The sequence below is a fragment of the Oncorhynchus kisutch genome, linkage group LG28 (genome assembly GCF_002021735.2).
Source record: "Oncorhynchus kisutch isolate 150728-3 linkage group LG28, Okis_V2, whole genome shotgun sequence".
NCBI lineage: Eukaryota > Metazoa > Chordata > Actinopteri > Salmoniformes > Salmonidae > Oncorhynchus > Oncorhynchus kisutch.
Window position 1 is genome coordinate 16,380,811 of NC_034201.2, and position 60,948 is coordinate 16,441,758.

The 60,948-nt window shown below is 42.7% G+C and overlaps 3 protein-coding genes and 1 long non-coding RNA gene across 8 annotated transcripts; 2 read left to right on the forward strand and 2 right to left on the reverse strand.

The window, feature by feature from the left end:
• Positions 1–2,282: 2,282 nt before the first annotated feature.
• On the forward strand, positions 2,283–14,306 carry LOC109872834 (transgelin-2). Its single transcript, XM_020464187.2, has 5 exons — positions 2,283–2,484; positions 13,094–13,281; positions 13,396–13,567; positions 13,800–13,902; positions 14,016–14,306. Exons 2-5 carry the CDS (start codon positions 13,102–13,104, stop codon positions 14,167–14,169), a joined length of 609 nt encoding a protein of 202 aa, XP_020319776.1. The 5' UTR covers positions 2,283–2,484; positions 13,094–13,101; the 3' UTR covers positions 14,170–14,306.
• Positions 14,307–36,048: 21,742 nt separating this feature from the next.
• LOC109872982 (uncharacterized) lies at positions 36,049–38,272 on the reverse strand. Of its 2 annotated transcripts, none has more exons than XR_002252536.2 (3): positions 38,165–38,272; positions 37,312–37,382; positions 36,049–36,117 (listed from the first exon to the last, which is right to left on the reverse strand). It is a non-coding gene; the product is annotated as an uncharacterized LOC109872982 (long non-coding RNA). The 2 variants fall into 2 exon arrangements; XR_002252537.2 differs by lacking the exon at positions 36,049–36,117 and adding an exon at positions 36,737–37,051.
• On the forward strand, positions 38,258–45,972 carry LOC109872981 (RING finger protein 214). Its single transcript, XM_020464433.2, has 15 exons — positions 38,258–38,520; positions 38,637–38,811; positions 38,906–38,965; positions 39,196–39,336; positions 40,945–41,078; positions 41,168–41,236; positions 41,347–41,443; positions 41,604–41,692; positions 41,895–41,979; positions 42,094–42,189; positions 42,289–42,560; positions 44,198–44,315; positions 44,650–44,799; positions 44,925–45,026; positions 45,223–45,972. Exons 1-15 carry the CDS (start codon positions 38,474–38,476, stop codon positions 45,283–45,285), a joined length of 1,698 nt encoding a protein of 565 aa, XP_020320022.1. The 5' UTR covers positions 38,258–38,473; the 3' UTR covers positions 45,286–45,972.
• Positions 45,973–48,243: 2,271 nt separating this feature from the next.
• Positions 48,244–60,639, reverse strand: LOC109872778 (platelet-activating factor acetylhydrolase IB subunit beta). Of its 4 annotated transcripts, XM_020464103.2 has the most exons (6): positions 60,230–60,639; positions 59,599–59,680; positions 55,526–55,615; positions 52,791–52,907; positions 52,539–52,661; positions 48,244–50,073 (listed from the first exon to the last, which is right to left on the reverse strand). In XM_020464103.2, exons 2-6 carry the CDS (start codon positions 59,677–59,679, stop codon positions 49,795–49,797), a joined length of 690 nt encoding a protein of 229 aa, XP_020319692.1. In that variant the 5' UTR covers position 59,680; positions 60,230–60,639; the 3' UTR covers positions 48,244–49,794. The 4 variants fall into 4 exon arrangements, with proteins under 4 accessions (XP_020319692.1, XP_020319693.1, XP_031663591.1 ...); XM_020464104.2 differs by lacking the exon at positions 55,526–55,615 and having other exon boundaries at positions 60,230–60,614; XM_031807731.1 differs by lacking the exons at positions 59,599–59,680; positions 60,230–60,639 and adding an exon at positions 57,258–58,279 and having other exon boundaries at positions 55,526–57,171.
• Positions 60,640–60,948: the final 309 nt, after the last annotated feature.

Below are 60,948 nucleotides of genomic sequence, written 5' to 3' on the forward strand. Positions count from 1 at the left end.
CTTCCCCTCAAACCTGTCTGTCTGTCATTTCCCCCTTACCCTCAACCTGTCTGTCTGTCATTTTCCCCCTTTCCCTCAATCTGTCTGTCCGTCATTTTCCCCCTTCCCCTCAACCTGTCTGTCCGTAATTTTCCCCCTTCCCCTCAATCTGTCTGTCTGTCATCCTCTGCCTTATATAGGATCATTTCAATCAATCAATCAATCAATCAATCAAATGTATTTATAAAGCCCTTTTTACACCAGCAGATGTCACAAAGTGCTGTACAGAAACCCGGCCTAAAACCCCAAACAGAAAGCAATGCAGATGTAGAAGCAGGGTGGCTAGGAAAAAAATCTCTCGGAAGGCAGGATGCTAGGAAGAAACCTAAAGAGGAACCATGCTCTGAGGGGTGGTCGTTCCTCTTCTGGCTGTGCCGGGTGGAGATTATAACATTATACATGGCCATTTAAGAACAGATTGTTCTTCAAGATGTTCAAACATCCATAGATGACAAGCAGGGTCAAATAATGATCACAGTGGTTGTAGAGGGTGTAACAGGTCAGTACCTCAGGAGTATGGCTTCCAGAACAATGCATACAAATGCCCATCAGTAACCTTTGTTACAATAAGCTACATTCACAAATACACTGTAAATAGATCAAGACTATGCCCTGAGCCAACCCAGGAAAGCTGGAATATCTCATCAGAATAATTAGGGTCTTCAGTGGACCAATTCAGTTTAGGATGGGGTAAGAACTTCCATTAAACCATGTTGTAGTTTTACTAGCTCAGTAGCCCAAGGCCTGGTGGCTAAAGATATATTTTTCAGTCTGGTGCCCTTGAATGGAGAACAATAGGCAATATAGACAAATCACACATGGCACCTCTACACAGAGTAGGCTCTGATACAACATTACCCAATAACTTTCCTTGGGATGACCTTTGAGGTCAGACAGTTACTTCATACTAAAGCTGACTCTTCCCAGTGATGCACTCTGTGATGTCAATGTTTAACTTCAATGGCTTCTCAAGCTATAGAATGCCCCACCAAGGCTGTTGAGGGTGTGATTGTGTGATTGTGTGTGTCAAATCAAATTTTATTGGTCACATACACATGGTTAGCAGATGTTAATGCGAGTGTAGGGAAATTCTTGTGCTTCTAGTTCCGACAGTGCAGTAATATCTAATAAGTAATCTAACAAATTCGCAACAACTACCTTATACACACAAATGTAAAGGGAATAATAAGAATATATACATACAATTATATGGATGAGCGATGGCCGAACAGCATAGGCAGGATGCAGTAGATGGTATAGAATACAGTATACATATATGAGATGAGTAATGTAGGGTATGTTAGCATTATATAAATTGGCATTGTTTAAAGTGACTAGTGATACATTTATTACATCCAATTATTCATTATGAAAGTGGCTAGAGATTTGAGTCAGTATGTTGGCAGCAGCCACTCATTGTTAGTGACGGCTGTTTAACAGTCTATAGGCCTTGAGATAGAGGCTGTTTTTCAGTCTTTGATGCTTTCAGTAATTAGAGTGTGTCTGTAATGCTGTCATATACCACTGGCATATGGGTGTGTTTATATGTGATTGGGGTTTATGTTCTTTAGAATCCAGGGAAACATTCAAAAAAGGATAAGGAATTTAACTAAACACCCAACAAAGCAAATCAAATCAGCAGTATTTGCACTTTGACTGACATTATGGTTCCTTTCATTTGCTCAAGCCCTCACTTAGGTACTTATCGTACTGTACTTCTCTCATGGAACATAAGTACATTCCATGGCTACCAGACATTTTCTTTTACCTTTTATGAAAGACTTCATAAACCACAAATAACAAAATATTAATATAGAGGCAATAAAGTCAACTTCCCCCTAGAAGTGCCTCCTTCCTTACGCTCTCTAATTACTGAAAGCATCTCCCTCCCCCTGGTCTCCCTAAACCACCGTACACTCTACTTTATTCCTCATTCATCCCTCCTTCCCTCTCTCCCTCCCTCCGTCTGTTCTCTAGACAAAGTGGTAGATGGAGATATTTGGAGAATTCCTCAAGCTGACCAAACCAACCCCTTTGGCAGCGGCCCTCTCACTCCCCGTCCTTCTCCCAAATAAGGAGGTACACTTACAGGGGTGAAAAGAGAGAGAAAATAAAAAGATGTGTCATAGAATGAAATAAGAGGACTAGAAGCTCATAGAAAAATCTAGAGAAAAAAAAGTCCATATCCTTTTAAGGTTGTGGTTTCCTCCTCCCCTTCTGTCCCCTCCTCCCCTCTTTCTCTCTCACTCGCTTTTTCTCTTGAATGTGGTGAAGTCATTTAAGACAAACGTGTTTGTTCTTTTTAAGCCGGCACTCCCTGAGAGCAGACTCTGTACTCTGTTGTAAAGGAGACGAGAGGAACTATTTTACACCAGCTCACAGAAACACAGGCCCAAAGCCACTTGCACGCATCTGAACAACTAAAGCTGCTCCCAACTAAACACTGTAAGTACATACCTGGCTCCTTCTTAACACATTTGTCTCTTATTCATACTGTTACATTTCCTGGTGTATCAGACAGACATTGTCAAAATGGTGTCTAGTACTTTCTCTAGCATGCTTGATAAGTTGCTACTGACAGCGTTCTATAGTTTTGGACAGTTTATTTTAGGATTACATGGATGAGAGAGAGGGCGAAAAGGCTGTAGACATACTCACATGGGGTACACCTTCATCTTTTTATATTCAGCCTCTAAACACACACACACACACACACACCAGTGGCGGTCGGTGCTGTACTCAAAATAATAATGAGTATGGCCTTATTTCTATTACAGCATATTGGATGACTGTCATTCATATTCCATTCACCCAGCTCAATGTACCATTGATTATTTTAGGGTACTACATGATACTAAACTTTTCCCTAATTCCATCACGAGGTTGCTACAACCTAGCTTATGAATGAAAGTTTACAACATACAACAGGTCGAGAGAAAAATTTGAGGTGACAGACATTGACACATTCAATACTGCCTTGTACACTCTGGCCTGCATCTAGCCATTAGTCCAACAGTTGCAAACAAGAGTTTCTATTGGACAATTTCAGGTATGTTTATCCTCGTTTTTTTCCGTTTGCTTCCATTTAGATTTTTTTTTCAACAGAATCAGCGGAATGAATACACCCCTGATCACATGTAAGCACAGATCACTTTCATGGCAGCCACGTTGTATTCCTTCTCACATCTATGCGCGCTCCTCCTCTCACCTTTTCCCCTTCACCTGTGGACTTCAATGAATGTGACCAGGTGAAAAAACCTTTCCAAGACAAACCATCTCATAACCGCTACACACAGCCTTCATCGTTGTCACCATATTAGCTAAAGTAAAATCATAGTCAACATAGCTAATAGAACTAATGAGTTAGTAAACCCACTACAATCATGCAGTACAGTCGGTAAGCAGTTACACCAGCGGGCCATAAACTAGTAAAACCAAAAGTTTCCCTTGACTTGGAAGAGTCCCAATGTTGTGTTGGATAGTCATAGCCATTTAGCTAACATAACATCCCTCTGTTTGAGCCGGGTGTTTGAGTAGGATAAACTAGCTAGCTGCATATGCCAGCGAAGTAAGTGAAAGTCTCCTTCATTTTTGAAGACATTAAGTTGTTCAAAACTGTTCAACTATTGTCTTTCTCTCTCTTTGAGTCAACTACTCGCCACATGTTATGCACTGCAGTGCTAGCTAGCTGTAGCTTATGCTTTCAGTACTAGATTAATTCGCTGATCCTTTGATCGGGTGGACAACATGTCAGTTCATGCTGCAAGAGATCTGATAGGTTGGAGGACGTCACCTTGAGGACGTCCCCTTGATAATTTCTGTGTAAGTCTATGGAAGGCGTGAGAACCATGAGCCTCCTAGGTTTTGTATTGAAGTCAATGTACCCAGAGGAGGACGGAAGCTAGCTGTCCTCCGGCTACACCATGGTGCTACCCTACAGAGTGCTGTTTTAATCCATTATTTGGTGATGTGAATATATTTAGCATAGTTTTATCTAAAAATTATAACTTTTTAAATGTTTCAATATTATTATTTTTATGAAATTCACTGAGGAAGATGGTCTTCCCTGACTCACACACATCCTGCCCTCTCTCATGCCGTCTCTGCATGGCATGTATCTAATTAATTAATTAATTCCACAATAACAGAATGATGCTGTGACTTAGATTTTTCACTTTTTTTTCACTTTTTATTTAACTTTTAGTACTTATGCAGATGCAAAGTTTGGTAAAATAATGAAGGTTTGTGCTGTTAGTGCCATCATTCTGTTACCAAACTTTGCATCTGTTCTACAAGTAAATGTGTTTTTGTAAAATTTTCTGTGAAAATTGTTAAAAGAGGCCTTTGTGCATACAGTTGTATGTTTTGTTTAACTTTGCAAGCATTGGTTTTTGTTTGGCATACATTTTACAGTGAAAAATGTGAGTGTAAGCATCAATTTGTTACCATGGAATTGTCCTCAGTTCACGCGTACAAAAGTCTCTCTTCACTCTGCCCAGAGAGGCTCTATCAGATGGATCCTGTTCACTATCAGATCCTGCATCATCAGATCCTGCTTCTTATCAAGTCCTGCTCTCAGCACTCTCACACACATTCAACTAGCTCGAAGTGTTTAAGGTTCCGAAGTGTTTTCGAAGTGTTTAAGGTTAAGTTTAGGCATTAACTCAGAAATCTTAAGGTTAGGCATTAACTCCGAATGGTTAAGGTAAGCGTTAAGGTTTGGGATAGGTTTAGAACAAAAATCTCAAAACGCCGGATTCAAACTTCCAACCTTTGGATTCAGAAGCAGATGCTGACAACACCCTAGCTAAACCAAAATCTACTTGAAGGTAACAACGCTCACTGTTGCCCCGAGTGGCCGGTTTCCACGTCATCTCCCAACGTCGAATACTGACTTGTATCACGGGAGACATACTAGCTACACCCCTTTTTAAAACGGGCAGCTCCATGCAAGACAAATGGAATGATATAGGGGCTTTCTTTCTCATGATGTATGTACTGTATCTTTGAGATGGAGAAATGGCTATCTATCTATCTCAACGTGCGGTCAGAGAGTGTTGTGTAATACATGGTTCCTCTTCATTCCCTGTCTATCTGCCGGTACCAGACTAGATTAGTGTAGCTGTGGTGTGGGAGTCAAACCTTATATGTGAGGGATGTTTAAGTGTATTCCCTGAAAACACTGTGACATGACATTTACAAGTTGCTTTGGAAACATTGAAGGATGGATCTTTTGTGCAGTGACCCGAGTAGCTTTCACACTCTGTTTCACATCCCTGTAATAAAGTCACCTGTAACAGCAATGGTTGAGCCATGTTTGAATGAGGACACAGAGCACATATTGGGTAATAGGAGGTACAAATGGCTTTACAGGCTGAGTAAGGGCAGACTGTTGTTTTGAGAAGCCTGGTCTGAGCCTGTAGCAGAGGGCCTTGTCAGGAGCCAACAGCTCTATCCTGCCCCCCCCCCCTCCCACTCCATGCATATACAATAGCAGACTATGCTAGCAGCCCTCCTCTCCTTCCTCTTTTCCCTTCCTGGGGAAAAGTGCAGTAAACAGATTTATGAACTCTCAATCACACATGGATGTATTGCGGTTCTTTGACACAGCACACAGGTTTAACCCAAGGCTTTTCACACAGTTTATAGAACCTGTTAGAAACTTTCTATAAGGTTTGAGTGAGGTTTGGGAAGGTTAGGGGTATCTGTAGTAATCTAACTGCCCCTGCCATTAACCCATAACAGTCCTCATCAGCCAATCAAGAGCCTCCATGTTGAGAAGGCCTGATCCAGCCAGTGATGTGTGTCTGTACTAGTGATGCGTCAATCGCAAACAAACAGTTCTTTTTGAACGTCGGGAACTGAATTACATGAAAAGTCGTTCATTTGGCTCCCTGATTTGCATTCTGTTACTACAGCTTTTTGAGGTCCAGATAACGATTATCTGCAGATAACACATTTTTGTCCAAACACATTTTTGGAGTGTGTAAAAAGAATGGTAGGCCATCTAATAATTTGGTCAGGTAAAAATGTATATGAACTCACGTCACGACCTGAAATAATGGCAGGCATCTATGTAGGCTTTACATTTGCAGTTTTTTTCATGGTTTCAGGTACACGTTTAAGTGCTACTGAACGAAACCCGGTTAGGAGGCAAATTAACGTCTCTTTTTGAACGGAGACAAATGAGCCGGCTCACTGAAAATACTCGGAATGTCCATCACTACTCTGTACTGAGCTGAAGGCGGATCCTCTCTGGGCATGCTACAACAGTGCTCTGAGGCAGATCATCAGATTGAGAAACAGCCCTTCAGATTGGTTAGAGCAGAATCGGGTATTTATGATGATATTTACAAGAGTTGTTGTTGGGCAATTCCATGGTAAGAGAATGATGTGGAGACTCTGACTTTTCCCTTTAAATGTATGCCAAACAAAAACCATTGATTGCAAAGTTAAACAAACCATACAACTCTATGCAAAAGGACTACTTTTAACAATTTCCACAGAAAATCTTACAAAAACACATCTGCTCAAAGAACAGTACAGTTTGGTAACAGAGTGACGGTAAAATCTCCCTCAGTTTTTTTATGTTATCACATTTTCCCAAAACTCTGTTAAATATCTACTCTGAATTAAGATTCAAAGATGTCTGCAGACAGAATTGGGTGTCAGCTATGATACGACACCTTGAATTTGAGAAAAAATCTATTCTGGTTATTGAACTACTGTAGGTGAAGTGGATAAACACCCGTTAACAGAATGACATCATGGGTCCCTGATCTGTACTATACAGAGATGCATAATTATGAATGTCATTGTCTTCATGGTGATGTATCCTGAATCAAATCAAATGTTATTTATCACATGCGCCGAACACAACGGGTGCAGACTGTACCATGAAATGCTTGATGACGAGCCCTTCCCATGATGCATAGTAAAAAATAAATAAATAAGAGGAATACAATACACAAGATTGAAGCTATATACAGGGAGTACCAGTACCAGATCGATGTGCAGGGGTACGAGGTATTTGAGGTAGATATGTACATAAAGGCAGGGTAAAGTGACTAGGCATCAGGATAGATAAGAATAAGGTATTTGAGGTAGATATGTACTTAAAGGCAGGGTAACGTGACTAGGCATCAGGATAGATAATAATAAGGTATTTGAGGTAGATATGTACATAAAGGCAGGGTAACGTGACTAGGCATCAGGATAGATAATTATAGTAAGTAAGAATAAAGAACAGATCAGCAGCAGCATATGATGAGTGTGAAAGTGTGTATTTGTGTGTTTGCATGTGTCGGTATTCGTGTCTGTCCGTATGTAGTGTACAGTATGTGAATGTGTGTGGTTTTTGTGTGTGAGTGAGTGTGTATACTGTATAGGGGGTATATATAGTCTTGTGAGTGTGCAGTCTTGTGAGTGGGTCACCATTTAATTAACTACAGTGCCTTCCTAAAGTATTCATATCCCTTGACTTGCTCCACATTTTGTTGTGTTACAGCATGAATTTAAAATAGATTACATTGAGATGTTTTTGTCACTGGCCCACATGCAATAATGTTAAAGTATTGTGTTTTTATGTTTTTAATTATGTTTTTAGAAAATGGTTTTAAATTCATTAAAAATGAAAAGATGAATGGTCTCGAGTCAATAAATATTCAACCCCTTTGTTATGGCATGCCTAACTAAGCTCAGGAGTATACATTTGCTTAACAAGTCACAGAATAAGTTGCATGGACTCTATGTGCAATAATGGTGTTTAACATGATTGTTGAATGACTACCTCATCTCTGTACCCCACACATACAATTATATGCAAGGTCCCTCAGTCGAGCAGTGAATTTCAAACACAGATTCAACCACAAAGACCAGAGAGGTTTTCCAATGCCTCGCATAGAAGGTCCCCTATTGGTAGATGGATAAAAAAAACAGACATTGAATATCCTTTTAAGCATGGTGAAGTTATTAATGACACTTTGGATGGTGTATCAATACACCCAGTCCCTACAAAGATACAGATGTAGAAAGCTCTAAGAGACTGACCCAGAAAGACTCACAGCTGCCAAAAGTGCCTCTTCAAAGTATTGACTCAGGTGTGTAAATATTTATGTAAATGAGATATTTCTGAATTTCATGTTCAATCCATTTGGTTTACATCAGGTTTCCACTTTGTCATTATGGGGTATTGTGTGTAGATGAGTGAGATTAAAAATATTGAATCTATTTTGAACTCAGGCTATAACACAAGAATGTGGAATAAGTCAAGGGGTCTGAATACTTTCTGAAGCCACTGCATTTAGCAGTTGTATGTCTATTTAGCATTCTTATGGCTTGGGTTAGAAGCTATCTCTGTTGATCTGAAAGCCGATGCTCCGGTACTGTTTGCTAGGCGGTAGCAGAGTGAACAGTATGGCTTTAGGTGGCTGAATAAGTACACAAAGGTAGAAACATGTCAAATAATCTGTTGCATGTTTGGGTATTATTCTACACACTGCCTATTATTCTAATGAGCTCCGCCCCCAAGCAAGACCCAACCTGTACCAATCATAGACATCTATGTTTCACAAGTTTGGACATCACAGTACAGCACAGCAAAGCATAGTACAGTACACTACAACACAGTCAATTATACTGCACTCTACTCTAGTGTGCTCTACTGTACTGTACTGTCCAAACTTGTGAAACAGATTGGTTCAGATTTGGACTGACCAAATTTTAACTAGCACTTTCCAACTTCCAAAGACACCTGGTGTTGGTCGGTGCTGAGAGGGTGATTACAGTGAGGGCTGGTTACAGTAAATGGAAAGAGAGGGGGCTCATGGGTAGGTGTCAGTAAGAGCCAGGAGAGGTGATGTTAACTGCAGAAAAGGAAAGAGGGAGCGGTTGTCCAGACTGTTTTCACTCTCTTGCTTTGACCACCAGACGACAGAAAGAGACAGAAAACAGTTATGAGCTGAACGTAACAGTATGCCAGTGGAAGGGAGGACAGTAATGAACTTCCCTTGTAGCCATTTAAGTTGCAGTCATTCTGTTACTGATGTTTGATTTGGTAACAGAATGATGTGTTTTAATCACTTAATAAATTCGAAACCAAATGTTATCAGTCAAAACACTAATGATTTAGTAGGTCGACCTATACTTGTTAATTCTGTTTAATTTCATTACCCTCCCCCATCACGAGGGAGAGAAATGAGAAAACATTCGAAATATATCTGGGTTTTTGGTAACAGAATGACAAGACATTAGGCAATATTTCTTAAAATTACATACAGAAGGGCAAGAAATTCAGCAAAACTAAATATAATTGTTGGTATTAGTTTGCAGGAGTCTTTACATCAACATTATTGTGCTTAGATGTATTTCTAATACCTTAAAAAATTATACTAAATGTTTTCTAAGATCACTTTTCCATCTGTTTGACCAGAATTCAAAGCCTTTGCTTATTCCAAATGTTTAGGATGGAAAATGTTTAGAAAAATGTACATATATACAATATATATGCCTTCATTTGTAAAAAAATATATATAGACCCTGACCATCCACCCTACTCTTGTTTGTGTCTTCAAGATGTACTATCTAAACAGCTGTGAAATATCTTTTCCTTAACCGAAAATATAGTATTTTCAGCTGTTTGAAGCTCGTGTACAAAACCAAAAGTAAAAGATGCAAAAATAAACTAGAAAACGGGAAGCATAGAAATAGAGCACATAGAACCAATCTACCGCTTCTTAGACTTGTTTTCAATGAGAATGACAGATCTATAACTCATATCGCCCCAAAAGTGACATATTACAGCTTTAAGTAACCTTTCGTCTTATGTAACCAGACCAAACGTAACATATCATACTAATGTGAGTGTCACATCCTGTTACAAACTCTGGTTGTGACATAACTAGTCGGACAGATAAGAGAACAACAGGACCTTCCTCTACATCCCATATAACATATGTAGTAATAACCCTACACTGCTCTGCTTTTCTCTGGGTGCGGAGAGACACTGACATGGAACTATTAGCTCTTATAGCTCTGGTCTGGGAGTCATTAGCTACTGGATGACAGCTAGTGAATTAGGATTGGGAAGTAATGCTTTCTCTGTGTTAGAGCTGACCAACATCAATAAATGCTAACAACTGTCACAAACAGTACGGTAGTGCATGCAACCACTCATATTGAGAAATACTTACAAACCTCTTGTGAAAGAATCAAGATAGTTGTGGCCCGGCCAAAACAGAATTATTAACACAATGGATTGCACAAATAAAATGCAAGCATGGCCAATCTGAAATTCTGTCTTGGATTATATTTTAGACACAATCAATCTTTGTGTGTGTGTGTGTGTGTGTGTGTGTGTGTGTGTGTGTGTGTGTGTGTGTGTGTGTGTGTGTGTGTGTGTGTGTGTGTGTCGTTGCTAAGGCCAGAGAGATCATAGAGGATCTCTCACAGATGTTTCTCTCACTCTGCACAAAAACAGGAAGCAGAGCATTGAGGTGCTTAAGGAAGAGAATGTGCTCTCCAGTTTCACTGTAGTCTGGTTTGCCAGTGCTGTTTCAAACATCACTTACAAGCTCTGTGAAAAAAACAGACGTGTACCTGCATGCTACAGTGTCATATTGGGCCTGTCTTCAAATACAACTATGCTCCTACACATACACACTGACATTGACATATGCACTCAAGCAGTGTCTCCACCTCCTTTCCAAACACAGTATTAAGCCATTATTAAATTGCTTGTCCTTTTCTTTTGCACGTTGATACCCCTATACAGCACAGGAGGTTGGTGGCACCTTAATTGGGGAGGACGTGCTTGTGGTAATGGCTGGAGCGGAATGAGTGGAATGGTATCAAACACGTGGTTTATATTGTATGTGTTCGCCTTTCCATTTGATCCATTCTAGCCATTCTTATGAACCGTCCCCCTCTTAGCAGCCTCCACTGCTATACAGCCACAAGACCTGATTGAATACTATTGTGATAGCATGAATCAATGTGGCTTGATAACTGATACCTGAATGTTTACTTTACAGGCAGGTAAAGAGGAGAGGGGAGGATGTTGCTGTTAATTCTAGCTGCTCGTGATAATATCTCTTACTAATATCTCATATGTTTTACTCACCATTCAGCAACATGAGTCATCCTTTGAACAATGTCCTGTTCAGAGGGAATATTCAGTATGCCTCATAAGGTAATTGCGGTAATTGCGGATGTAGACATTTAGCCTAACAATCTCATCTAGCTAGCATTGTACTCTGTGCATTTACAGACGTTGCATAGTATTGACTGGGGCATAGGGTTTGCCGTTTGCCAGTGTCCTTTGTTGGGCACTAATACACAGAAGAATCAAAACACATATCAGAGTGAGTATGTCTATGAAGGTTAACTGTAAAAACTACCCCAGTGAGAAAGGAAGGAAGTGACAGAGGAGAGCCAGCTGGGAGGACTAAGCCAAACAGGATGTAGACAGCAGGGTGTGGCCGGGGAGGACAGGAAGCAACTAGGAGCCTATGAGAGCAGCAGGCTCACAGAGAGATGACATTAACCTTTGACCCTCAACTCTGAGATGTTCAGTGATAGTAATGATTCAAGATACCATCACAGGAGCTGAGAATTTTTGATTCTACAGTCCAAGAATTAGGTCTAGATTTGAAGTCTCCATCTTGTGGTCTGTACTATGGCCATGTTTATTTTTTTATTTTTTTAATTTAACCTGGTAAAATCAGTTAAGAACAAATCCTTATTCACAATGACGGCCTACCCCAGCCAAACCCTCCCCTAACTCAGACGACGCTGGGCCAATTGTGTGCCGCTCTATAGGACTCCCGATCACGGCCGGTTGAGATACAGCCCAGGATCGAACCAGAGTCTGTGGTGACGCCTCTAGCACTGAGATGCAGTGCCTTAGACCGCTGCGCCACTCGGGAGACCCCAATACTATGTGCCCCTCTAGCATAGTAGTCTTCAAGTTGGTAGGCATTTAGGGTCTCTGTTTTAAGTTCTGAACTCCAGATCAGATCAGAGGGCCTGACAAATATATCTGCACACATACACACACACAGACAGAGAAAGAGATCATCAGACTGTGATTACAGACCTATTTGTTTTGGCTCAGGGCCAGTTTTGAGGGTGTCGGCAGGCCAGGGACATGAATGTGAGTCCTGTTCCATCTATTAAGTGTCCCTGTTGAGCCAAGACAAAACCAAAAATAGTTACACTGCCACTGTTCCACATATAGACAACCTATCACAGTATTCATGGAATTCTCTATGGGAGGAAGTTGCTCCTCACCTACAGACATTTCTGGTTTATCATATTTACGCAAAGTATATATATTTTGTCAAGTTATTTATTTAAGATCAAGTTGTGTTTTGTGTATGTATTTATTCAGTCAGTCACTTCCACAGTTCTACGTTTACTTGTGCACCATATCAAACCTCTACAGCAAATTGTGGTCATGTGTTTAATCATTTCTTTATTTATAATGGCTAAGCAGTAATGATGGGGCTAACTGACACAGCTGATTTCATCCCTGGTAATTAGGTCACCTGCTATTTAAATAGGTGTGCCCAAATTGTTTTCACTAGGTTGTATTGTAACCCAGGTGAGCCATGGTTTTTAATCTGCCGATGCATTAGGGTTTTACCTCGCTCTGGAAAGCATGTTTAATGGTTTAAAAAATATATTTGACCTTTATTTAACTAGGCAAGTCAGTTAAGAACATTCTTATTGTGTTGAAATATGATACCTTTGAACAGTTATTCAATCTTTAAAGCTGTTTAAGGAGTAATATCTTGTCTGATGTATATATGTGTATATTATGTAGGCTGTTGTGATTGTTTGGACCCCAGTAAGTAAGCAGCAGCTAATAGGGATCCTAATAAATCTTACCGCTATGGGTTAGAGTAAGGCCAATTCTTTTACACTGAGATACTTCGTCTTTACCTTATGTTAGCTTCTATGGAATTCAAGTGTATGGAATTGTCAATACCACCTACAACAAAGAGAACGCACCAATGTTTGCCTGCCCTATCTGAAACAATCTCTCTCCTTGCAGGAACAGTCATGGCAAACAAAGGTCCCTCCTACGGTCTGAGCCGTGAGGTGCAGAGTAAGATCGATAAGAAGTATGACCAGGATCTGGAGGAGAGGCTGACCGAGTGGATCATCGCCCAGTGTGGAGCTGGAGTGGGCCAACCTGAGGCAGGCAAGACTGGTTGGCAGAACTGGCTCAAGGACGGATGTGTGAGTGCTTCTTTCTCATACCTTGTGGGAGGGGTGGAGGTAGCTGTCTGCTTTAATTTGTCTACCAGTCTTGCACAGGTAGTGAATACCCTCTCCCTGTCTCTCCCTCTCCAGGTGCTGTGTGAGCTGATAAACAGCCTGTCCAGTGGGAACAAGCCCATCAGGAAGATCCAGAGCTCAGGCATGGCCTTCAAACAGATGGAGCAGATCTCCCAGTTCCTCAACGCGGCTGAGAAGTACGGCATCACCAAGACCGACATGTTCCAGACAGTCGACCTCTGGGAGGGTATGTACATCCAGCCAGCTGCCGTCAGCTGTACCCTCCCACATTACACCAAATACACATCACGTCTATCCTCAGTTCAACTAGCTGCTCTACAGAGCATTTAAAATACTATTGCTGCTTATTCACCATGTCTAAAGGAGCTACATTCATTGTTTCATAGAATATGCTGCACAGTAGTGGCATTCCCTCTTACTAAAGTGTATTAATGTCTACTGTGTATTCATGCCTGCAGGGAAAGACCTGGCTGCTGTCCAGAGGACCCTGATGGCCCTGGGAAACCTGGCTGTCACCAGGGACGATGGGACTTACCGTGGCGACCCCAACTGGTTCCATAAGTGAGTCAGAACCTCCTTGTCCTGTCATTAAACTGATCTCAAAGGGAAACGTTTGCTTACATGAACAGGGACTATAAATGTAGTGTGGTGTACATGACGGTTTCTGTCTGCAGGAAATCGATGGAGAACAGACGTGATTTCTCAGAGGACCAGCTGAATGAAGGCAAGAGCGTCATCGGCCTGCAGATGGGCACCAATAAGGGGGCGTCTCAGGCTGGCATGACAGGGTATGGGCGACCCAGGCAGATCCTAAACAACAACCCCTAAAACTATGACAATGCCCTGTCACCCCACACCTCAGTACATTCCTCCCTCTCTGGGCCAGTCACTGAAGACAGAAGCTCTCTAACTCAAACAGGAGAGACTAAAAAAAAAAAAAAAAAAAATGTAAGACCAAACTGGACTAAAACAGGGACTATAAAACATACTCCTACACTCAAACCTAGTGACCAAAGTCTGTAAAATCATGTTTTATTGACTGTCGACTAGACATGGCTACTTAAGAAAGAAACAGACATTTCATTTAGATTCTGCTTTTAAAACGGCACTCTGATGGTAGTAAGTCTAAATGTTGGGTTTGTACTGGGAAAGAGGCTGTCAATAATAAAGATGTTAGGCCACCTTTCAAGAGCTCTGTAATTCTTGTATGTTGATTCTGAAATAAAGTTCAGTTTAATTTGAAAATTGTTCTCATTCTTTACAATGCATTGATACCAAAGATCTACACTGCACGATGACTATAATGAAAAATATAAACTCAACATTGTAAAGTTTTGGTCCAATGGTTCATGAGCTGAAATAAAGGCTTCCAGAAATGTTACATTTTCAAAGCTTCTTTCTCATTTTGTGCACATGTTTACAGCACTGTTAGCATTCCTACATTGTCAAGATAATCCATCCACCTGACAGGTGTGGCATCTAAAGAAGCTGATTAAACAATGATCATTACACAGGTGCACCTTGTGCTGGAGACATGGCCACTTTAAAATGTGCAGTTTTGTCACAACACATGTCAAGTTTGAGGGAGTGTGCAACTGTCATGCTGACTGCAGGAATGTCCAGCAGCGCTGTTGCCAGAATTGAATAATTTCTATACCATAAGCTGCCTCCAATGCTATTTATAAAGAATTTGGCAGTAAGACCATAGACCACGTGTAACCATGTCAGCCCAGGACCTCATCTGGTTTTACCTGTGGGATCGTCTGCAACAAGCCACCTGGACAGAAGTATTTCTGTCTGTAATAATGCCCTTTTGTGGGGAAAAACTCATTCTGATTGTCTGGGCCTCTGCCATAGATTAGGTTAGGGCCTAACAAATGTATTTCAATTGATAGATTTTCTTATGAACTCTAACTCGGTAAAATCTTAAATTGTTACATGTCGCGTTTTATATTTTTGTTCAGTATAGTTAGACTGGGATTTTGTGGTTTATTTATATACTGGTGTATATACCTTGAGGTTAGGACAGTTGCTGTAGGCTACTCTCAAAATTATTTGTACAGTCGGATGAGAAAGTACAGAACTAATATGTAGCATAGTAACATACTTTTCTCTTATCCATATTTTTTGAAACTGCACTGTTTAGGGGCTCGTAAGTAAGCATTTCACTGTAAGGTCTACCTGTTGTATTCGGCACATGTGACTAAAACAATTTGATTGGATAAGGCCTAGATTAAATGAAATCCAACTCTCTTTGCCATCTAACCCTGCTGCAGCCGGTTGGTCATTACAGGAGAACTCTAGGATCTTCGGCGGGGCCCTTTCTCCCCACTCCTGGAGATATAGGTATGTGATAGGGAAAGACTATTACACAAAAATGAAAATCAGACGAGTATGGTGGGAGGGAGAGGTATCGGCTGGCTGGATTCTTTAACTGCTGATACTAAGTCTTTCTGACAGGGCACACTAACCCTGACTGCCAGCACACAGATTATTTTCTAACTGACAGTGAGGCAGGGAGAGAGGAAGAGGGACAACAGGAGTGAGGGGAGGGATTCAGTGGAGGAGTATTACCCTTCCCTCTCCTGCCAAGGATTTGTTTATACTGTGTTCAGCTTGAGTGCCGACTAAGCTGTTCAGCATGATGTTAGGAAGAAAGGCCAGGGACAGAGAAAAGGAGGTTGGGAACAGGAAAGGTTAGGTGGGATAAGACCGGGAGAGAAAGAAAGGGAGATGGAAGAGATGGTGAAGAGAGGGAACATGAGGATACTTAGGGCATACATGGTGTCAGATATGGAGAGTGAATGGAGATGTATAAGAGTGATAGCTCTCTCTACATGGTGTCAGATATGGAGAGTGAATGGAGATGTATAAGAGTGATAGCTCTCTCTACATGGTGTCAGATATGGAGAGTGAATGGAGATGTATACGAGTGATAGCTCTCTACATGGTGGCAGATAGGGAGAGTGAATGGAGATGTATAAGAGTGATAGCTCTCTCTACATGGTGTCAGATATGGAGAGTGAATGGAGATGTATACGAGTGATAGCTCTCTACATGGTGTCAGATAGGGAGAGTGAATGGAGATGTATAAGAGTGATAGCTCTCTCTACATGGTGTCAGATAGGGAGAGTGAATAGAGATGTATAAGAGTGATAGCTCTCTCTACATGGTGTCAGATAGGGAGAGTGAATGGAGATGTATAAGAGTGATAGCTCTCTCTACATGGTGTCAGATAGGGAGAGTGAATGGAGATGTATAAGAGTGATAGCTCTCTCTACATGGTGTCAGATAGGGAGAGTGAATGGAGATGTATAAGAGTGATAGCTCTCTCTACATGGTGTCAGATAGGGAGAGTGGATGGAGATGTATAAGAGTGATAGCTCTCTACATGGTGTATAGAGATGTATAAGAGTGATAGCTCTCTCTACATGGTGTCAGATAGGGAGAGTGAACAGAGATGTATAAGAGTGATAGCTCTCTACATGGTGTCAGAGAGGGAGAGGGAATGGAGATGTATAAGAGTGATAGCTCTCTCTACATGGTGTCAGATAGGGAGAGTGAATGGAGATGTATAAGAGTGATAGCTCTCTCTACATGGTGTCAGATAGGGAGAGTGAATAGAGATGTATAAGAGTGATAGCTCTCTACATGGTGTCAGAGATGGAGAGTGAATGGAGATATATAAGAGTGATAGCTCTCTACATGGTGTCAGATAGGGAGAGTGAACGGAGATGTCTCACATTGATAGCTCTCTCTACATGGTGTCAGATAGGGAGAGTGAACAGAGATGTATAAGAGTGATAGCTCTCTACATGGTGTCAGATAGGGAGAGTGAATGGAGATGTATAAGAGTGATAGCTCTCTACATGGTATCAGATAGGGAGAGTGAATGGAGATGTATAAGAGTGATAGCTCTCTCTACATGGTGTCAGATAGGGAGAGTGAATGGAGATGTATAAGAGTGATAGCTCTCTACATGGTGTCAGATAGGGAGAGTGAATGGAGATGTATAAGAGTGATAGCTCTCTCTACATTGGGGTACAGTGTCTGGAATCAGAGAACATTTCCTAAAATAGACTGATCACAGCAGGGGGAGGTCAGAGAGAGGTAGCACCTCTCATTCTTTCTTTCCATTTCTTAGAGATGGCATGTATACACACAGTAACACAGTGTTGGGAATACAGTCTTACCACCTCTGACCAGCTAAACAATATCAGCTAACCTCATATCAACTCTGACCTGGCTGGAGACACACACACACCAACTGGATCAGCTCTCAGTTCAAAAAGAAAGGACATTTTCATACTGCCCCTATTCTCCAGCCAATCTAAATGAAAGGTTCACAGTGTTCTCAGAGGTTCTAGAAAAGAGGAGGGAATATAGAAGGTGAGATGAGGTACAATGTAGAAAGGGAGGCACAGGAGGTTGCTGGCACCTTAATTGGGGAGGATGGGCTCGTGGTAACGGCTGGAGTGGAATAAGTAGAGTGGTATCACATGGTTTGATACCATTCCATTTGCTCCGTTCCAGATATTATTTTGAGCCGTCCTCCCCTCAGCAGCCTCCCCTGAAAGGAGGTGTATGTGTCCCAGAGCTGTGTGCCAAACAGTGGCGTCAACCACATCTGCTAATAATCCATTAATACAATAGCAGTAAAGGACACAGTGTGATCCACTGTAAAACCATTAAACCTCTGAATAGCATATGATGCTATGCCCTAGTAGTAGACGAAGAGGTCTATGTTTCCGCCAAAGTACACACACTTTCTCGAACATAAATATGTTTTGACGTGTTTACCATAGAAACAAAGTGAGGCATATAGCGGTGTGACCTATTCCCTCTAGCTGCGGTAGAAAGTAACAGTAGGTGTGAACTAACTGGTGAAGTGAGGTGAGGTGACGGAAAGGATATATGAGATGTTTCAGTTTTCTGTCTGATTGAGAAACACACCAATCATGTCAAATCAAATCAAAATCTATTTTATTTGTCACATGCACCAAATACAACAGGTGTAGACCTTACCAGGAAATGCTGACTTACAAACCCTTAACCAACAATGCAGTTTTAAGAAAAATACGTGTTAAGTAAAAAATAAGAAATAAAAGTAACAAATAATTAAACAGCAGCAGTAAAATAACAATAGTGGGGCTGTATACAGCTAGATACATGTCCTGACTCTTTCTCTGACTGCGGAATGGTGGCAACGTTTTAAAGATTGTGTCGGTTCTCCTGGTTCTCTCTGTGATGTCATCATTATACTGACCTCAACGCTCCCGCCTCACAGTGGGAGGGCAGTGCAGTGGGGAGCCTGGGAAGACATTAGTAGAGGTGGGATGGAGGCGGGGGTCCTGTACAGCTGTAATGAGGTATTATTAGGATTATAAAAAGGTGGGAAAACTGAAAGTGTATGTGGATAAGACTGTAATTGAAGAGGGAGGCGTCTGGGTGGAGTGTACAAAGTTTATATCATGCCAAAGACAGTGTCCACGATATCAGTGTCACTCTCACACACCCTCGCAGCCCATGACATCATCAGACATGGTTTGATCACCAGGGAAACAGCAAACAACAGTAAGCAAAGCAGTCATCTCTTCCTTCCTTCCTTCCTCCTCTCCTTCCTTCCTTTCTCTGGTGATGACTATCAGCATTTGTTTTTAGCCTATCACAGCAGAACGCGTATATTACCCGTGGGGTGGGTGGCTTTAGGGTCATTAAATATTGTGTGGATGAAGGACGGGTAGGTGGCGGGAGAGTTGAATACAGAGAAAACAATACCTTACAAATCCAGAAATGTATCATTCTTGTGCAATTTATATCTGTAAGCCACATTGAGGTTTTTCTTGCATTATTTTAGGCTGTCTGGCATTAGTGCTTGTGCTTAAACTTAAGCTTTAGGGCCTAACCAAAAATATTTATAACTAACTCAATATAGACCAGAGCCTGTCGTTTTCAATGGGAGCAAATTAATCATAGTGGTCAGAACAAGCAAGGAGGTGGGCAGAGCCAAGTACGAGCTAGTGAGATCCTATTTGCGCGTTCTAGCAATTATTTTCATATTTTCATTAGGGAACGCATACTCTGTGAAGTGTGCATGTAGTTATTGCACATGCACACTTCACAGAGTATGCATTCCCTAATGAAAATATGCAATTTGCCCTTGCACTCCTTCTAAACAACACAATTTCTTTTTAAATTTGGCAAATGTACAGTACCAGTCAAAAGTTTGAACACACCTACTCATTCAAGGGTTTTTCTTTATTTGTACTATTTTCTACAATGTAGAATAATAGTGAAGACATCAAAACTATGAAATAACATATGGAACCATGTAGTAACCAAAAAAGTGTCAAACAAATCTAAATATATTTTAGATTTTAGATTCTTCAAAGTAGCCACCCTTTGCACACTCTTGGCATTCTCTCAACCAGCTTCATTAGGTAGTCACCTGGAATGCATTTCAATTAACAGGTGTTAAAAGTTAATTTGTGGAATTTATTTCCTTCTTAATGCATTTGAGCCATTCAGTTATGTTGTGACAAGGTAGAGGTGATGTAGAGAAGATTTGAAAAATAGAATAATAATGGCGCCGGAGGAGATGGATGACCTTCTATGAACAGGCAGTTAACCCACTGTTCCTAGGCCGTCACTGAAAATAAGAATTTGTTCTTAACTGACTTGCCTAGTTAAATAAAGGTCAAATAAAAATACAAATATGTCCCCTAACCAATTGTGTTATTGTGTGTTTTTCACGTTATTTGTGACTTATTTTGTACATAATGTTTCTGCCACCATCTCGTATGACCAAAAAGAGCTTCTAGATATCAGGACAGCGATTACTCACCTCGTACTGGACGAAGATTTTTTCATTAACGAGTTGGATACGAAGGATTTACTTCATATGCCCGACAAGGCCCTCCTTCCCGTCATTCGAAGGAGAAAGAGACGGGGATAATGGGGATGTAGGTCTGGGTGCCTTGTAAGGATCCGACGGCGAGTGGGTAATTTGCCTTTACCATCAGTCCTATTAGCCAACGTACAATAATTGGATAATAAAATAGACAAACTACGAGCACGTATATCCTACCAACGGGACATTAAAAACTGTAATATATGTTTCACCGAGTCGTGGCTGAATGACGTACAGTAGCTGTCTATTTACCACCACAAATCGATGCTGGCACTAAGACCGCTCTCAATGAGCAAACAGGAAAACTCTCATCCAGAGAAGGCACCCCTAGTGGCCGGGGACTTTAATGCAGGGAAACTTAAATCCATTTTACCTCATTTCTACCAGTATGTTAAATGTGCAACCAGAGGGGGAAAAAAACTCGAAACCACCTTTACTCCACACACAGAGATGCGTACAAAGCTCTGCCTCACCCTCCATTTAGTAAATCTGACCATAATTCTATCCTCCTAAATCCTGTTTAGCAGCAAAAACTAAAGCTGGAAGCACCAGTGACTCACTCAATTCAAAAGTGGTCAGATGAGGCAGATGCTAAGCTACAGGACTGTTTCGCTTGCACAGACTGGAATGTGTTCCGATGGCATTGAGGGGTACATCACATCAGTCACTGGCTTCATCAATTAGTCCATCGATGAAGTCATCTCCACAGTGACTGTACGTACATACCACAACCAGAAGCCAAGGATTGCAGGCAATATCCACACTGTGAGCTAAAGGGTCAGCTGCTGCTTTCAAGAAGCGGGAACCTGAGCCATATACAGCATTCCTTACTGAGTTCTCTGAATTCCTATCGGACCTTATGTTCATGGCAGATAATATTATAATTTTGGATTACTAATTTTCACATGGAAAAGTCCACAGACCCACTCCAAAAGGCTTCCGGAGCCATCATCGACTCAGTGGATTTGTCCAACATGTCTCCGGACCTACTCACTGTCACAGTCATACTCTGGACCTAGTTTTGTCCCGTGGAATAAATATTGTGGATCTTAATGTTTTTCCCCATAATCCTGGACTATCAGACCAACATTTTATTATGTTTGCAATCACAACAAATAATCTGCTCAGACCCCATCCAAGGATCATCAAAAGCTGTGCTATAATTTCTCAGACACCCCAAAGATTCCTAGATGCCCTTCCAGACTCCCATCCACCTACCCAAAGATGTCAGAGTACAAAAAACAGTTAACTACCTAACTGAGGAACTAAATTTAACCTTGCGTAATACTCTAGATGCAGTCACACCCCTAAAAACAAAAAACATTTATCATAAGAAACTAGCTCCCTGGTACACAGAAAATACCAGAGCCCTGAAGCAAGCTTCCAGAAAGTTGGAACGGAAATGGAGCTACACCAAACCGGAGGTCTTCCGATTAGCTTGTAAAGACAGTACCATGCAGTATCAAAGAGCCCTCACTGCTTCTCAATCATCCCATTTTTCCAACTTAATCGGAGAGAATAAGAATGTATTTTTGATACTGTCGCAAAGCTAACTAAAAAGCAGCATTCCCCAAGAGAGGATGGCTTTCACTTCAGCAGTGATAAATTCATGAAATTCATTAGAAAGCAAATTACAGACTCCTCTTTAAATCTGTGTATTTGTCCAAAGCTCAGTTGTCCTGAGTCTGCACAAAACTGCCAGGACCTAAGATCAAAGGAAACACTCAAGTTTTTTAATACTAAATCTCTTGACACATTGATGAAAATAGTCATGGCCTCGAACCCTTCAAGCTGCGTACTGGACCCTATTCCAACTAAACTACTGAAAGAGCTACCTTTTGTGCTTGACCCTCATATGTTGAACATAATAAACGCCTCCCTATCCACCGGATGTGTACCATACTCACCAAAAGTTGCAGTAATAAAGCCTCTCTTGAATAAGCCAAACCTTGATTCAGAAAATATAAAAACCTTATCTCGAATCTCCCATTCCCCTCAAATCTTTTTGAAAAAGTTGAGAGGAATGCCTTCCTCATTGCCTTCCTGTAGACAAACAACATATACGAAACACTTCAGTCTCGTTTTAGACCCCATCATAGCACTGAGACTGCACTCATGAAGGTGGTAAATTACTTTTTAATGGCGTCAAACCAAGGCTCTGCATCTGTCCTCATGCTTCTAGACCTTAGTGCTGCTTTTGATACCATCAATCACCACATTCTTTTGGAGAGATTGGAAACCCAAATTGGTCTACATGGACAAGTTCTGGCCTGGTATCTGTCGGAAAGATATCAGTTTGTCTCTGTGGGTGGTTTGTCCTCTGACAAATCAACTGTACATTTCGGTGTTCCTCAAGGTTCCGTTTTAGGACCGCTATTGTGTTCACTATTATTTTACCTCTTGATGATGTCATTCGGAAACATAATGTTAACTTTAACTGCTATGTGGACGGTACACAGCTGTACATTTCGATGAAACATGGTGAAGCCCCAAAATTGCCCTCCCTTGAAGCATGTGTTTCAGACATAATGTTAGCAAATGTTTTACTTTTAAACTCGGACAAAACAGATATGCTAGTTCTAGGTCCCAAGACACAAAGAGATCTTCTGTTGGATCTGACAATTCATCTTGATGGTTGTACTGTACTGTTGTCTCAAATAAAACTGTGAAGGACTTTGGCATTACTCTCTCTTTTGACAAACATACCAAGACTGTTTCAAGGACAGCCTTTTTCCCCATCTACGTAACATTGCAAAAATCTGAAACTTTCTGTCCAAAATTATGCAGAAAATTAATCCATGCTTTTGTCACTTCTAGATTAGACTACTGCAATGCTCTACTTTCTGGCTACCCGGATAAAGCACTAAATAAACTTCAGTTAGTGTTAAACACGTATACTAGAATCTTGACTAGAACCAACATTTTTTATCATATTACTCCAGTGCTAGCCTCTGTACACTGACTTCCTGTTAAGGCTAGGGCTGATTTCAAGATTTTACTGCTAACCTACAAAGCCTTACGTGGGCTTGCTCCTACCATTCTTTCTGATTTGGTCCTGCCGTACATACCTACACGTACGCTACGGTCACAAGATGCAGGCCTCCTTATTGTCCCTAGAATTTCCAAGCAAACAGCTGTAGGCAGGGCTTTCTCCTATAGAGCTCCATTTTTATGGAATGGTCTGTCTATCCATGTGAGAGATGCAGACTCAGTCTTGACCTTTAAGTCTTTATTTGAGACTCATGTCAGTAGGTCCTATGATTGAGTGTAGTCTGGCCCAGGAGTGTGAAGGTGAACGGAAAGGCTCTGGAGCGATGAACCACCCTTGCTGTCTCTGCCTGGCCGGTTCCCCTCTCCACTGGGATTCTCTGCCTCTAACCCTATTAAGGGGGCTGAGTCACTGGCTTACAGTGCCTTGCGAAAGTATTCGGCCCCCTTGAACTTTGCGACCTTTTGCCACATTTCAGGCTTCAAACATAAAGATATAAAACTGTATTTTTTTGTGAAGAATCAACAACAAGTGGGACACAATCATGAAGTGGAACGACATTTATTGGATATTTCAAACTTTTTTAACAAATCAAAAATGGAAAAATTGGGCGTGCAAAATTATTCAGCCCCCTTAAGTTAATACTTTGTAGCGCCACCTTTTGCTGCGATTACAGCTGTAAGTCGCTTGGGGTATGTCTCTATCAGTTTTGCACATCGAGAGACTGAAATTTTTTCACATTCCTCCTTGCAAAACAGCTCGAGCTCAGTGAGGTTGGATGGAGAGCATTTGTGAACAGCAGTTTTCAGTTCTTTTCACAGATTCTCGATTGGATTCAGGTCTGGACTTTGACTTGGCCATTCTAACACCTGGATATGTTTATTTTTGAACCATTCCATTGTAGATTTTGCTTTATGTTTTGGATCATTGTCTTGTTGGAAGACAAATCTCCGTCCCAGTCTCAGGTCTTTTGCAGACTCCATCAGGTTTTCTTCCAGAATGGTCCTGTATTTGGCTCCATCCATCTTCCCATCAATTTTAACCATCTTCCCTGTCCCTGCTGAAGAAAAGCAGGCCCAAACCATGATGCTGCCACCACCATGTTTGACAGTGGGGATGGTGTGTTCATGGTGATGGGCTGTGTTGCTTTTACGCCAAACATAACGTTTTGCATTGTTGCCAAAAAGTTCAATTTTGGTTTCATCTGACCAGAGCACCTTCTTCCACATGTTTGGTGTGTCTCCCAGGTGGCTTGTGGCAAACTTTAAACAACACTTTTTATGGATATCTTTAAGAAATGGCTTTCTTCTTGCCACCCTTCCATGAAGGCCAGATTTGTGCAATATACGACTGATTGTTGTCCTATGGACAGAGTCTCCCACCTCAGCTGTAGATCTCTGCAGTTCATCCAGAGTGATCATGGGCCTCTTGGCTGCATCTCTGATCAGTCTTCTCCTTGTATGAGCTGAAAGTTTAGAGGGACGGCCAGGTCTTGGTAGATTTGCAGTGGTCTGATACTCCTTCCATTTCAATATTATCGCTTGCACAGTGCTCCTTGGGATGTTTAAAGCTTGGGAAATCTTTTTGTATCCAAATCCGGCTTTAAACTTCTTCACAACAGTATCTCGGACCTGCCTGGTGTGTTCCTTGTTCTTCTCTGCGCATTTAACGGACCTCTGAGACTATCACAGTGCAGGTGCATTTATATGGAGACTTGATTACACACAGGTGGATTGTATTTATCATCATTAGTCATTTAGGTCAACATTGGATCATTCAGAGATCCTCACTGAACTTCTGGAGAGAGTTTGCTGCACTGAAAGTAAAGGGGCTGAATAATTTTGCACGCCCAATTTTTCAATTTTTGATTTGTTATAAAAGTTTGAAATATCCAATAAATGTCGTTCCACTTCATGATTGTGTCCCACTTGTTGTTGATTCTTCACAAAAAAATACAGTTTTATATCTTTATGTTTGAAGCCTGAAATGTGGCAAAAGGTCGCAAAGTTCAAGGGGGCCGAATACTTTTGCAAGGCACTGTAGCTAACCTAGCATCCCTCTCTGTTTGAGCTGGGTGTTTGAGTAGCTGCATTCACTATCTAAGTGAAAGTGAAAGTAAAAATATATATATACTAGCTAGCTCTCTCTCTTTCTCTCTCTTTTTCTCTCTCTTGCTCATCCTTCATTTTTAAAGAAATGAATATGTTCAAAACTGTTCAACTATTGTCTTGCTCTTTGAGCCAACTACTCACCATACTTTATGCACCACAGTGCTAGCTAGATGTAGTTTATGCTTTCAGTACTAGATTCATTCTCTGATGCTTTGATTGGGTGGACAACATGTCAGTTCATGCTACAAGAGCTCTGATAGGTTGGAGGATGTCCTCCGGAAGTCATAATTACTCTGTAAGTCTATGGACTGTGGTGAGAACTATGAGCCACCTAAGTTTTCTTCACAAAAAAATACAGTTTTATATCTTTATGTTTGAAGCCTGAAATGTGGCAAAAGGTCGCAAAGTTCAAGGGGGCCGAATACTTTCGCAAGGCACTGTACTGGTTCTCTTCCATGCCGTCCCAAGGAGGGGTGCGTCACTTGAGTGGGTTGAGTCACTGACGTGATCTTCCTGTCCGGGTTGGCGCCCCTCCTTGGGACGGCATGGAAGAGCATCAGTAAGCCAGTAACTCAGCCCCCTTAATAGGGTGCCGACCTGTTGCACCCTCTACAACTACTGTGATTATTATTATTTGACTCTGCTGGACATCTATGAATGTTTGAACATCTTGGTCATGTACTCGTATAATCTCCAAGGACTGGCTACCCCTCAGAGCCTTTTTCCTCTCTAGGTTTCTTCCTAGGTTCCACCCTTTCTAGGGAGTTTTTCCTAGCCACCGTGCTTCTACATCTGCATTGCTTGCTGTTTGGGATTTTAGGCTGGGTTTCTGTATAGTACTTTGTGACATTGGCTGATGTAGAAAGGGCTTTACAAATAAATGTGATTAATTGATTGACATCAACACCATTATCCCAGAAACCCTAGACCAATCCCAATTTGCAGATCCACAGATGATGCGATCTCTATTGCACTCCACACTGCCCTACCCATCTGGACAAAAGGAACACCTATGTGAGAATGCTATTCATTGACTACAGCTCAGTGTTCAACACCATAGTGCCCTCAAAGCACATCACTAAGCTAAGGACCCTGGGACTAAACACCTCCCTCTGCAACTGAATCCTGGACATCCTGACGGGCCGCCCCCAGGTGGTAAGGTTAGGTAACAACACATCCGCTATGCTGATCCTCAACACGGTGGCCCCGCAGGTGTGCGTGCTCAGTCCCCTTCGGGACTCCCTGTTCACTCATGACTACATGGCCAAGCACGACTCCAACACCATCATTAAGTTGACAGATTACACAACAGTGGTAGGCCTGATCACCGACAACAACAAGACAGCCTATAGGGAGGATGTCAGAGACCTGGCTATGTAGTGCCAGGACAACAATCTCTCCCTCAACGTGATCAAGACAAAGGAGATGATTGTGGACTACAGGAAAAAGAGGACTGAGCATGCCTCCATTCTCATCGATGGGGCTGTAGTGGAGCAGGTTGAGAGTTTCAAGTTCCTTGGTGTCCACATCACCAACAAACCATCATGGTCCAAACACACCAGGACAGTCGTGAAGAGGACACGACAAAGCCTATTCTCCCTCAAGAGACTGAAAAGATGTGGCAGGGGTCAAAGTTACAAAGCTGCACCATCGAGAGCATCTTGACTGGTTGCATCACTGCCTGGTATGGCAACTGCTCGGCCTCCGACCGCAAGGCACTACAGAGGGTACTGCGTACGGCCCAGTACATTAAGCTTCCTGCCATCCAGGACCTCTATACGAAGCGATGTCAGCGGAAGTCCCTAACAATTGTCAAAGACTCCAGCCACCCTAGTCATAGACTGTTGTCTCTACTGCTGCACGGCAAGCGATACCGGAGCGTCAAGTCTAGGCCTAAGAGGCTTCTAAACAGCTTCTACCCCCAAGCCATAAGACTCCTGAACATCTAGTCAAATGGCTACCCAGACTCTTTTTTATTGCCCCCCCCCCCCCCCCCTCTTAACACCACTGCTACTCTCTGTTGTCATCTATGCATAGTCACTTTAATAACTCTACCTACATGTACATACTATCTCAACTAACCGGCGCCCTCGCATATTGACTCTGTATCGGTACCCCCCCTGTATATAGTCTCCACATTGACTCTGTACTGGTACCCCCTGTATATAGTCTCCACATTGACTCTGTACTGGTACCCCCCTGTATATAGTCTCCACATTTACTCTGTACTGGTACCCCCCTGTATATAGTCTCCACATTGACTCTGTACTGTTACCCCCTGTATATAGTCTCCACATTGACTCTGTACTGGTACCCCCCTGTATATAGTCTCCACATCGACTCTGTACTGGTACCCCCTGTATATAGTCTCCACATTGACTCTGTACTGGTACCCCCTGTATATAGTCTCCACATTGACTTTGTACTGGTACCCCCCTGTATATAGTCTCCACATTGACTCTGTACTGGTACCCCCCTGTATATAGTCTCCACATTGACTCTGTACTGGTACCCCCTGTATATAGTCTCCACATTGACTTTGTACTGGTTCCCCCCCTGTATATAGTCTCCACATTGACTCTGTACTGGTACCCCCTGTATATAGTCTCCACATTGACTCTGTACTGGTACCCCCCTGTATATAGTCTCCACATCGACTCTGTACTGGTACCCCCTGTATATAGTCTCCACATTGACTTTGTACTGGTTCCCCCCTGTATATAGTCTCCACATTGACTCTGTACTGGTACCCCCCTGTATATAGTCTCCACATTGACTCTGTACTGGTACCCCCTGTATATAGTCTCCACATTGACTCTGTACTGGTACCCCCTGTATATAACCTCCACATTGACTCTGTACTGGTACCCCCTGTATATAACCTCCACATTGACTCTGTACTGGTACCCCCCTGTATATAGTCTCCACATTGACTCTGTACTGGTACCCCCTGTATATAGTCTCCACATTGACTCTGTACTGGTACCCCCCTGTATATAGTCTCCACATTGACTCTGTACTGGTACCCCCTGTATATAGTCTCCACATTGACTCTGTACTGGTACCCCCTGTATATAGTCTCCACATTGACTCTGTACTGGTACCCCCCTGTATATAGTCTCCACATTGACTCTGTACTGGTACCCCCCTGTATATAGTCTCCACATTGACTCTGTACTGGTACCCCCTGTATATAGTCTCCACATTGACTCTGTACTGGTACCCCCCTGTATATAGTCTCCACATTGACTCTGTACTGGTACCCCCTGTATATAGTCTCCACATTGACTCTGTACTGGTACCCCCCTGTATATAGTCTCCACATTGACTCTGTACTGGTACCCCCCTGTATATAGTCTCCACATTGACTCTGTACTGGTACCCCCTGTATATAGTCTCCACATTGACTCTGTACTGGTACCCCCCTGTATATAGTCTCCACATTGACTCTGTACTGGTACCCCCTGTATATAGTCTCCACATTGACTCTGTACTGGTACCCCCTGTATATAGTCTCCACATTGACTCTGTACTGGTACCCCCCTGTATATAGTCTCCACATTGACTCTGTACTGGTACCCCCTGTATATAGTCTCCACATTGACTCTGTACTGGTACCCCCCTGTATATAGTCTCCACATTGACTCTGTACTGGTACCCCCTGTATATAGTCTCCACATTGACTCTGTACTGGTACCCCCTGTATATAGTCTCGCTACTGCTTTTTTACTGCTGCTCTTTAATTACTTGTTACTTTTATCTCTTATTCTTATCTGTATTTTTTTAAACTGCATTGTTGGTTAGGGGCTTGTTTGTAAACATTTCATTTTAGTGTTCTTGGGCACGGGCACTATGGTGGTCTGCTTAAAACATGTTGATATTACAGACGGGCAGGTAAAGGTTGAAAATGTCAGTGAAGACTGGTGCTGGTGCTCTCGTGCATGTTTCAGTGTTAGTAGCAGCAGTGTAAAAAGAGGGGTTGGGAGGGAACACAATGCAAATAGTTTGGGTAGTCATTTGATTACCTGTTCAGGAGTCTTATGGCTTGGGGGTAAAAACTGTTGAGAAGCCTTTTTGTCCTAGACTTGGCACTCCGGTAACGCTTGCCATGTGGTAGTAGAGAGAACAGTCTATGACTGGGGTGGCTGGGGTCTTTGACAATTTTTAGGGCCTTCCTCTGACACCGCCTGGTGTAGAGGTCCTGGATGGCAGGCAGCTTAGAGGGTAGTTCTGGATGGCAGAACTACCCTCTGTAGTGCCTTGTGGTCGGAGGCCGAGCAATTGCCGTACCAGGCAGTGATGCAACCAGTGCTCTCGATGTTGTAGCTGTAGAACCTTTTGAGGATCTCAGGACCCATGCCAAATCTTTTTAGTTTCCTGAGGGGAAATAGGCTTTGTCGTGCCCTCTTCACGACTGTCTTGGTGTGTTTGGACCATTCTAGTTTGTTGTTGATGTGGACACCAAGGTTTGCAAGCCCTTCCACATCTGATGAGCATCAGAGCCGGTGTAGTACGATTCAATCTTAGTCCTGTATTGAAGCTTGGCCTGGTGCGCCGGAGGGCATAGCGGGATTTCTTATAAGCTTCCGAGTTAGAGTCCCGCTCTTTGAAAGCGGCAGCTCTAGCCTTTAGCTCAGTGCGGATGCTGCCTGTAATCCATGGCTTCTGGTTGGGGTATGTACGTACGGACACTGTGGGGACGATGCCATCGATGCACTTATGGATGAAGCCAATGACTGATGTGGTGTCCTCCTCAATGCCATCTGAGGAATCCCGGAACATATTCCAGTCTGTACTAGCAAAACAGTCCTGTAGCTTAGCATCTGCTTCATCTGACCACTTTTTTATTGATCTAGTCATGGGTGCTTCCTGCTTTCATTTGTAGTTGTAAGCAGGAATCAGGAGGATATAATTATAGTTAGATTTGCCAAAAAGAGGGCGAGGGAGAGCTTTGTATGCGTTTCTGTGTGTGGAGTATAGGTGGTCCAGAGTTATTTTTCTTCTGGTTGCACATTTAACAGGCTGATAGAAATTTTGTAAAACGGATTTATATTTCCCTGCATTAAAGTCCCCGGCTACTAGGAGCACCGCCTCTGGATGAGCATTTTCTTGTTTGCTTATGGTGGAATACAGCTCATTCAATGCCGTCTTAGTGCCAGCCTCTGATTGTGGTGGCATGTAAACCGCTACAAAGAATACAGATGAAAACTCTCTCGGTAGGTAGTGTGGTCTACAGCTTTTAATGAGATACATTACCCCAGGCGAGCAATATCTAGAGACTTCCTTAGATATCGTGCACCAGCTGTTATTTACAAAAATACATAGTCCACCTCCCCTTGTCTTACCAGACGCCACTGTTCTATCCTGCCGGTACATCGTATAACCAGCCACCTGTATGTTGATATTGTCGTCGTTCAGCCACGACTCTGTGAAGTATAAGATGTTACAGTTTTTTTATGTCCCGTTGGTAGTTTAATCTTCCTCGTAACTCGTCGATTTTATTCTCCAAGGATTGCACGTTTGCTAGCAGAATGGAGGGAAGTGGGGGTTTATTCAAATGCCTACAAATTCTCAGAAGGCCCCTCTTTCTCCACCTCTTCTTCACGCAGATCACGGGGATCGGGGCCTGTTCCCGAGGAAGCAGTATATCATTCGCTTTTTTCTCGTCAGAGTCGTGAAAGGAAAAAAAGGATTCTGCTAGTCCGTGGTGAGTAATCGTAGTCATGATGTCTAGAAGTTATTTTCGGTCATAAGAGACGGTAGCGGCAACATTATGTACAAAATAAGTAAAAAAAGAAGTGCACAAACCAGGTTAGCCTACATGCCAATCGCTTTTGGGAACAGGCAGAAAAAGTTAACGTCAATCCACGGAAGCAAAAAGGGAAATGTCTGAGTATAATTCAATACGCGAAAAGCTGTGAAATGGAGAGTTAAAAATAAAGAGAAGAAATGTCCAGAAAAGTAGACTAATATGTTTTGGAAAGATTTGGTGAAGTGGTAAAAGAGGATGATTGTGAGGTGCTATACACATTCAAGAGTCGCAAGACGGGACTTCAAATAGGGAAGTTCAAGGGAACTGTAGCAGCCTACTTTCAGATGGGTTAAATGGAAACTGAAATATTGACAATGACTGTAGGTCTATAACGTCTCACATAGCCTTAAGCATTTCTAGCCATAAAAGTATACACCAAATGTAGGACAAATGTACTCTGAAATAGGAGTGGAGAAATATTATTTATTTATTTCAGCATCTTGAGACAATGTGAATGCTTAGTTATGCTGAACAAAAATATAAAACGCAACATGCAACAATTAAAAAGATTTGACTGAGTTACAGCTCATATAAGGAAATCAGTCGATTTAAATAAATTCATTAGGCCCTAATCTATGGATTTCACATGGCTGGGCAGGGGTGGAGCTATAGGTGGGCCTGGGAGGACATAGGCCCACCCACTTTTTCCCCCACAAAAGGGCTTTATTACAGGAATACTCCTCAGCACCCCCTAGATGGATTATCTTGGCAAAGGAGAAATTCTCACTCTCAGGTGATGGAAACAAATTTGTTCACAACATTTGAGAGAAATAAGCTCAAGAAACATTGGACCAACACTTTATATGTTGTGTTTCTATTTTTGTTCAATGTAGATACCGTCTGTAGAGGTGCTATCTTTATCATGACCATCAGATATGACTTGGTCACCAGGGAAACAGCAAACAGTAAGCAAAGCAGTCATTGCAGCTCCTCCTCTACATCTCCTCACCTCTTCCTTCCCCTCTCTGGAGATCACTATCAGCATTTATTTTAGCCTATCACAGCAGAACCTCCCCCCAATTGTTTTTATTTCTTCTGAAAACCATTGTATACACACATTATGGAGTCTACCTACAATATGTCAATAATTTACATCTGATTTGTGGTCAAAATATCTATATTCCATGTCAATCATTGTACGCCTATATCCTAAGCATATACTGTAGGCCTATCTACCCACAGACAGTAGGCTATAACAGTGTTTTTCCCAATAATTAGTTAAGACACATTTTCCCAGAAGTATTAGAACCGGGGAATGTGAAGTAACATGAAACTAGCCAGAGCGGACGCAATAAGTTTTACTCTGCCCAAAATCTGTCCATGAACATATTTGTATGTAGGTCAATGACAGTGTTGAATTTGGTCAACAAAAAATATATTTGTAGAGATTATGATTTCCATAGTCTAGGTCAGGACAAGAGATTAGCACTGGAGTCAGGTGGTGTAAAGAGTGCCTGGCTGTCTATCAATCACTTGTTCAGGGACAGCAGTGTGTGTTCACTATGGTTCATTCATTTTAAGCAGAAGTCAGAGAAAAAAATGATTGACAATAGGTTATGCCCTCTAGTGGCTGTGAGGTTTGCTAGTTTCTTTTACGCCTGCTACGTTAGGTCAGAAAGGGAGAGGCGAAGCGAGACGTTTTACTCAGCCCAAAATCTGTCCACGAAAATAAGCCCATGAAGTGAGGATTTTTTTGTATGGAGTTCAATGAGTGTCGAATGTGGTCAACAATAAAAAAAAATACTTGCTAATTTCCTACGTGGGGCCTATTTGATTAAAGATCAGTTTCGTAATGGTTTGGTTGTTATGAATGCACTGATATAAGTGGACGCACGTGGCATTTTGGCAACTGTATTGTTGTCATAGAGAAGATAGAGGGCTCATACTGGATATAAACCGCTTTAGTATGGACATTGGCGCCCCCCCTTGGGTTGTGCCGTGGCGGAGATCTTTGTGGGCTATACTCGGCCTTGTCTCAGGATGGTAAGTTGGTGGTTGAAGATATCCCTCTAGTGGTGTGGGGGCTTTGCTTTGGCAAAGTGGGTGGGGTTATATCCTTCCTGTTTGGCCCTGTCCGGGGGTGTCCTCGGATGGGGCCACAGTGTCTCCTGACCCCTCCTGTCTCAGCCTCCAATATTTATGCTGCAGTAGTTTATGTGTCGGGGGGCTAGGGTCAGTTTGTTATATCTGGAGTACTTCTGTCCTATTCGGTGTCCTGTGTGAATTTAAGTGTGCTCTCTCTAATTCTCTCTCTCTCTCGGAGGACCTGAGCCCTAGGACCATGCCTCAGGACTACCTGACATGATGACTCCTTGCTGTCCCCAGTCCACCTGGCCGTGCTGCTGCTCCAGTTTCAACTGTTCTGCCTGTGATTATTATTATTTGACCATGCTGATCATTTATGAACATTTGAACATCTTGGCCATGTTCTGTTATAATCTCCACCCGGCACAGCCAGAAGAGGACTGGCGACTCCACATAGCCTGGTTCCTCTCTAGGTTTCTTCCTAGGTTTTGGCCTTTCTAGGGAGTTTTTCCTAGCCACCGTGCTTCTACACCTGCATTGCTTGCTGTTTGGGGTTTTAGGCTGGGTTTCTGTACAGCAGAATGTATCAGCTGATGTACGAAGGGCTATATAAATAAATTAGATTTTGATTTGACATTGCCATTGAGAGCTTCCACAATTATTAAGTAGTCTACTTGGTGGGTATTCTTATGAGTTGGGAGCAATCAGCCAATGAAAAAGAAAATGTATTACTTGAAAATTGAGAGGGCCTCAATGGCGCTGCCTGTGCTGTCACAGACGCTATAGTATAATGGCACAGATACAAAGTTGTATGTATCTCTATGGCTTGTTGTTCACACGTGTAACTGCCCTCGTTGGCTAGAATGGTCCCACCTGATCTATCCTCCTCCTGCCTGCCTTCCATCTTTGAGGACATGCATTTCCATTGTTAATGTGGTCACTTGACTATCTTGTCAATAGACAATATTTGGTTAGGTTAGCTGTAGATATGCCATGTTCACATGCAGGTTGAACCTATGAGACGCTGAAATTTCCGACTTGCTGATTCGTTGAACATGTATAATGACAAATAGTTAGCAAGTCGAACATTTGAGTTTCCTTGTTCTGACTAGCACTTGAACGCGGAATTAGATACTAGACTTAGTGTTGTAGTCATCCAGGGCCGTTTCAGAAAGTGGGTTTAGTGAAAACTCAGAGTGAGTTGACTCAGAGTTGAAGGAAACTCTGGGTTTTCTGTTTCACAAAGCCAGTTCAGCTCAACTCTGAGTCAGTTACTATGGCAACATACTACTCTGTGAAGCCAACCTGCTCCCTGGAAGGTTTTCAACTAACCCTGAGTTTCTCCTCCTCTTTAGCTAAAGCCTGCAGGAGGTGTCAGACATGGCGTGCCCTTTTCTTGAAGAGCTAGTTGATATTGAAGCACAAACACTCTGCAGAAATCTCCATCGGGAGAGGGTAATCAGACCATGTTTGGATGTTTTATCATTCCCTGATAATTATCTGTTTGAGTGTTTCTGTACAATCGATCAACGGGAGTTTTCTATATGATGTCGGTGATGCTGAGCATATTTCCAAGGCAACCATCTGTCAGGCTGTCACATGTGACTTGCACTGAAACATTTACTGTACACTTTTGTGGTGTTCACAAGTCACAGACCCACAAGAATCAACAAAGAAGAAATCCACAGAATTGCAGGTATCAGTCTAAGCAATAATTAATTTACTTAGTATGAAGCTTCGAGACATGAAGCACTAATCAGTTCATTTGATATATGTGAGGGTTTCCAGGTGTGATTGGCTGCTTAGATGGCACTTATATTCCTATCACAGCTGTGAACAGGAAGTCTTTCCACAGCATTACTGTGCAAGTAGGCCTAAATAGTAGCCTTTAGCATTCCAAATGAAAGTTACATCACAATACAGCTAATTACTGTTCTGCACTGTGAAGATCATATGTGATGCAGCCCACATCAGCATCGTGGAAGCAAAGTGGCCTGGGTCTGTGCATGACTCGCAAATTGTTCATGAGTGTACACAGAGTTAGATTTGCCCGTGGTGAGTTATATATAGCTATATCCTATTATATCAATATTTTGTTTATTTCGATTGCAACCAAAAATGAACTGTATCCTCGTATTATCATAGGAGAGTTGGATGGTTACCTACTCGTGACAGAGGGTACCCCTGCCAGCCCTATTTGCTGAGCCCTTACCCTGATCCTGAGCACGGCCCACAGCAACGTTATAACTTGGCTCACTGCAAGACACGAGCCAGGGTAGAGATGACCATTGGGATGCTCAAGGCCCGGTTCCAGTGCCTTCGAAGGCTCAGGGTCACCCCAGAAAGGGCATGTGACCTCATGTGTGATTCTCCACAATATTACCACAATTAGAGGAGAACAATGTCCTACTCAACCAGTGAACGATCCTGATAACGATCCTGGCCACCCCGCTGACACATGAGAGACAGTCAGAGACACAATATGCTACCATCATTTCTGATTGACCCTTCACCTCCCCAGTGTCAAATTAAGACAATATGCCTTTCTTTTTATGAAGTCTTCTTTATTTCCTGCAAGTACAAATGCAGTACAGTAGTTAGTATTGTTTTATGTTGTTCAAACAAGTAAAATCATCCACCATCCACCTCTAACTGATGTTCCAGCAGTTCTATTTTTATCTTTTGCATCTGCAGCCTTGTGGACAATTTCTAAATTACATTTGTCAATTTGTTTCTCTAAGTACACCCTGTACAGCTGTTTCACAGGGAGCTATAGGAACACAAAATGACATTGAATTTCACAGTGCCAGGTCTACTTAGTTTCATTCTAAGTAATGGGCCAATGCTGAACAACATCTTACGGAGGAGGTAAGTTGTGCTGTGGAAGTGGATGGACCCCCCCTCTTCCTCATTGTAAATTCCAGCATTGCTGTTAGAGAAAAATAAGGTACCAAGTTTTATTATGGTACAACACTATCATCAACTGTTCGATGTTATTGTTAAGGTGTAAACCTCAATAGACCTCTCTGTATCTTCCCTCTCTGTGGCAGCTGACAAGGTGTCTCCATCATTCTCCTGTAATGAAAATGAACCATTTTGGTTCTACTCTAACCCATTATGACAAATCTGTGGAGTATTAAGAGTACTTCCAGCTAAATGGAGGTCTTATGCCTTAAGGCTCCACCAGACAGATTACACCTTCAGTACCTGGTAGAAGATGAAGATTAGTCAGTTCAATTATAACTTTACCCAGAAAAGTGCCACACCTCATTTTAATATTTTTCCAAAACTGATAGAGACATACCCCAAGCGACTTACAGCTGTAATCGCAGCAAAAGGTGGCGCTACAAAGTATTAACTTAAGGGGGCTGAATAATTTTGCACGCCCAATTTTTAAGTTTTTGATTTGTTAAAAAAGTTTGAATATCCAATAAATGTCGTTCCACTTCATGATTGTGTCCCACTCATTTTAATATTTTTTTTACACCAGTGTGTAGGCCACATCATATTTCCGAATGTATAACTCGGAGTCACCTTAAAATAGATTATGATGTCTGAAGGACAACTGAAAAAGTAACAGTCGTCAATTACAAAGAATTGTACCGCTACAAAAAAAATCTGTGTGCCAAGTTGTGTCTAATATGGATGGATGGGTGGGTGTCACTGAGGTAACACTGTCAAAAAGATTAATGTACATATCATTAATTTGAATAACTAACCTCTTATGTAGGCCCTTGTCCTATGGGGGGGGGAATTCAGTGATGCCTTCAGCAATAGGTCCCCCACTGTTTTGACTGAGGGCCATCTACTCAGCCTCAGGTGAACCCTCACCTGTATTTCATCCCTCAGACTTTTTCTATTGGCTATAATGGAGGTCAAATTTGAACATGTCCAGTAAGCACAAATTTGGAGACATGTAAAAAGGCATTTAGGTGTTACTTTCCAATAGACAATATGAAATACTGGCAATGTTGGGATGGCTGACAAATGTACTTTTTTTGCTTAGGCAATTTCACTAACTACTTAAATATATCACATGTTGAATGTAGCTACTGAATGCTGTTTAATTGGGTAGGGTAGGCTAAACAACATCACAAGTCCTTGTAATGAAATTATACCTTACCAGTTGGAAGTATATTTTTACATTTCATCTTCAGTTGCTGCCAAGTACGTTTTGTGCCTGTTGGGTTGCACCTGCATAAATATTAAAACACATATATATACACACACACACACAAAATATATAAAATGTTGAATAAGTGGAACACCCGAGATAAAAACTTATATATTTTTTTCAATTAATACTCATTGACTCGGTCAGCAATTTTCTGCCACACCAGCTCACGCTCTTTTGCTGCTGCTACTGTATTTCTTTTAAAAATAAATATAAACTCATATTCTGCATACGCATTCATTAATATTTCTAACTCCACTGGGGAGAAGTAGGAGGTTCAAGCCCGTTTTTCTCCTGTTGCTATGATGAATCATGTTATCTGTGTTGCTATGATGAATCATGTTATCTGTGTTGCTATGATGAATCATGTTATCTGTGTTGCTATGATGAATCATGTTATCTGTGTTCCATTGATGAGGGATTTTTATCTCCTCATGCACATGCTTCACTCAGGGTTAATTTAACAATTAGTTCAATCAACTCTGAGTTATCACCTGTTCTGAGAATGAAAACTCTTGAGTTTGACAGCTCAGAGTTAGTCAACCCAGAGTTCAGGTTTAAAACTCAGAGTTTGTTAAACCTGCTTTCTGAAACAGGGCCCAGGATATGGATTCCATCAGTGGTCTACCAACTACCAATAAATACAGTAAATGCATCCCATGACATTTTCACATGTAGGCCGAACACTTTTTACTATGACACTTCTGTAGTGGTCATGTAGGAATTACAATTTACATCATTTGAAGCTACATTATTTGTCTACCAATCATACCATGTTTGCATACCTTCACAACAAACTCACCTCTCTCTGGACAACATGAATCACAAGAATGTCAAACATTATGAATAAACTAATTTGGACGGCGCTTGCGCAAGCGTAGCAATGATCTGCGTGTGTTTACCCGGAAGTGCACGTCATCAAACGTGCAATGTTTATAATTTTCCAACGTGGGATGAGGAAACAAACAATTCAAAATATGAATTGGCCGTTTTTGATGACTACTAAGATGTACGTTGTCATTTAAGTTTCAGTTTCCTAACCATCTTACCGCTGTTTCATTTTCATTTGTCGTCGAAGAAACTAACTAACTAGCTAGCTAGCTAGCAAACGATGGACGACATCGACTGGGGATTGGCGCTGGAGGAGGACATGGCGCGGTAAGTGCGGTGACTGTTATCGTAGGGGTAGTTGCTAATGAGGAGTGGGTGATGACATGCTGGTATATCAAGAGCAGAGTACCTCACCAAATATTTACCCTAGCTCTGTCTCCCAGCGAAACCTCCGCCACGGGAAACCCTGAGCAGCAATACAACCCCTGGTCCAACCAGTCCAACCCCTGGTCCGAGCCTGGCTACCCCTCGGAATCTGTAGGGGAGCTGGACAAGCTGGCCTCGGGAGATGGACAGCATGTCACTCACAAGAAGAAGCAGGAGGGGCAAGGCGTTCAGGTAGTATACGTTGGTATAGGACAGCAGTCATTTACGAAAGTGAATCGTGAGCATATGTGACAGCAAGTAATCCTAAGTGTTTGGTATCTTGCAGACAGACGCCTGGACAGCAGACAAAGATGTTAACACCGATCTGGATTGGGAGTCACTGATGGTAATGTATTCACTCTGGGTGCATACCTGGGGCAATTATTGTGGTAACACACACAACTTCTATCTGTGTGTCACAGACGTTGACAACCTTTTTCATTTTTACTCTCTCTCCTTACATTTCTCCTCTCTCTTTCTCCTCTTTCCACCCTCCCTCACTCTCTTTTTCCTATCTTTCCTCCCTTCCCCTCTCTCTCCCTCATGCTCTTTCTCCTTTCTTCCCTCTCTCTGCAGCGGTCAGTGGATGAGTACAGCACCCACCTGGCCATGCAGTATGAGGAGCTGATGAAGCACCAGGAGGAGGATGAGGCTGATCATGGCAGCCAAGTAGACAGTCTGGTGCAGAAGAAGGATGAGGGGGTCCACCAGCAGCAGGTCTGTTCACACGTCTCTGTACTGTAGGCTGCATTCGGAAAGTAACCCTTGACTTTTTCCACATTTTGTGTTGCAGCCTTATTCTAAAATGTATTAAATAAATGCAAATGATCGATTTACACACAGTACCCCATAATGACAAAGCGATAACAGGTTTTCAGAAATGTTTGCAAATGTATTAACATTTTTAAAAACAGATACCTTATTTACATAAATATTCAGACCGTTTGCTATGACACTCAAAATTTAGCACAGGTGCATTCTGTTTCCATTGATCATCATTGAGATGTTTCTACAACTTGGTTGGAGTCCACCTGTGGTAAATTAAATTGATTGGACATGATTTGGAAAGGCACACACCTGTCTATATAAAGTCCCACAGTTGACAGTGCATGTCAGAGCAAAAACCAAGCCATGAGGTCGAAGGAATTATCGGTTGAGCTCCGAGACAGGATTGTGTCAAAGAACAGATCTGGGGAATGGTACCAAAAAAGGTCTGCAGCATTGAAGGTCCCCAAGAACACAGTGGCCTCCATCATTCTTAAATGGAAGAAGTTTGGAACCACCAAGACTGTTCCTAGACCTAGCCGTCCAGCAAAAATGAGAAATCGTGACCCAATGGTCACTCTACAGAGCTCCAGAGTTTCTCTGTGGAGATGGGAGAACCTTCCAGAAGGACAACCATCTCTGCAGCTCTCCACCAATCGGGCTTTATGGTAGAGTGGCTAGACGAAAGCCACTCCTCAATAAAAGGTACATGACAGCCCGCTTGGAGTTTGCCAAAAGGCACCTTAAGAATCTCAGATCATAAGAGACAAGATGCTCTGGTCTGATGAAACCAAGATTTAACTTTTTGCCCTGAATGCCAAGTGTCACGTCTGCACGAAACCTGGCACCATCCCTAAGGTGAAGCATGGTGGTGGCAGTGTCATGCTGTGGGGATGTTTTTCAGGGACTGGGATTGTTAGGAAAAGATGAACGGAGCAAAGTACATGGAGATCCTTGATGTAAAGCGCTCAGGACCTCAGACTGGGGTGAAGGTTCACCTTCCAACAAGACAACACAGGAGTGGCTTCGGGACAAGTCTCAATGTCTTTGAGTGTCCCAGCCAGAGCCCGGACATGAACCCGATTGAACAGCTCTGGAGAGACCTGAATATAGCTGTGCAACTATGCTCCCCATCCAACCTGACAGAGCTTGAGAGGATCTGCAGATAAGCATGGGAAAAACTCCCTAAATACAGGTATGCCAAGCTTGTAGCGTCATACCCAAGAAGACTAGTGGCTGTAATCGCTGCCAATGGTGCTTCAACAAAGTACTGAGTAAAGGGTCTGAATACTTAAGTAAATGTGATATTTCAGTATTTTTTTTTTTATATATATAAATGTACAAACATTTAAACTGTTTTTGCTTTGTCATTATGGGGTATTGTGTGTAGATTGATTAGGGGATAAAACAATTGAATCCATTGTAGAATAAGGCTGTAACGTAAGAAAATGTGGAAAAAGTAAAGCAGTCTGAACACTTTCCGGAAGCACTATATAAGCCTAATTGTGTCATTATGTCTTTGGGCTTATAACCTGTGAGTGACAACATTAATATTTTTAGGCGCTGCTGGACAAAATTGAGTCCCTGCATGTGAAGCTTCAGCTGAACTGCTGCAAGACCACCCGCAAGAACTTTGCGGTCAAGAAGCAGGAGCTCAGCATGGAGAAAAGCAAAATGGAGGAGGAGAGGAACAGGTAAAGGAGAGAAAGTGAGAAGGTGGAAAAAGACAGAACTGTGACATTATGTCCTGTCAGCCATGTTCCTCTGTTTGTCCCTCTACCAGACTGTCTCAGGAGCTGGAGGAGACCACCAGGAAGCTGGCTTTGCTGATAGAGGAGCAGAACCAGGAGAAGTAAGACACTAAGTCACAGTCCTACCCCTACACTTATAACATAACTATAGACACCACATACTAGTCCACATTATTTCGCGATACAATACACCTACTGTGATCATCTCCAGGCTGATGTGGGAGCGGGAGCTAGCAGACCTGAACACTGAGATGGAGCATCTACAGGAGGAGTCAGAGGAGACCACACAGAGAGCTCTACAGGAGGAGGTCAGTCTGTACATATTTATTAACTCAATAAGTCAACCATCACAACCCTATGACCCTGAACGTTCACTCTCATTCAGCTATCCACACTTGTCTCCATGGAGTTGGATTTAAAGACAATCAGGGATTAACGCTGATTTGTATTCTGAATTATGTTCAACAGATTGCAGCTCTGGAAATGCAGAGAGATGTGACCATGTCTGAGGTGGACGACTGGCTGAAAGAGGCTGACCAATACATAAACACACTTGGGTACTGTACTGAGCATGACCTTATGACCAAAGCTGGATATCGTCTGTATATTGTAACTTCTCCCATAAAGGCTGTGCTTCAGTGATTGGTTGTGTTCCCTCTGTCTGCAGGTTAGACTCCTCCCAACAGCAGCACCACAGGCTGGAGTGGGAGAATAATGTGGCTGTGGTTCAGTGATTGGTTGTGTTCCCTCTGTCTGCAGGTTAGACTCCTCCCAACAGCACCACCACAGGCTGGAGTGGGAGAATAATGTGGCTGTGGTTCACAGCAGTTTGGTGGGACTACAGGTGAGGGACAAGAGAGCGGCTAGACTGCGTTAAGAACTCCACTAGGGGGTTGAACTGCCCCTAGACAACTAGGGCACTTTATTGACTGTCCCCTCTCATCTTTCTCACTCCCAGAATCAGTTCAAGGATTACCTTCACTTGCTGCAACAGGGCCAACCAATGGAAAGCCTCCCTGGAATCACATTACCACCCTTACCCCAGGTTCCCATGGTGTGTGTGCAATTGATTCTGACGAAGACAGTCAATGCCAGGTGGACTTGTTGATGAGTCTGATGATATGCACCCCGCCCCCCTTTTCAACATTTCCAGATGGGCCCTCCTAAAGCCATGGGGATGACCTTCACATCCCAGCAGCACCACCGTGCTGCTTTCACAGCCCCAGCCAGAGTAACCCCCCCACCTGCCCCCTCCTCCACTCCCCCTGCCTCTGCTCTAGCCCAACACCCAGCCGCCCCACCTGTCTCCCAGTCCACCACTACCATGGCCTCCGCCCAGTCCCTGCCCTCCAATAACCCCCCCGCTGCTGGCAAACTGGACAATCTGCTGAAGAGACTGGGAGACAGATTTCCACAGTGCAACAGGTGAGATCAGTCTGTCACTTACTCTGAATGTACTGGTCAGTAAAAGATCTTGCAGACTAATCAATATGGAGTGGCTGCTGTTCCAGTTTTTCCGGAACCTGACTTGCCGTGGCTATAACCTGACTTGCCGTGGCTATAACCTGACTTGCCGTGGCTATAACCTGACTTGCCGTGGCTATAACCTGACTTGCCGTGGCTATAACCTGACTTGCCGTGGCTATAACCTGACTTGCCGTGGCTATAACCTGACTTGCCGTGGCTATAACCTGACTTGCCGTGGCTATAACCTGACTTGCCGTGGCTATAACCTGACTTGCCGTGGCTATTGATACAGAGATTACGTAGCTGATGCACACTCTGCTTCTGCTCGATTTCAGGTTATTTTTTCAGGAGGTGTGTTAGGCTACATGCAGCTATCATGTTGTACGCAGAATACATGAGCGACATGTTTGTACAAACTATTTTGTCTGTTGTATATTTAGGCAAGCATATAAAACCAAAGCAAGACATACAGGCAGTAACAAATAGTGAATATTTTCTCATTATCATTGCAAACATTGGCTAGTTCTTTTTTCAGCAACTCTCGCTACGATAAGGCAACATAACTATGAAGATATTCACCAGACATCGTAGGCAGTCTAAAGCGGTAGTTAAGAATAATAGTGTTTTGCGCGACGCTAAACGAACCCATTGTCAGACTGGTTTCCGGTCCGGATACACATGCTCGGGTTGCCTAGAACGTTCGGCAGCCCAGAGGTGGAACCGATGGGTACGTGCTTCTACACCTGCATTGCTTGCTGTTTGGGGTATTAGGCTGGGTTTCTGTACAGCACTTTGAGATATCAGCTGATGTAAGAAGGGCTTTATAAATACATTTGATTTGATGCATGATCGTTGAGAAGTAGTAGCAGTTAGTAGGGACTGTGGTTAAAACGCAGATCATCAACTCAAATGGGGAGTTACATTGTTTCTTCATGAACTCTGGCTAGTGGCTACGAAATGGCAGCAACTATAAAAATGTCCCTACATTATCACACAACGCTGATTGTTTTTGCTCCATTGCAATGTGTAGGGACTAGGGCTGACCTCAATAATTTGACTGGTCGATTGTTTGATCGATAGGCTGTTCGTCGACCAAGATTTTTTTTAGTTGACAAGTAGCATATATATATGTGTGTGTGTGTGTGTGTGTGTGTGTGTATGTATATATATATATATATATATATATATATATATATATATATTATGGCACATGAGACACCTGTCTTATTCGCACCCATCTCTGTGAACTAATCCATTGCAGAGGCAGAGACCGCGGGGATGGCACAGTCAAAGAAGGGGAGTGTGGCTGCACAATGGACTTCTCTCTCCAGAATGCACTCTCTCCCACCAATTTGTGCACATTCATTGTTTCATAACTTTATTGTATAAATTGTTTGCATTTGATTGTTAGTGTATATCAATTCCCCATGACATATATCACCAGTAGGACATTTACCACTCATTCCTATAACACGTGCGCAGAACGTGATCCGGATCCTTACCTTTGACAAAGTTTTCCGGGAGTAGGCGAAAACTCGGTATTGGCAGCCACGGTCTTTCAGTTTACCTCCCTCTCTCTCCCTCTCTCCCTCCAGAACCCAGCTTATGTCAGTTCTGCAGCAGATTAAGAATTCTCGGGGCACCATGGCTGGCATGTCGATTGATGACGTCACAAAGCAGGTGGCACAGAGACTGGCACAAAATGAGAAACCGGTAGGACAGTCATTAACACTGAGACGCACACGTGTTCGTGCACACACCAACACAGTCTAAACCAGGGTTCCCCAACAGGCCTCCACACAATACTGTTGTTTTTTGGGGGGGGTGCATTTTGCTTATGTGATCATATACAAATGTAAGCAAGGTTTGAAATTAATGTTTTAATTCAAATATTATATCTGTTTGGGCTTCTTGCAGTCAATCTGCAGTCACAAATGATTTACAATTATGGTCCGGCGCCCCTACCCACCCGCACAAGAAAAGAATTGGCCCACGGCTGAATCCAGTTAATGATCCCCAGTCTAAACCTAACCCTTATCCTCCAAAGGCACCAGGGCCTATCAGGCCTCCCTCTGCAGACAGGGGCGTTCCTGGCTACCCAGACCCAATCCAGCGCCCTCCAGGACCCATCCAGAGACCCACACATCCCCCTCAGAGACCTGCAGTGACCCAGGTCTTCCAGACCAGGCCCCCACAGGTACAAACCACTACCAACCTGCAGAGGGCACTAACAACCATAGTTAGAGAATTTTAGACTTGGGTGACGAGATGTACATAACTCTTGTGTGTTTGCCTATTGATGTACTGCTTGTCTCTCGCCAGCCTGTGGCTGTCAGTAATCGTAAGCTGTGCTTGATGTGCCAGAAACACTTGGAAGCAGACAGCCAGCACCCCATGAGCTGCGCACACACTGTACATAAGGATGTAAGTCCTACACTAAAAAAAACACTTATTACTGCAAACTACAGTGTTGATGAGGAGGTGAGGCCTACCCTAAGACTTCCTCATATTGTACACAATACTAGGCACAATAAGATGCTTTCTTTTTACATTGCTATAACCCTGACTCTACATTCTTAAACTACTGAGGCACTTTTAGCTGATGGTTTGTCTGTTTCAGTGCATCAGTGTATGGCTGCAGTCGAGCAAGTACAATGCCTGTCCCTTCTGTCCAGCAAAGTGAGAGGAGTAGCCGATCAGACCGAACGGAGAACACAACAGAAGACATGAAGGGAAAGAGGAACACGGATAACGTTCTGGTCAGCTTCACAGAACTGAAGTGGGAGATGGTGGAATATGATTCTCACCTACACAGCAGTCATGGTGACTTATTACTATTCACCTATGTGACACAATAAACACAAGTCATTCATATTATTCATCCCTATATCTAGACTTGACTTCATGTAAATCATTTAGTACATCTTGTTAAAACAACTGCAGTGATAATCTGGCACTGACCAGAACTTTTATTTTCTCACTTTCTTTTAAACATTCCTGATTTAACCCATAGGGATATCATGTTTGTTATGTATGCCCTTTTGAACAGGCAGTGTGTTTCTTGTCAAATATACCTCTGATACCCTCTGACATAATTATATCAACTGTTACATGCATGTTATTTCTAACTACCAAGCATTTATGTTTTTATAATGTTTCTAACTTCCACGATTCTGTGTAAAATGTTTTTTTCTATGTCTAAAAATACACTAAAGTGTTATGTTAATAAGTGCCTTACTAAAAGTCACATATGAATTATGACTCATTGAGCAGGAAATACTCCAGTGGAAGGGAAATGGCAATAACTAGTTGGACTTGTTTAATTAACATATGTGAGGAAAGAACGATAAAATAAAACCATTACACCAGTATTTTGGAGACCTTTTGTATTTCATTGACAAGATGTCTGGAGGAGAGATCCAAGGACCATATTTTATCAGGTACACCAAGTTTCTTTCACCAAGCATGACACAGGCCATGTTCATGTGGATGGAATCACACTGTGAAGGTGGCCACTACGTGGAGACAATCTACAGTTGGTGTGTGCGAGTCTCGGCACTTCTTGTTGTGAGGAGTGTGTGTCTGACCAGGATCTGAGGTTTTTATGCCTTCATGGCTGTGGCGACGGTATCACAGAAGGTCATGAACCTGCTCTTCAGGTCCTCGAAGTAGGGCTCCAGCTCACTCGAGGTCAGCGGTGTGTAGGGACATCTCCTTCACCGACAGACTTCACAAGCTGATCCCTGTAGTCCTCAGCGTAGGGGGTGGCCAGATTCCTCCGCTCCTCCAGACGATCACCACCTCTCAATACCCCCTGTACCCTCAGTTGTGTTGAACTGTACATGGGTCTAAACCTGGTGATGAGGTGGAAACATGGATATGTTTTCGTGGTATCACTGCTGTGTCATAGGCCTTGAATAAGGTTAAACCAAGGCCTTATGCCTTTTAAAGGGGTAAATACATCATGTAAGCTGGAAGGTCTCCCCTTCAGGAGACCTCTGTGTGTGTTAAAACCTGTTGAGTGTTGTGGCCTTCAGACACTATCAGAAGACGTCTAACATTCAGACTCCTCCTGTCTGGATCCCACCGTGGTTATCTGGTTTCCCGAGGACACAAAGCTGCCACAGACCTGATGAAACCAGCCACCCGTCAGAAGATGCTTACACTTGTTCACATCGTTATGACTCTACTTGTGATGAAAGGTCAAGTTTCGGTCAAACCCACTTCTGAGTTTTTACTTGCTGATAAGATGGTTCCTGCTGTTAGGGGGAGGTTAGATTTATTAAAATGTTGTTGCTAGGGAAGGTTACAGAAGGGGGATTGGGGAGGCTACGTAAGGGGGATTGGGGAGGCTACGTAAGGGGGATTGGGGAGGCTACGTAAGGGGGATTGGGGAGGCTACGTAAGGGGGATTGGGGAGGCTACGTAAGGGGGATTGGGGAGGCTACGTAAAGGGGATTGGGGAGGCTACGTAAAGGGGATTGGGGAGGCTACGTAAAGGGGATTGGGGAGGCTACGTAAAGGGGATTGGGGAGGCTACGTAAAGGGGATTGGGGAGGCTACGCAAAGGGGATTGGGGAGGCTACGCAAAGGGGATTGGGGAAGCTGTATGAGTTACAGGATTTACAGGATGTCTTAAGACATTTTGCAGAACTTGGGGAGAGCTATCATATACTGTTAAACTGTACTCTATAGCCTACAATTGTATGACTAAAAGGAGTATTTTAATACTTCAACAGAGTCTGTGTTTCCATTACTAATGAATGTTTGATAATATAGACCTGATCATGTTGAAGAAATTGACCAACAACCTAACCCTGTCTTACCTCACACTACTGTATAATGCTCCATGAACCACATCTCATTAACCTTCCTCCCCTCTTCTTTCAGTGGTGAGGGGACAGAGGAGTGATAAGGCTGACTCCCACGTACCAGGTTAGCCATAGCAATTTATCAGTTACAGTAAAACAGAAATGGTGTCTTCCTATTGGTGCAGTAATCTGAATGGTACTATTAACTTCTAGTCAAAGTGAATCCTCGTTCTATTGCTGATGTGCATTAATGGACACCAATATAATAGTTTTGGCAACAAGCTATTTCATTTATTTCTTCAATTTGACTACCTTTATCCTCTCATTTTTACCATTTCTGTTGTGAGCCTTAGTAAAGGTTCCATCATAAATTGTGCAAACCACCACCACACCATAGCAGCAGAGATATCCAACAGGTAACTCGGAATTGTCAGCCAGGGATAAGGGAGGGGGTTTATTCAAGAGTTCTTAAAACAGCAAGACAACCCTCTTCTCTCCCTCACAATATCACTGATAATTACCAGATTTATCTGCGTTACCATAAACTGTGCAAGCGTTTGCTTGACGTTTCCTATCCAATAGCCTTGGAAAGGAAGTCATTTCTTGAGACAAGCCATCAGTGTCTGTCCCATTGACAGTAAGAGGTCTGTCCCACTTGGAGTGCACATAAAAGGGCTCCCTCTAGAGGTTAAATGGGACTCCTGCAAGTTAATTATGCAGTGACAATCACAGATACTAATCTGTTAATCACAAACCTTGATGATATAATACCTTTCCCCCCACATTTACATCTTAAATACAACTGAAATGAAGCAACACCACAAATGATATACATCCATGGTCCTTTATTGGAATGCGCCGTCTTCTCAGCATGTGACAATAAGCCAGATATAGTGCAGTTTGCACCAAATACAGATGCTCACTAATGGTCATTCTCTTACAAACACTACCACATTCGCAACACAAGGCCATCTATCCAAGCTTCACACACACATATATATGTATTATATACAAATGGGCCATTTCTAAACAGTCATACAACCAATGCACAGACTCAAACATAAGTGACATACACACTTCTCACCTCCAGCTATGTTCAAGGTTTACTCACACACGCGTGTACAGAATGTAGATCAACATAGCGCAAGAAGAATACGTGTAGACGGTTATAACATGAGAGCAGTCGATGCTCAGCAAGAGGACCTCTAACCACTTCAGTTCAACTGCACCAGGAAACAAAACAGGGTTGAAAGGTCAAACACATGACATTCTCTATGTGACCTGTGGTAGTTTTTTTAGTGTAGTAGACTAGTAAATTCAATCAATGTTGTGTGTCAATAGCTTTATCATGATGCTACTGTTTAAGTCGTCCTGCGACAATGTCATGTGTTAGGAGGCAGGTGGTAGTGTGGCCAGGGCTGGGTGGGGGTTCTGTATACTACACAACAAGACAAAATAAGGACAAAAATGAAGAGTGGCGAGAGTGAGCAGGAGAGAGAAAGTGCAGGGATTTTAGTTACAGTTTTTTCTATGTGTAAGAGAGGCAGTGTCTGACAGTGTGTGTATGGCAGAAGGCCATTACGGGAAGGTAGCTTTGACTTCACTGCTGTGTGTGTGTGTCAAAGCAGAGAGAGGGGGAGGAGAGAATATTTTGCAGTTGGTCCTCAGATGGTAATTTAGAGCTTTTAAAAAGTCTGTTGGGGCAAATGGAGCCAACTCAAACTGATTTCTGAGAGAGAACGCATCGGAGTGCTTATTACTGTGCAGCTAAGCTATGACCGAGTAGGAAGCTACTTTACATTTCATATGGCAAAACTCAACATTTTACAGTCTACTACAGTGTGGTTTTATTTTAAAAAAAAATTTTGGGGGGGTCTATGCATGTGTGCCATTGGCCTCTCTATAATGCTTGTGCAGGTGTACTTCAGAAATGTCCCATCTCTCTCTCTATCCTCCCACTATCAGATCTCTCTGACCACAAGTGCTACTGTTGCTGCTACAGCATGTATGTATTTCTCTCTGGAAGTTGTTGACTCTCTCCACACAGTCACCCCACACACATGCACATGATCCCATGCACTCTCCCTCCTGTAGTTTCAGTTCCACTCACATGTGAGTGCCCATTCTCTCTGCTTGGCCCAGCCCCCTCATGTGAGTGACAAATCTTGATCTGACCCCTTCCCCAGACAGGAGCATGCCTCACCCCTGACTTTCCCCTCTCCCCTGTTCCCAGTAGAGACTCCAGGTAGAAGTCACCCCTAACCACAGATCTAGGACAAGACCCTAGAATAGTGGTTTGGGGGAACTTCCAGCTACTCCCCAACAGAAGGAGGGAGTCAGTGAAGCATGTCCCTGGCTGTGTGGCCCCTGGGGTGTGGCCCTCAGACCAGCGAGGCCCTCTTCTCCTCAGGCGTCTCATCCAGTATCTGCAGCAGTAGGTCACTGAGGGGCTTGGCGATGGCCCGGTAGCCCGCCGCCGTCAGGTGCAGGAAATCAAACATGTCCCGTGTGGAGATGGTCCCGTCAGAGTGCACAAAGCCCGCCCCCACGTCCAGGAACTGGGCCTGGCCCAGCCGCGGCAGCCAGGAGCGCAGGAAGCCATTCACCGCCGCATTCTTCTCCCGCAGCGGGTTGGGCCCGTCACCCCGTGCCAACAGACCCTGAGATTTACAGACAGAAGAGGTTAGTTACTAAAAGGACAACATCTATAAATGCATACATCCTAAAACAGGGTTGGGCACAATTCAGAATCAGTTTGCACTATTCTGTGAAGGGAATAGTACACAGAGTTGTACGAGATTTTCAGTTTCTTGGCAATTTCTCACATTTCTCAGAAGAAGAATAGGCTGACGAGTAGCAGAAGAAAGTTATTTGTTTTTGGCTATTTTGAGCCTGTAATCTAACCCACAAATGCTGATACCCCAGATACTCAACTAGTCTAAAGAAGGCCAATTTTATTACAGTTTTCAGCTGTACTAACATACTTGCAAAAGGGTTTTCTAATGATCAATTAGCCTTTTAAAATGATAAACTTGGATTAGCTAACAACTTGACATTGGAACACAGGAGTGATGGTTGCTGATAATGGGCCTCTGTATATCTATGTAGATATTCCAATTTGTTTGTGCTTTTCCTGTAAAAACAAGGACATTTCTAAGTGACACCAAACTTTTGAACTGTAGTGTATATATTTTGTTTTCCTTGATCATTCATTTTAAGAGTTTGTCTTGAAAATCTACTGTTTCAACAATATTTTACATGCATTTATATAACATGTTTGTTGTTATTTCCTTAAATTCAAACTCAAATTGCATATCTGTATGCTGTTTCGATTCAACTCTAATAAACATTTAAAATATATGAAGCATCCTCAATTAAATTCTGAATTGAGCCCAAGCCTGATTCTAATATACAGTGGGGCGAACAAGTATTTGATACACTGCCGATTTTGCAGGTTTTCCTACTTACAAAGCATGTAGAGGTCTGTAATTTTTATCATAGGTACACTTCAACTGTGAGAGATGGAATCTAAAACAAAAATCCAGAAAATCACATTGTATGATTTTTAAGTAATTCATTTGCATTTTATTGCATGACATAAGTATTTGATCACCTACCAACCAGTAATAATTCCATCTCTCACAGACCTGTTAGTTTTTCTTTAAGAAGCCCTCCTGTTCTCCACTCATTACCTGTATTAACTGCACCTGTTTGAACTCGTTACCTGTATAAAAGACACCTGTCCACACACTCAATCAAACAGACTCCAACCTCTCCACAATGGCCAAGACCAGAGCGCTGTGTAAGGACATCAGGGATAAAATTGTAGATCTGCACAAGGCTTGGATGGGCTACTGGACAATAGGCAAGCAGCTTGGTGAGAAGGCAACAACTGTTGGCGCAATTATTAGAAAATGGAAGAAGTTCAAGATGATGGTCAATCACCCTTGGTCTGCTCCATGCAAGATCTCACCTCGTGGGGCATCAATGATCATGAGGAAGGTGAGGGATCAGCCCAGAACTACACGGCAGGACCTGGTCAATGACTTCAAGAGAGCTGGGACCACAGTCTCAAAGAAAACCATTAGTAACATACTACACTACGCCATCATGGATTAAAATCCTGCAGCGCACGCAAGGTCCCCCTGCTCAAGCCAGCGCATGTCCAGACCCGTCTGAAGTTTGCCAATGACCATCTGGTTGATCCAGAGGAGGAATGGGAGAAGGTCATGTGGTCTGATGAGACAAAAATAGAGATTTTTGGTCTAAATTCCACTCGCCGTGTTTGGAGGAAGAAGAAGGATGAGTACAACCCCAAGAACACCATCCCAACCGTGAAGCATGGAGGTGGAAACATCATTCTTTGGGGATGCTTTTCTGCAAAGGGGACAGGACGACTGCACCGTATTGAGGGGAGGATGGATGGGGCCATGTATCGCGAGATCTAGGCCAACAACCTCCTTCCCTCAGTAAGAGCATTGAAGATGGGTCGTGGCTGGGTCTTTCAGCATGACAATGACCCGAAACACACAGCCAGGGCAACTAAGGAGTGGCTCCGTAAGAAGCATCTCAAGGTCCTGGAGTGGCCTAGCCAGTCTCCAGACCTGAACCCAATAGAAAATCTTTGGAGGGAGCTGAAAGTCCGTATTGCCCAGCGACAGCCCCGAAACCTGAAGGATCTGGAGAAGGTCTGTATGGAGGAGTGGGCCAAAATCCCTGCTGCAGTGTGTGCAAACCTGGTCAAGAACTACAGGAAACGTATGATCTCTGTAATTGCAAACAAAGGTTTCTGTACCAAATATTAAGTTCTGCTTTTCTGATGTATCAAATACTTATGTCATGCAATAAAATGCAAATGAATTACTTACAAATCATACAATGTGATTTTCTGGATTTTTGTTTTAGATTCCATCTCAGTTGAAGTGTACCTATGATAAAAATTACAGACCTCTACATGCTTTATAAGTAGGAAAACCTGCAAAATCGGCAGTGTATCATACTTGTTCTCCCCATTGCACATGCTCATAGTATTGACACTGAGGTGATAATGCAAACACTGCATGAGATTGAAATGTTATACTCCAGATACACTGTAGACAAAAAAAAAATGAAAACCTTCACTTACCAGAACAACAACCTTAGTCTTTGGAAGACGGGAGGTGAGCAGCTGTGCAATTGCAAGGATTCCCCCTGCAACTTGCTCAGCTGAGTGCTCGTGATTGTTGGTTCCTACCCACACCACCGTCACCTGGAGGGGACCAATGAGGTATTGATTAGGTGTTCTGATCTGGATGAAATGCATTACAGGAACAAAACTGTTCCCCTGTGCTGTGCTCTTTTCCCTCTCAGGGCCTGTGCTGGCCCAGTTGAATCTCACCTTGGGCCTGATGTTGTCCAGTTCTCCATTCTGCAGCCTCCACAGCACATTACAGGTGGTGTCTCCCCCGATTCCAAAGTTGAGCGCGTGCAGTGGAGAGAAAAGCTCCCGCCAGATCTGTGGACACACACAGGGTTTTCTTCTGGAACAAAAAGGGGCTTAGGTGGTGGTGTGGCTATAGGTTTGGTCAGCCAGTCTGAATTTTAGAGAACATTTTAGAAGCCCCCATATCCTGGCAGTGTAGGAGAAATGTTTGCAGTTTTAAAAGTGAATTTCTCGCAATTCTACACATTTTGCCATAGAGCTCACATTTGACCTTATTCTTCCCAATTTCATGGCATCCAAATTGGTAGTTAGTCTTGTCTCATCGCAGCAACTCCTGAACGGACTCAGGAGAGGCGAAAGTCGAGAGCCGTGCGTCCTCCGAAACACGACTCAACCAAGCCGCACTGCTTCTTGACACAATGCCCGCTTAACCCGGAAGCCAGTCGCACCAATGTGTCAGAGGAAACACTGTACACCTGGCAACCGTGTCAGCGTGCATGCGCCCAGCCAGCCACAGGAGTCGCTAGAGCGCGATGGGACAAGGACATCCCTGCCGGCCAAACCCTCCCCTAACCCGGACGACCCTGGGCCAATTGTGAGCCGCCCCATGGGTCTCCCGGTCGTGGCCGGCTGCGACAGAGCCTGGCCTTGATCCAGGATCTCTAGTGGCACAACTAGCACTGCGATGCACGACTCGACCACTGCACCACTCTGGAGGCCCCAAAATGTTGCAGTTTTGCTATGTCTATGGTGTTCTTTTTGCTAAAACATAAAATCAATACTGAATTCAATATTTTGGGAATGTTCAATTCTCCCCGTCTAGCTTTTATTATGATGATTGTTAGTTCTCAAAAGACTATTAAAAAAAATAGGTCCATTATTTCTACATGCCTGATCTGTTTTTAGTAATTTGAGTTGATTGTACATTACTATTTCATATAATTATAATATTCTTAGTATGAATAGATTGTTTTCATATATCCTTAAAGACTGAAAGTAGTGTTAGGTTTAAGCCCTTTGTGTATGAGAGGTGTAATTATTTAAACGAACTTCAGAAATGTGTATTCCCAATAGCTCAAGGCCTCTCCGGACTGATGCGGTCCTGTGATATACACAGAGGATTATGGAGAACTCCTGGGTCATGGAAAGGTACATCTTTGTAGAATAATAGTAAAGACATCAAAACTATGAACTAACACATGTAATTATATTGTAATAAAAAAAAACTTAAGTGTTGAACAAATCCAAATATATTTTAGATTCTTCAAAGTAGCCACCCTTTGCCTTTATGACAGCTTTGCACACTTCTGGCATTCTCTCAACCAGCTTCACATGGAATGCTTTTCCAACAGTCGGAGTATCCTCAACACTTGTTGGCTGCTTTTCTTTACTCTGCGGTTCAACTTATTCCAAACCATCTCAATTGGGTTATGGTCAGGTCCTCCGATGCTGCCCTCCATTACTTTCCTTCTTGGTCAAATAGCCTGTACACAGCCTAGAGGTGTGTTGGGTCATTCTCCTGTGGGAAAACAAATTATAGTCCCAGTAAGTGAAAACCAGATGGGATGGCGTATCGCTGCAGAATGCTGTTGTAGCCATGCTGGTTAAGTGTGTCTTGAATTCTAAATAAATCACTAGTGTCACCAGTAGAGCACCATCACACCTCCTCCTCCATGCTTCACGATGGGAACCACACGTGTGGAGATCATCCGTTCACCTACTCTGCATCTCACAAAGACACGGCAGTTGGAACTAAAAGCCTCATATTTGGACTCAACAGACCAAAGGACAGTTTTCCACAGGTCTAATGTCCATTGCTCGTGTTTCTTGACCCAAGCAAGTATCTTCTTCTTATTGGTGTCCTTTAGTCGTGATTTCTTTGCAGCAATTCGACCATCAAGGCCAGATTCATGCAGTCTCCTCTGAATAGTTGATGTTGAGAAGTGTCTGTTACTTCAACTCTGAAGCATTTATTTGGGCTGCAATCCGAGGTGCAGTTAACTCTAATGAACTTATCCTCTGCAGCAGAGGTAACTTTGGGTGTTCCTTTCCTCTGGCAGTCCTCATGAGAGCCAGTTTCATTATATCGCTTGATGGCTTTTGTGACTGCACTTGAAGAATCTTGAAATTTTCCAGATTAATCGCCATAATATGGACTTGGTCTTTTACCAAATAGGGCTAACTTGTCACAACACAACTGATTGGCTCAAATGCTTTAAGGAAAGAAATTCCACAAATGAACTTAACAAGGCACACCAGTTAATTTAAATGGATTCCAGGTGACTACCTAATGAAGCTGGTTGAGAGAATACCAAGAGTGTGCAAAGCTCTCATCAAGGCAAAGGGTGGCTACTTTGAAAAATCTAAAATATATTTTGATTTGTTTAACACTTTTTTGGTTACTACATGATTCCATATGTGTTATTTCATAGATTTGATGTATTCACTATTATTCTACAATGTAGAAAATAGTAAAAATAAAGGAAAACCCTTGAATGAGTAGGTGTCCAAACTTTGACTGGTACCGTTTTTGTTCATTTTATTTTAACAATGTTTGGACTTAGTTGTTGTTATGAAAAACACCAGGGTCATAGCACAAAGAAAAACTAACACATGCACTGAGGTCAACACACACAGGACTCTAAGTGACATAACACAGTATGTATACACAGGCAGCTGTCCTCCCTCACCTCGTACTGCTGCATTAGCTGCACCATGGAGTCTCCTATAAACAGCACCTCCGGCTCCGCGTCCTTACACTCCTGAACAAACCGTGTGTGCTGCACAAACACATGTCATCATCACCAGGCAGACACTGCTACACAACAAGATAATGTTACACAATGGTGGAGATAGAGATGAACATAGGAGGGTCATGACTCTTGTTTCAGCCATGTTAGGTTTCCTCTATGCTAGGGATCATCAAGTAGATTCAGCCATGTTAGGTTTCCTCTATGCTAGGGATCATCAAGTAGATTCAGCCATGTTAGGTTTCCTCTATGCTAGGGATCATCAAGTAGATTCAGCCATGTTAGGTTTCCTCTATGCTAGGGATCATCAAGTAGATTCAGCCATGTTAGGTTTCCTCTATGCTAGGGATCATCAAGTAGATTCAGCCATGTTAGGTTTCCTCTATGCTAGGGATCATCAAGTAGATTCAGCCATGTTAGGTTTCCTCTATGCTAGGGATCATCAAGTAGATTCAGCCATGTTAGGTTTCCTCTATGCTAGGGATCATCAAGTAGATTCAGCCATGTTAGGTTTCCTCTATGCTAGGGATCATCAAGTAGATTCAGCCATGTTAGGTTTCCTCTATGCTAGGGATCATCAAGTAGATTCAGCTGTGGGGAAAAACATTATTTTGAGGGGATGGTCAGGGGGCCGGACCGACTGCAAGAGACCCAAACAGATATAATATCTGAATTAAAACATTCATTCCATTTTTGTATATGATCACATACAGTATCTCTATTATGCGTGGGAATACTTTGGAACAGATTTACAAAATGTTTCTCTCTTGGAGTTGATTTGCTGGTATTTTTACAGTCTTATGCCCAACAATAATAATACAAATTAGGGAAGCACTATATAAATTGGTGAACATATCGGAATGGGCTGATATTAGCTAAAAATGCCAACATTGAGCAGTCATTTGAAAGAGTAAGACAATTTCAGTGAGGCAACTCAAAGGCATAATCCATTAAAGTCAAGATAATGGAATTCATTCTCATTGACAATCAACCATTCTCTGATAGCCAAAAACTCCATCTAAACATGAAACAATTCTCAATTGCGGTAATTCTGGAAACATACTTTCATATCAAATCAAAATAATTTCACAAATGCTAAATTCACACTTACTGTACACTGTTTTAACAGTTGCAGCCGACAGTATTTTTCAGTGACAACACGTTTGTGTAGGGCTGGGCGATATATCAAATTAATTTGTGTTTTAGCACAATGTTCCAAATGCCTGTATCGCAAGAATCAAGATACTTAAAAAAAGTATTTTTGGTCTCGCCTTCGCCCCTTCTGCACAGTGTACCTTCCATCTCACACAGACCCCAAGCCCCTCCCAGTGTGTACCTTCCATCTCACACAGACCCCAAGCCCCTTCTGCACAGTGTACCTTCCATCTCACACAGACCCCAAGCCCCTCCCAGTGTGTACCTTCCATCTCACACAGACCCCAAGGCCCTCCCACAGTGTACCTTCCATCTCACACAGACCCCAAGCCCCTTCTGCACAGTGTACCTTCCATCTCACACAGACCCCAAGCCCCTCCCAGTGTGTACCTTCCATCTCACACAGACCCCAAGGCCCTCCCACAGTGTACCTTCCATCTCACACAGACCCCAAGCCCCTTCTGCACAGTGTACCTTCCATCTCACACAGACCCCAAGCCCCTTCTGCACAGTGTACCTTCCATCTCACACAGACCCCAAGCCCCTCCCAGTGTGTACCTTCCATCTCACACAGACCCCAAGGCCCTCCCACAGTGTACCTTCCATCTCACACAGACCCCAAGCCCCTCCCACAGTGTACCTTCCATCTCTTAGACACCAATCCCCTCCCACTGTGTACCTTCCATCTCACACAGACCCCAAGCCCCTCCCACAGTGTACCTTCCATCTCACAAAGACACCAAGTCCCTCCCACTCACAACAATGAAAGATTACTCCTCTCTGACAACAAGCAGTTAGTTTAAACTCAATATTTGCATTTAAGGATTGGTCCAACAGAATGGGTCATATGGACACCGAAACGCTTAGACATTATTTTACTGTAATAAAGGAGAACTAAACCGTTCTAACGATACCCAAAATACAGAACACAGCAGACCCTGCTAAAATGAGTATCAATGAACATGATTGTGGAAAATGAATGCTCGGTTTCTGTCGCGCGTGGCATTGCGGTACCACTAGCAGAATTTTTGACTTAAGTGCTAGCTGTCTAGTCTGTGATTTAGAACTGTGCAATGAGCATAAAGACTCATTTATATCAGGAATTGGCAACTCGTTCTCATTCTGAGAACTGGGCATCTTCTTATCTGGGTAGGCCATTTGACTTCAACATCTGTGGACAGGCTAGCATGCTGTTCAGTTGGAGACGGACAGGAAGGTGTATACATAACAGTTCAACTGTTTTGCCTCGTTAGCAAGCAAATAGATCCAAGTTGGCTAGACTTTAAATACACTGAACAAAAATATAAAACAACATGTAGTGTTGGTCCCATGTTTCATGAGCTGAAATAAAAAAAAGAACCCAAAAATATGGCAGTACCTTCAACCAGCCTCACAACTGCAGACCACATGTATGGTGCCGTGTGGGTAAATGGTTTGCTGATGTTGACGTTGTGAACAGAGTGCCACTTGGTGGCGGTGGGGTTATGGTATGGGCAGGCATAAGCTATGAACAATGAACACAATAGCATTTTATCAATGGCAATTTGAATGCACAGAGATACCGTGATGAGATCCTGATGCACATTGTCATGCCATTCAATTCTGGAAGCTGAAAATGTAGCAATTCTTTAATGGCCTGCATACTCACCAGACATGCCACACATTGAACATTGGGATTCTCGGGATCGACGTATACAACAGCGTGTCCCGCCAATATTCAGCAACTTCGCACAGCCATTGAAGAGGAGTGGGACAACATTCCACAGGCCACAATCAACAGCCTGATCAACTCTATGTGAGATGGGTCTCACTGCACGAGGCTAATGGTGGTCACACCAGATACTGACTGGTTCTGATCCACACCTCTTCCTTTTAAGGTATTCTATCTGTGTCCAACAGATGCATATCTGTATTCCCAGTTATGTGAAATCTGTAGATTAGGGCCTAATTAATTTATTTCAATTGACTGATTTCCTTATATGAACTGTAACTCAGTAAAATCTTTGAAATTGTTGCATTTATATTTGTGTTAAGTATACAAGATTAGCTTGCTACTCACTTGTGCTAAGAGACTTACGAGACCTGTGTTAATGTTCTAGAAAGCCTGCTACCAGAAGTTGGCCATTGTTAGTGGATGTGCATAGCTCTGGTTAAATGTGTAAAAAAATTAAATACATTTTTTATAGACTTGAAAGCCTGGTTAAACAAATTATTACATCATTAGCGAGTCTTATTGTTGTGGAAGGCTTATATTTGGCCTATATATAATTTTACAAGCACAGAATTCATTAGATTATTCCTGACTGTTTGAAATGAACTGTGCAACAAAGCTTATTAGAAAAAAACGAGATACTGCATCTCATAAATCGGCCATGTGTGTGTGTGTATATATATATTTAAGTTTAAATATCACCCAGCATTGTGGCCATATTCCCCAGCATTATGGCCATATTCCCCAGCATTATGGCCATATTCCCCAGCATTATGTTTGCAGCGTCCGTCTTCTGGTTTACACACAGGTGTTCGAGACGCAGATAGAAAATTAGCACAATAGTCCACCCAGTCTTCCGTAATCTAGCACAGCAACATGGAAATATGGCCATGTGGGAACAATAACCCTATAAAAAAAAGGTGTGTATCAATTTAACCTTCTGTTTTTTGAAAATTATTTCTTGGGGATATGAAAGATACGGTCCTTATTTTTCCAGAACCATACCGCAAGCGATGTGTTTAATATTCAGACCAAGCGTAGGGCTCTTTAAAAAACTCCCCCATACAGAAGAGGCCTTCGTCCAATAACTCTTATGTGTAATAGAACTAAGAATCAAAATCCAAGGCTAGCAGTAAGGTAGACTAACCTGGGACATCCAGCGGTCGTCTCCCTGTACGTCCTCTACTGCCTGGGCCACTGCTGCGGGGTTAATCTCATCACCACTCATCCTATCAGAGACACAGAGGAGGAGTTAAATCACACACACACACAATTAAAATAATAGCCATGTCCTTTAATATGCCCTGAAGAATAATGTCATCTGGTAGGTTATTGTCAGACAGTTGATGAGGCTAGCGACTGGCTTTCAGTCCCCCTGCTGTGCACAGAGCGAGTGCTGATGGAGGTGGAGATAACAGCGCCTGCTCACTAGGGAGGCCCCACACAGACAGGCAGGCCAGGATGCGAGTATCTAATGACAACACCTTATATGAAGCCAAAGGGCTGGAATTGAGCACAACAATATGAATCGACTACTGATAATAACTTTACAATCATGAGTTGTTGCTAAGTGCTAGCAATTCAGAAAGCTTAAATTGAGTTTGAATTATGAAATCGTGGCATACGCGCTTCATTTTCACGGCCCAAGCCAGACGACCAAGTAAGCACCAGTAATCACTGCGGACTGTCGTTGTTCTCTCTCCCAAGCAACACACAAGGCACGCCCATCGGACAAGGGTCAGTCAATCCGTGAAACCGCCAGTACCCTACCCACTTACCTGGAGGTCTCTGATGATGGTTAATTGTTGCCAATATAACCAGAATATTCCCTCGCGCACGGAGGCTGCACCGCTCCGATGTGCGTGTGCGACCAATGATGGCTTGCTAACGTAGTGCTTCGGTGCGGATGCTGCGATCGGGGCGGGCGCTAGTTAGCTACTAGCTGGCTAGCAACTCACCCGGACACAATCAACTACTTGTTTTCAGTCAATAAACTACGATATAGCTTATATGTTGTTCTAACTCTAACAACCATCTGCAAAATAAATGTGAAATGTATGGTTCGAGTCAACCCAACCTCCCGCTCTTCAGCATGCAACGTTTCCTCTCCCCTCCCTCCTTTTCTCTCTCCAGTCTCAATGGTCCACTTCCGCTTTGGAATTGCCCATCAACAGAAGTCTTCTTCTTTGGTATAATGGCGTTTGCAACAATTATATGTGCATTCCACCACCTACTGTACAGGTGGATAATAAGGATACCATTTAAAAAAAAATATATATATATATATATATATATAAAATTAATATATATATTAAATTAAACAATCCATACTATCAGCAACGAAATGTTAATTATACTAAATCAGCCTGCTTTTCTTAAATCAGGTCCCTACAAGGATCCTGTGATGGCGGGACATTTCCTGGCGACAATAGTCAGTGTTAAATGCTCTACAGCAAAGCTTTCTTAGTGCCCAACAAGCTTTCTCTACCCTTAACCT

What these genes read in the sequence shown, in the direction of transcription:
- LOC109872834 (XM_020464187.2), top strand. Translation starts at nt 13,102, where the DNA reads ATGGCAAACAAAGGTCCCTCCTACGGTCTGAGCCGTGAGGTGCAGAGT. An exon ending in ACTGGCTCAAGGACGGATGT is followed by an intron (nt 13,282 to 13,395) that starts GTGAGTGCTTCT and finishes CTCCCTCTCCAG; the next exon opens with GTGCTGTGTGAGCTGATAAA. An exon ending in GACAGTCGACCTCTGGGAGG is followed by an intron (nt 13,568 to 13,799) that starts GTATGTACATCC and finishes TCATGCCTGCAG; the next exon opens with GGAAAGACCTGGCTGCTGTC.
- LOC109872981 (XM_020464433.2), top strand. Translation starts at nt 38,474, where the DNA reads ATGGACGACATCGACTGGGGATTGGCGCTGGAGGAGGACATGGCGCG. An exon ending in AGAGAGCTCTACAGGAGGAG is followed by an intron (nt 41,444 to 41,603) that starts GTCAGTCTGTAC and finishes TATGTTCAACAG; the next exon opens with ATTGCAGCTCTGGAAATGCA. An exon ending in TCCAGACCAGGCCCCCACAG is followed by an intron (nt 44,800 to 44,924) that starts GTACAAACCACT and finishes GTCTCTCGCCAG; the next exon opens with CCTGTGGCTGTCAGTAATCG.
- LOC109872778 (XM_020464103.2), bottom strand. Translation starts at nt 59,679, where the DNA reads ATGAGTGGTGATGAGATTAACCCCGCAGCAGTGGCCCAGGCAGTAGAG. An exon ending in ACGACCGCTGGATGTCCCAG is followed by an intron (nt 55,616 to 59,598) that starts GTTAGTCTACCT and finishes GTGTTTGTGCAG; the next exon opens with CACACACGGTTTGTTCAGGA. An exon ending in TGGACAACATCAGGCCCAAG is followed by an intron (nt 52,662 to 52,790) that starts GTGAGATTCAAC and finishes GGTCCCCTCCAG; the next exon opens with GTGACGGTGGTGTGGGTAGG.